We start from the raw sequence: 69894 nt of genomic DNA, 5'->3' as shown, positions 1-69894 counted from the left end.
GTTCATACATTTTTAAATGGTCTCTATCTTACCAATTACTGGAATTATAATTTGTATCCAAAATCCTGGGGCTGGAGAGATGACTAAGCAGTTAAGAGCTTTTGTTCTTACAGGGCGCCTGGGTTTGGCTCCCAGCACCCATATAGTAACTCACAACTGCCTATGACTCCAGTTGCAGGGATTAAACACACTCTTGAACCTCTGAGGACTCTAGGCATGCATGTGGTGAACGTACATACATGCAGGCAAAACACAGGGTAAGTCTTTAAAGTCCTACTCCAAGTCTGTCACATCTGTTTCTATGTCTCTATGCTTGAAGGAAAAGTGTCCCGTTGTCAGACTTGGGAAATGCAATGAAGAGCATGGCTGTCTATAGACACTGTTGAGAGAGCAAATACTAGGTGATTGGTGGATGGATTTAGTGCTGGCTTATCCAAATCTCATATAGACTTGGCCCTTTTGATTTTTCTTGACAGGGTTTTCTCTATGGCCTTGACTGGCCTGGAACTTGCTCTGTAGACCAGGCTGACCTGGAAGTCAGATATCAGCCTGCCTCTGTCTTTCCAGTGCTGGGATTAAAGGCATGTACCACCACCACCCTACCTTTCTTACCACTCGGTAAATGTGAACATCTGGTATCCCCTTTTGTGGCCAACTTCATTTCACCTGCATTTCAACACTTGAATGTGATAACATTCAAGATGATAATTAGGGTCAGTAGAGCTGTGAGGGGGGCCTAGAAGGCAGCCCAAGCCTGGTGTTCCTGTTGTACAACTTGACAAGCTGATGTGAAACCCTGGACCCAACTTCCATAAGGCATCAGTTTTCTTTTTTGTTTTAAATGCTATTATTGTTTTGACTGGGACAATAGCCAAGACTGACAGCTTGTCCAGAGATCAGACATGGGACCTTCAACAGTCTCAGCAGATAAGTCACCAAAAGAGCTGCAGCTGAGTCTCTGGTAGCTACTATATTCCTGACACAGTGTCTTGTTAAGCATTCTTAAGGCTGCAGATAGGTGGTTCCTGCTTTACCAGACTACACATCCTAAAAAGACTTAAGCTTCTTTGAGATTTACATTGTGTCTTTTTCTAAAAACATTATTACTATTGTGTGTATAACTGGGGATCAAGGGCAGATGTGTGCCATAGCATGAATGTGGAAGTCAGAGGACAAACAGGATGTCTGTGTCTGCAGTTTTCATGTGGGTTCTGGAGATTGTTTGAGTTTCTAGACTTTTGTGTTTGAGCCATCTTGCCTACCCGCTTTATCATGGTTTTGATACATCCTCTTTATGGGTTTTTCTAGAGAATCATGGGAAAGTGCACCTAAAAGGAAGATGTGGCCTACCATGATTTGGGCATATTCATGAATATGCCTCTTACTTAAGTGTTTTATACAACTTTAGAAATCCACAATGCAGAACTTGCTATTCTCCTTAGGGATAGCCCACCTAAATTTCTGGAGTGCTTGCTTTACTCAGTAAATCAGCTTAGCCAGTGTTGACGGTGCACACCTTTAATTCCAGCACTTGGGTGGCACAGCAAGTGAATCTCTGAGTTCAAGGCCAGCCTGGTCTACAAAGCAAGTCCCAGGACAGCCAAACCTACACAGAGGAATCCTGTCTCTGGGGAATGGGGAGATGGCTCAGAAAATCAATTCTGCTCAAACATGAAGGCCAAACATTCTTCAGAACCCACACAAAAGCCCCTCAATGTGACCTGTGATCCCAGCACTGGAGAGGCAGAGACAGGTTTCCTGGGACTTATTGACTAGCCAGTCTACTCAGAGTGGCAAGCTCCAGGTTCATTGAGACACTGTCTCAAAAAATGAAAAATTAAGGAATCTTTTTTTTTGTCCAACAAGTAGAATATTTAGTGAACATTTCTTTAAAATATTTTTTTTTATTTCCACTTAGTCAACCCTAAAAACAAGGAGATCTAAGTGTAATGATCTGCTCTGACCCTTTAAGAGACAAGCCATGCCCACTCCCCTGTCCGCCAAGGCAAGCTGATCTTCAGCTTCCAGCCTGAGTCCCTTCTCTTTTCCATCTCTCACCTGAAGAGGCAGCTTCTACCTTGTTCCATTCTCCCCTTCCACTGTCTCTATCTCTATCTGTCTCTGTTTTTCCTCTGCTCTTCCCCCTTCTTTCCTTACCTCCTCTCTCTCCATCCCTTCCATAATCCACTAAATAAATATCCAACCTCACTCTGCATGGTGTATCTATACATGGCTGTCTCTCACCCACCACGTGGCTCCCTGCCTGGGACCAGCCGCCTTCGGAGACCTGCGGCATATTCTCATGGCATGCCCATCTGTCTGTCTCTCCTCATGGGACTCGCCCCTCGTGGCCCACTGCAGCCACTTGGGAACTGTGCCATCCCTGCCTGGGACTGGCAGCTCTCAGGACCTCCTGCCCACTGCCACCACTTGGGGACCTGCGGCATTTCTGCCACTGCAGCCATTCGGATCCGCAGCATTTTACTTAATCCATTACATTGGTGCTGTGAGACTTGGGAGGCTCTCCTGACCCAAGTCATTATCCCGGGATCAGGATCCAGAACCGGGTATTTTTTTCCACAACAACCACGTGTTCCGTATGCCTGAGTGTAATTTCTATACAAACACCGGCTTCAATTGGTGAGTTTCCCCCATTCTGGTCAGTTTAACCATTTCTCTGAACCTGAGGAATTGACCATTGAGCTCCCAGAAATCTTCTGGTGTTCCTAGAAATGGGGGACAGTCCCCAACCATGGTCTTTGGGCTATGGTTGCACCCTTCGCCAACATTCATCTGTGTATTGCTTCCCTTAACCTAAAATCGTCTTTGGATAGCCCGTGGTTGGTCCTCCCATGACTGGGGGATCCAGGGTCCCTCAGATTCTTCTTTCTCTCTTTTTCTTTTTTTCTCCCCTGCCGTGAAAGGTCACTCGAAGCAGACTCTGGCCTCTCTGGCTTCTAAGTCGCCCTGAGCAGATCCATTCAGGCTGTAGCACTCCACCTGAAGGCACAGGATACTCCTACAGGTCCTGAGGTGTTCACTGCCAATTTACACCCTGCCTATAAGGGGAGACATCCTGTTATAGGCCTTGTGGTGTCGCTGTTTTGCGGGTTTTCACGGTTTCAGCTATGGGTAGCAAGCCATCCAAGCCCATTAATCCAGCCTCCTCCCTGGGATGCCTTTTAGAGGCCCTAAAACCCCAGGCCTTAATGCCATACTTCTTCAGCTCCTACCCTCACTCCACTGGTGTCCCGCCAGCTCTGCTTTTACGGGAGCTTTCTAACTACTGTAAGCACATAGGCAAATGGAGGGAGTTTCCTTAAACTGTCCCTGTCACCGCTACTGCTGCCAACAAGATTGGTTGGATCTACAAGGCGACTGTTTCCAGTTCCAGCCTTTTGCTCCCCACCACGGCTTGTGGCAAGGTGACTCAGCAACAGGGCAGATCATGCCTCTATGTTTCTCTTATTAAACTTAAAATCCCTGCAGCTCAAAAATTGTGGCTTTTCCATACAACGTGTAACCACTGCCATTTTGTCTGAGATCGGGTGACCTTACCACCATCTTAAATGAGGTCAGGTGATTTCACTGCCATCTTAACTGGGTGGATTTTCCATATAACATTTCCATATAACATATGCCATTTTGGCTGAGGTCAGGTGACATTACCACCATTTTAACTGAGGTTAGATGACTTCACTGCCATCTTGGCTGAGAGCCAGGTCAGATAACCAAGTTCTGCCCTCTTTACTGAGGTATTCCCTGCCTGGTTCCCCAGTGTTAATTCTGTTACATGGGTGACTTTACCACCATCTTAACTAAGGTCAGGTGATTTCACTGCTATCTTAACTCAGAGCCAGGTCAGGTGACCAAGTTCTGCCATCTTTACTAAAATATACCCTGCCTGGTCCCCCAGTTTACTCATGTTTTTGTCTCTAAATTCCTCTTGTTGACTCTGTTGCATCTGTTTTGTGCAGTGGCATGCCTTTGGTAGGGCCCACCAAAAGCATACCCTTCATCCAATTCCTGTTCACTCTATGTGTGTGTGTGTGTGTGTGTGTTCATACATGTAACTTAAATGCACATGTTTACTGTTAAATGTTATAATGACTGTTCATTGTATCTCATTCCAGACTACAAAGCAATAAGTTTCATGTTTTAAATTGATATGTACTTTTAAGTCTCTTACAATACAGTATATTTAATCATATCCTGCTTTAAAATATATTAAGATGTTCTCTACTATTGTCAGTTCTGCCATTAACCTTCTATTGCATGCAGTGTTTTCTTTCTATCTTTTAACGAGTGTAAATCTTACCTGTTAAGTTGAGAGCCAATACAGTCAAGCTTGGATCCAGATCTCCAGGCAAATTCTATACTGTAGCTGTACCTGATAAACAGCCCTCAACTGCTCAGAGATCTGGGGAATATGGCATTTAAATATTTGACTAGTAAAAGACTTTATAACAAAGAGAGACAGGTTGGCTTCAGCAGCAACCCTCTATTTCCTCCAAAGAAGACAGAAGACAAATAGGCACAGAACAACATTCATCTGCACTTTTCTTCAACTGCCAAGTGCTGACCATTGGACAAAACTGCCTTTCATCCAAACTGAAGCTCACCAGACAGTGAACAGAATCACTGGAATCGACAACCTCGCTGCTCAGGTCAAGGTAGGCTTGTGTTCCTATAGATATCTTAGCCCACAGGATCTGCTGGAGCCTTGCAGACCCTGCGCTAAACAGCAAAAGGCAAATACAACCTTCAGCGACCATGGAGGACCCTGAGGAGTAGCTCTAGGTGCCAGCCAAAGAAATGTTCTGTCGTTTTTAATCAGTAACTCAATAAAAATTTTATCCTTCCCAAAGATCTCTGATGCAGTTTGACAGCTGAGAGGTTTTGTCAGTTTAAAAGGACGGCCTCACCAAACAAATTTTATTAGATTACAAATACAAGTTATTAAGGTGTGTACCTGCAAGTTATAAAGGTGTGAGGACAAGTGCATGCTATCAAATTCCTTTTCCCGCTGCCTTTCATAGTCTTAAAGATACTTCTCAATCTGCAAAAATATCTGTCACAATCATTCTGACATAAATATGCTACTGCTTATTATATATATAATTTCTGTTTTCACAAACCCAAAAAATTCTTGTGAGTTCCAGGTTGCCGAATTGAAGGATTAACCATAAACAAGTCAGGTACATTCCCCTCAATTCCCTGTCCTCAAAATTTTTTTTTTCCTAAACTTAACTTTGTCCTCTGTTCTACCAATTCCTTAATCAGGTGTAAGATACACTAGACATTTCCATACTACAAACACCAGACAGGAACAAACAGATCAGCAACACCAGGATGTGACCAGTATCCAACTTTCTCAGGTCCCCCCAAGGCGACACCCACAAATAAACAGGAAACAGTTTTAAGAATCTGCTACCCCAATTCCTTTAACCTGTTGTGTCTAAACTCCTGCCTTTTTATTATTAAGAAAGAGAGATGGGAGTGTAATGATCTGCTATCTTTTTATTATAAAAAAGAAATGGGAATGTAATGGCCTCTGATAGAATGCATTTTTATTTCTGGTCCCTAGAGTACATGGGCAGCTAACTGAAATGGAATGCCTAACATGAGTTCTACAGTCCTGGCACATGTACATTCGTAACACTTGTTTTCATACACATCATATGATCAGTGCTTGCTCTATAGTGTATCTTTTGTTACTACATTTCTATTTATTTGCTGTGGAGGTCAGAGGACAACTTGTAGAAGCCTGTTCTCTCTTCCACAATGTAGGTCCAAATGTTCAAACACATGCTGTTGTGCTTGGCAGCAAGTGCTTTTAGCTGCTGAACCATCTTACCAGCCCTGTGGTGCTTAATCTTCTCATAGTTTTTTTTTTTTAAACAGGGGCTCTCCTGGAGTTAGAGGAAAGGGTCACACAAGAGCTTTCCCCACAAGACCAGGCTCCAGAGATTGAAGTTCAGTTGTCTTATCAGTGCACAAGAAGAAAACAACTAGCTAATTTACTTTTAGGAGATAAAGAAAGCTGTGCTTTTTGAGATTCAAACAATAGACAAAAAGTCTCTTCCATAGACTTAATAACAGATGGATGATTGGTTGGTATTTGTGGTCATCTACCTTGAATCAGTTTGAGGTGGTATCTTGGTTGCTATTCTATTGCTGAGAGAAACATGAGCAAGGTAACTCTTTAAAAAAGAATGCAGTTGGGGACTTGCTGACAGTTTTAGAAAGTGAGTCCATGACCACCATGGCAGGGAACAGATAAGCATGACACTGGAGCAATAGCTGAGACTTTTACATCCTAATCTGCTAATAGGCAGGAAGGAGGAAGCCCGTTCCTCCCCAGTCCTGTCCCAACCACAGAAGGAAGCTGTGATTTCCCCACTGAAAAAGGTACCGAGCCATGTGGCTAATATAGATTTAAAAAATGGGTTAATATAAGTTAATAAGTTAATAAGAAGCCTGAGCGAATGGGCCAATCAGTTTATAACTAATATAGATCTCTGTGTGATTTCTTTGGGACTTAACGACTACAGGACAGAAACCTCAGCCAACAAATGGCACCCAATGTGTGGACAACTGCATCCACATAAAGCCTGACAGCTTGGGAACTAATTCTAGACATAAAATAATAGAGTTAAGCACAGCTTATTGATAGCAGCACTCTCTTGGGTGGGCTCTTCTTGCTTGAGGCAAATGCTCTCATTTAAGAGAGGCTTCCTGACTCAGCTTTAGCTGTAAAACCTTGCAGCTATACAGAGAACCTGTCTCAAAAAGTAAAAGTAAAAATAAAAGAAATAGAGGTTAAAGTAAAGCCACATAAAGATGGAAAATACACAGAGAATCTGGATACTCTATGCTATTATGCTCTCTTTGAATTGTTCGAATGCTGAGAAAGGAGCAACAGCTTCTAAAAGATATTTGCTTATAAATGCTGCTGAATTAATCCAAGATTGGTATTTTGAAAATACCATGACTTCAAAATTGAAGTCAAAAGATATGTTACTTTGGGGAAGAGATCTTGCTTTTGTTTCCACAGGAAAATGAGAGGCTGTGGATTCATTCTGAGTTAAGGAAAATCAGGTTTTATCAAGGAAGACCACCTGAGAAATCTCCAGTAGGAACAGATGTCCTAGGATGTCTGAGTTCTACATCCAGAACAGATTCAAGACTGCTGCCTGAGATGATCAAGACTCACAAGATACTCCAGTCATGACTTGATCATAATTCTAAATTTTCTTTAGGTCCCCATAAGATTATCAGTGCCCCTAACCAGCAGGAATTAGCCTGGAAAACTATGCCCACATTCCCAAAAAATGGACTATGGATTTCTTTTTTTAAAAAAAGGGGTGGGTGCAGGAGAATTGTCTGTATTCTATCAATTATGTTTTAAATAAATGCTGATTGGCCAGTAGTCAGGCAGGAAATATAGGCGGGACAACCAGACAGGAAGTAGGGATGGGCCAAGGAGAACAGGAGAATTCTGGGAAAAGGGAAGCTCCCTCTGCAGGCCTGCCCAGACACAGAAGAAGGAAGATGTGACCTACCCTGCTAAAAAAAGGTACTGAGCCATATGGCTAACATATACTAGAATAATGGGCTAATATAAGTTATAAGAGTTAATAAGAAACCTGAGCTAATGGGCCAATCAGCTTATCATTAATATAGACTTCTGTGTGATTTCTTTGGGGCTAAATGGCTGTGGGACCTGGTGGGAGGACAGAAACCAGGCAGGACAGAAACCCAGACAACAGGCAGTAATCAGAGAAAGGGAAAGACTGGGCATGGCTGTGGGCTTTTGATACCTCAAAGCCTACTCCCAGTGACACACCTTTTTCAACAAGGCCACAACTCCTAATTTTTCCCAAACAGTTCCACTAAGGGGACTAAGCATTCAAGCATGAGCCTATAGGGGTCATTTTCAAACCACCACAGTGGTAAGTACTTCATCTCTTAATAGTCCTTAATCACAGTATTTGCAATTTGTCATTAACACTGAAATTCTGAAATCATAAATGTATAGGTATATGAGAAACTAAATGTACACAGTAATATACATACACACGTGTATCACAAATAAACTAAGGAAACCATTTGCAGCATAGTGAAGAAATGTGGATTTGGTAAGATCAGAATCCATGGCAAAAGGGCAATAGAAAATACTTCATTTTTGTACACCCAGGAAAATCAGGGTAGGTTACAGGAGGCCTTAAAATCTGGGAGCAGAAATTCTTAGCCACTTGACTGGCCCAATTTTTTTTTTGCCCCCTTTGAGGGAGAATACGGGTCCCTATGTAAACCCCTGGCTGGCCTGAAGCTTGGTATGTAGACCAGGCTGACCTTGAACTCACAGAAATTCTCCTGCCTCTGCCACATAAGTGTTGGAATTTACAGGTGTACCTCACCACACATTTGGTGTGTGCACATTTAGGGCACATATGCGTGTGTAAGTATCCCAGTGCATGTTCATACAGATGTGTGCATGTGTATATACCCCAGTGCATGTTCATAAAGAGGCCAGAGGAGTTCAAATGACTTACCCTAGCTTCCTCCACCTTGTTCCCATGAGATAGAAGCTCTTGCTGTACCGTAAGCACTCTGTTTTTCCCAGACTCCCCAGATCTGTCTGTCTCTATGCAAAACCTGGTCCTCTAACCCATCTCCCTAGACACTGCACACCCAACTCATCATGGAGCCATTTAATGGTCTTTGTGGCTAAGAACTACAAAGAACAAAGCAGAAATATTCAAGAAAGGTATTTTTTTATAAAACATTCAGATAAGATCTCAAATTAGGCTTAGGAGAATAGTTATAGGAATGAGAGAATCCCTGCTCAGATACTCTTCCATGAAAAATCAACAGAGTCTGAAGTTCAGACTGCTAACAAATATGCCACCATTAATCAGAACCAATAATCAGCTCATGGTCACTGATGGGGTTCACAGATCAGCAGCGTTCAAGGCTGATGACACTCACAAATGGATCCAAATTCTTCATTCAAGTGCATGGGAAAAAGTGAAACCCTGATAGGAGTTTACTTTTATGACCAGAATTTTAGTTGGGAAGAAAACTGGCTGTGTAACTTCAACAGCTAAAAATGAATGAATGAAAATATGCCAGTTATCCTTTGTGGCATTGCTAATTATGGAAGCATTTTAAATCCCTGTTGCTATGGGACATACTGTATGGAATAAAGTGAGAATCCACTGTGCTGTGGGAGCTCCTTCAGCTAATAGCCTTTAAGAAACCAGCCCATACTGTAAATGCAGCTGTAAAGCGTGTGCTCACTCTCTCACTTTCAGCTCTTGCTCTGGCTGCTAGATTCAGTTCCTGTTCTCCATTCATACCGAGGACTGTGATATTGAACTATGATCTGTGAGTCTACCCCTAAATAAATAATCCTTTATTATATGCAATTCTGAACTAGTGTGGGATTATTTTGTAACTTCAATCATCATCTGTCACCCAAACGTGGGGACCAACTGTGTGGTGCATTGGGTACTGACTCTCCTGCCCTTGGCTCTAGCCAGCACTCAGACACAGCTGACTGCTGCTCAGCAATCTCTGGCTCGTGACCCACACACTGCTGCTCAGTGCATTATATGCCAGCCTACATGCTGCTGCCTGCAGTTCCCTCAGTACAGATAGTCCACAACTTGCACTATGGAAAACTTTGGTTTTTTTCTTTATCCTAGGCCCCAACTCTCAGAATTGTTTGATTGCCTTAATAACTGCTCTCTATTTGTTAAACAAAGCATATGTTCAGTACCTAAGTAAGCAGCACATGCTGTTCACTGCTGCTAGCGGCTCTTGGCCACACACCTGGAACTGAGACACCTGCTGGTCAATAATGATCATTACACCTACTCCAATTCATTGTAATTGCCTTATGATAGGCAAGATCTGAAAAACTACAAAAATTGCTGATAGCATAACTATCCAGGAGTTCAATTATTATTTTGCTTATATTATGGATGGTATTCTACAAGGCTTATGTGATTTTCCTTCTATATTCTTTTATTTGATTCTAGAAATTAGTTTTGTTTTTCATATTATCTCATTAAAAATGGCTTGCTAACAGGGCCAAGAATGAGGCATTTTAGAAATAATACAGTTTTAACAGACTAATAATGAACAGCTAGTTGAGAAGATCAATACTACGGAGAGGACTAGCACCAATTTGACAGAATTATCTGAAAGAATTTGTGCTGGTGAACTGAACAATCAGAATCTGTTGGAAAGTTATGACAAATTAATGGATAAGGTATCTCTCCAGGAAGGTAATATGCACACCATCAAAATTTTTGTCCAAGGATGAGATGTTATCTTTACTGGACAAGTTTTATACCTTGGAATCATCAATGAGGGCATTAAAACAGAACACTGAACAGGAGATTCAGACTTCACAAAAGGCAGTAGTAAAAAAAATTGAAAAGATTGAGGAATTTACTGAAATTGATGAGCAGGGACAGAAAGTAAAAGGACAGAATTTAGCCTCATTGGTACATGCCAGACCCCAGGATGACTTACACAGAGTTTTAACTGCATATCCTGTAATTTCCTCAGAAAGAGCATCTGGCACAAAGTACCCTAAGGTAGTTAAAGAATATACATGGGAACCAATACTTATGAGTGATCTAAAAGAAATTAAACAAGCAATAATTTCTTATGGACTATGATGGAGGAAGGTCATTGGTTAAAAAATAAATAAACTGCTTGGCCCTGATAGGTTAGAAAATAGGTGGGTGGAGTAAACAGAACAGAATGCTGGGAGGAAGAGGAAGTGAGCTCGGACGCCATGCTCTCCTCTCTGGGGCAGAAGCTCCGACCCAGGATGGACGTAGGTTAAGATCTTTTCTGGTAAGCCATCTCATGGGCTACACAGATTATTAGAAATGGGCTAGTCCAGGTGTGAGAGTTAGCCGAGAAGAGGCTAGATATAATGGGCCAAGCAGTGTTTAAATGAATACAGTTTGTGTGTTGTTATTTCGGGGTATAAGCTAGCCAGGCAGTTGGGAGCCGGATGGAACACAGCCCGCAGCTCCTACTACAGGACTACATTCACCTTTTCTCAGGGAAATGGTGAAAATGTGGGCTTCAAGAAATAGGGCTACCCCACACAATTGGCTTCAGTTAATCTCAGTGGTCTTAGAAGATGAACCTCAGCTGCTCTGGAAGTGTTATTGGAGAGAAGAGGCAAAAATTTTAGAAGAACGGGAAAGCAAAAGGATTTGAGACTGCCCAAGATCAAATTCTTGTTGAGGGTCATTACTTTGATCCTCAGGAACAGGCTCATTATGATGAATGCACCTTGTTCTTTTGTAGCACAGCAACTTTAAATGTTTGAGAAAGGATTCAGGAATTAGGAAAGAGGACTAAGCCATATATTAGGGTTAAACAGGGCCAGAGAGAACCCTTTACTGACTTCTTACAAAGATTAACTAAAACTGTATAAGTAGGAATGACAGACCCTGAAGCTAGACATGTACTTATTGGGTTTGAAAATGACAACTTAGAATGCAAGAAGATCCTTGGGCCTTTAAAGGTCAAATCAGCACCCATAGATGAATGGATCTTGCATACAATGAATGTTGAAATATTTGACTATAGTACTAAGGCTTGGGTAGGAGAAACAATTTCCAGTGGTATGAGGAGACACCAAAATGCCAAATGTTTTAATTGTGGTAGACTAGGACATCTAAGAAGGGACTGTAGACAAGGAATTCCTAGGAATAATGTCTCCTCTAAGAATGGCAAGAATAGGAGGACTCAGCCTTCTGGTATATATATATATATATATATATATATATATATATATATATATATATATATATATATAGTGTGTGTGTGTGTGTGTGTGTGTGTGTGTGTGTGTGTGTGTGTGGCAAAGGCTAACATTAGACCAATGAATGTAGGTCAACAAAAGACAGACAAGGCAACCTAATACCATCAGGAAACTCTGGAGGGCCTCTCACAGGCCCCATATCAAACAAGGTCCAGTCATTCCCAGTCACTATGGAGAACATTAAACAATCCAGTGCCAACTATAAAAAGAATCATACTATTATGGATGATGCTATAGACACGGAGGATGAATCAAAAACTCCAGTAGGAAATATGAAACATATATTTTGGCAGACTTCCATAAATAATCAAAGACCAAAGCTAAGAGTGTGTATAAATAACATTGCACTTGAGGGATTGGCATGGGTGTGGACATGAGTATCATTACTCCAGAATCTTGGCATCCAGATTGACCTCTTCAGGAGGCAGATATTCAATTCCTAGGAATTGGAACCCTATCTCAAGTGAAATAAAGCATGAGGTGGGTTGAATGCATAGGGCTAGAAGGACAGAAAGGAAGGCTGAGGTCATATGTAGCTAATGTTGCAGTGAATTTATGGGGTTGTGACCTCTTGCAGCAATGGAATACCCAGGCTAACATTCCTGTAGTCCCAAAAACTCATGTTTCTGGGAAGGATATTATAAGATATTATAAACAAAGGTCACCAGTCTTCAGGCTGTACAAAAACACAAATCAACTAGCAAATCTTCAGAGGTACTAATGGCCTTGCCCTTAAATGATTAACTGAGAAACCCATATGGGTTAAAGAATTGCCTTTAACAGAAGAAAAACTGTAGGCTTTAGAACAGCTGGTAAAAGAGCAACTAGATATTTGCCATATTAAAGAATCAACCAGCCCTTGGAATTCTCCTGGATTTGTTGTTAAAAAGAAATCTGGAAAATGGAGAATGATGACAGACCTAAGAGTTGTCGGCAAGGTTATTCAACCTATGGGCCCTCTACAATCTGGAATTCCTCTGCCTTCTCTATCACCAAAAGGATGACTTCTTATAGTTATTGATTTAAAAGATTGTTTCTTCACTACACCTTTACAAGAAAAGGACAGAAAAAAATGCTTTCACAGTTTCTACGTATAATAATTCTTAGCTTACTGGGAGATACCAGTGGACTATCCTCCCACAAGGAATGCTCAATAGCCCCACCCTGTGTCAATACTTTGTAATTTGTAAGTCGGCAATTGGAAATGATATGTAATCAATTTCCTAAGTGTGTAATTTAGCATTACATGGATGACATTTTGTTATCTGACTCAAATGCAGATACTTTAGAAAGAATGTTTTAAGAAGTAAAGAAAGTTTTGCCTAAATGGGGACTATAAATTGCTCCTGAAAAAAATACAGAGAGGAGATCCTCTCAATTACATAGATTACAAAACAGATTTACAGAAAATTAGAACACAAAAGGTACAAATTAGGAGAGACTGAATGCAGACTCTTAATGACTTTCAAAGATTTTTTTTTGGAGATATTTTCAGTCTATGACTGGCTGTTGGGATAACACCTGATCTAATAGTTCATTTAAACAAACCCTTAGATGATGACAAAGACTTGAATATTCCCAGGGAATTAACAGCTGAAGCGAAAAAAGAATTGACAGTTGTTGAAGAAAAATTACAGAAGGCACATATAGATAGAATGAATCCAAATCTTAATTGTATTCTAGTCATACTGCCTTCCAGAATTTCCCCTACAGGAATTTTAATGCAGAGGGAAGATATTATCTTAGAATGGATCTTTTTACCACATAAACCAAGTAAAAAAAATAAAAACTTATGGGGAAAAAGTCTCTGAATTAATTATAAAAGGAAAATTGAGACTTTGTCAACTAGCAGGTATAGACCCAGCAGAGATTACTGGATGAAATTTAAAAATTATAGGAAGACAATGAGCCATGGCAAAGAGCTTGTGCTAATTTTGGGGGGAGAAATTAATAGCAATTATCCCAAAAGTGATAGAATTAACCTTATAAAGAGAACTACTTGGATTCTTCCCCAAACTGTACATGATATACCAATAACTGGAGCAGGTACATTTTATACTGATACAAATAAATCAGGAAACGCAGGTTACAAATCAGAAGAATTAAGTAAGGTGGAACAAAGCCCTTATAATTCTGTCCAGAAGGCAGAATTATATGCTATTCTCAAAGTACTAAGGTATTTTAAAGAACCTCTCAATATAGTTACTGATTTGCAATATGAAGAAAGAGTTGTCTTGCATATTTAAACTATTGAATTTATACCAGATGATACAGAATTGACTTCATTATCCATTCAGGTTCAAGACATAATCAGGAATAGGCTTTGTCCCATATACATAACACACATCTGACCCCATACTGGTCTGCCAGGTCCTATAGCTCAAGATAATGCAGAAATTGACCAATAATTGACTAGAAGTGTGCTGAAGGCCTCAGAGTTTCATAAGAAAAATCAGGTCAATAACAAAAGTTTAAAGAAAGAGCTTTCTATTACATGGTAACAAGCTAAGGAGATTATAAGGAGATGCCATACTTGCTCTTTCTATAACCAAACACCGCTATCTGCAGGGAGTAACCCAAAGGGTATTCAAAGAAATGAGATCTGGCAGATGGATGTGTTCCACTTTACAGAATTTTGAAAATTAAAATATGTACACCACACCATTGACATGTATTCAGGTTTTTTAATGGGCCACTGCCTTGAGCTCAGAAAAGACTAATTCAGTAAGCACACATTTATTAGAAGTTATTGCCATCATGGGTATACCTGCACGAATAGACAGTCAATGATCGAGCATATGTCTAAAAAAATGAAACAGTTTTTTGCTTATTATACAGATCAGGCAGTTATAGAAAGTTCAAATCAAACTATAAAGAATATGCTAAACAAACAGGAAAAGATGGAAAATACTCCCAGAAATAGATTACATAATGCTTTATTAACCTACAATTTTCTTAACACTAATGAGAAAGGAACAACAGCAGTGGAGAGACATTGCATAATAGAAAAAAAACTTCTGAATTAAACCAGCCAGTATGTTTCAAGGATGTGTTGACCTCACAATAGAAACCTGGAAATTTGCTATGTTGGGGAAGGGGTTTCACTCTTGTTTCCACAGGAGAAGAAAAGCTATGGATACCATCAAAATGAATAAAGATTCAGTTTGAAAAAGGCAAACCTCTTGAGAAAGAAATATGACAGTTCACACAGAGGTGATGATCATGCAGGTGGTAAGAATACCTCATAAGGGCTGGGGCAGGAAAATATTTATCTTCAAAGAGTTGAGAGACCTTCAACATCTAGATACCTAAAGATGAAAAGATAACTATCCAGAAAGAATCGCCAAGCAAAGAGAAATCTGCCTTATGACACTATATCATCTACATGGTAAAATTTGATTATCTGGACATGTATACATCTCTACTTAAAAATCAGAGCTGGCTTTGGAGTTGGACAATGGCTATCCTTCTCTAAATCCAAGCATGTTGTTAAAAGAAAAATTCTGAATTTCTGTCTCATGTCAGTAGCCATCTGGTATGGGACAGAAAGAAGATAGATTTTAAGGAAATATTCTACTTTTCTCCATGTCCATTTTGTCTATATCATATCTTTTTTTGAATATATGTCTATATGAATAATGTTAAATATATGTTTATATGAATAATTAATTGTTTTCAATAATGAAGAGTAGATTTTCCTGCAGTAATCTTTGAAACTTCCAGGAAGTAGATGGGATCCCACAACAACAACTCCACCTGGTTGATATGATGTCATGATGCTGATAGCGCTACCATGAGACTGATTTTGGGTGTCAGCTGTAGAAATGGTGCACCTTTTAACAACATTCTGGTCAGAACTTCAAATAAGAACTTCAGAAAAACCCTATCGACTACTCAAAGACCATTTGCAATTATACAAAACATCAATCTTGAAACTTAACCATTATTTTACTTTCACAGGCTCCCATAGAAAAAACATCACCCCCATGACAACTGGAAGCAATTCTAGAAGACGATGTCCCCTCTCCCAACAAAGTTTGTCCTCACAGTTAGGGACACCATTTAGGGGTTGATTATTACTCGTATAGGATTGGGGGTTGAGGTAGAAATTATATAGGCCCAGAGAAATAAAAAAAAAAGAGGAAAACTGAATGGGATAAGAGGTAGATTAGGGTAAACTTACATTAATAATAATAGAATGAATACATGTAAACTATTATTTATGGACAATTTACATTGGTATAGATTTTTGTATATTGATACAAGTTCAAATTATATTTGTTATTGTATTGAATATGCTCCTATTTCTGTTTACAATATTTGTACACCTAAGCAAAGTTATTTTGTCAGATTTTTTGCATGCATGTTTCTATCTCTGTTTAAGACATTTTGTATACTGATACAATTTTAGGATATATTTATCATATTGCATTATATATTTCTACCTCTGATCAAGATATTTATACATTGTGAGGTCATTGTTCTCCATTACTGCACAGTTGTTTAAAGATTATTAATATTATGATATGAAGCCTTAATCTTTAAGTTATATAGGTATTAAGTATTATAGGTCAATATTCATGTTTGTTATACTTTTAATCAGACTAATTATGTTTTTTAGATACATAGAGATTGCATTCTGCATAGGTAGGTAACCTTTAACCACTTCAAAGGTCTGTAGAACATGGCATTTAAATAACTCAGGATTCTGTTGATGTGAGATATGTCTGCTCCTGGCATCACCAATCTATTCCCAAGAGAGTGTTGAGCACCAAAGACACACTCCACTTGGAGTTTTATTTCTTCTTGGCACGACTGGCCGTTGGGCAAGGAACTACCCATGCCTCAACCACTGACAAAGTGCCTGATGTCCAGACTGGACAAGCAGGATACAAGAAAAGAACTGCCAAATCTTGCCAAGACAGGGTAAGATGGTTCTGGAAATTTTCCTGCCTCTGAAAATGGCCTGTCAGTTATATATAATTCTGAACTAGTATGGGATTATTTCATAACTTCTGTCATCACCACTAGATTACCATATGCTCTTACTACTAAATTTTTTAAGATGTAGCATCTACCATTTCAGAAAGCATAAAGGATGAGGAGTGGATATTAAAACTGACCATTAATTGATAGTTGTTGAAATGGTAATAAGTACGTGGAATTCACAATACTCATTAAACTCTTTCAGCACTTTTTTTTTACAGTCTCTTGTAGTCCAGGCTGGCCTGAAACTAGGCATGTAGCAGAGAATGACCCTGATCTGCACCTTCTCCCTTCACTTCCCAAGTGGCAGGTGTGCAGCACTACACCTGGTTTATGTAATCCTGGGAAAGGAAGGATGGAGGTCAGATGTTGTGGTATGCACCTATAATCCCAGCACTGGAGAAGCAGAGACAGAAGGCTCCCTGGGGGCTGATGGTTATCCAGCCTAGCAAAACATCTCTGGTGGTTTCTTCTGTGTTTACTCCTTTGTGGTCTTGTCATGGTTTGAGTGTGTCACTCATTTGTTCACGTGTTGCAAAATCGGTCCCCAGTGTGGTGATATAAAGGGCAGTGGATGCTGTGAGAGGTGGAGCACTGGCTTCCTCTCATCAGGAGAAATTGATGTCATTTATGAGGCCTCTGTTAAGCCTAGAAAAGGCTTGTTATAAAAGAACAAGATTGGCCCATGTCCCTCGCTCTGGCTTCCTGTCTCACCATCTGTTTTCTCCCTCTGTGGTCCCACCATGATGCTATCCATCACGATCTGATGCAGCCAGGAAGACTCTCCCCAGAGACCAAATTGATGAGGCTGCTCAATTGCTAAACTAATAAATCCCTTTTCTTTATAAGGTATCCAAACCGTCTTCCTCTCCATCCCATGAAAATTAGCTTCCTTGATGCTCTGAAATTTGGCAAGTGTGTTTCTGTTGCAAGGCCTTGCAAGGCTCTCCTCTTGATCTAGAATGTTCTTCTTTCATTAATCCCCATGACTCACTCCATTGCCCCCTTCAGACCTCTTCCAGAAAGTGCCATTTTCACTGGGGGCCTCCTTGATTACCTTGTAAACTATTAAACAGCCTCACACTACTGCACCCTACTTTCCCTAGGTTTCCATCACTTCCTTCAGTTTTTCTCTAGCACTTTTGATAATGAATAATGAGAGTGTGGGAATTTTTAAATTTTGCTAACTGCTGTATTCCCGGTGTCATTAACCTTATGGGTGCCAGCATGATGACTAAGCAGGTCTTGCCACAAAGCCTAGTAACCTGAGTTCAATCCTACTCCCCAAAATTGTCTCCTAACCACCTCACCGAAGCCATGGCATGTGTGTGTCCCACCACCCTTCCCTCCACACATAAATGAATAAATGCAATAAAAAATTCAATAACAATGTGTGATAAATAAAAAGAACTCCGTTCATATGTTTGGAATAAATTATTTTATTGGTTGTCAGTACATCAAGATTTATAAAAATGAGAATCATAACTTATTCACCTTTGCAATAAATAATGACTAAGTAGAACACATAAGGAGAGATCTTTGGTTTACTCAGTGAAGATACTTTAAATAGACAAGATATTAGTCTCTCCGTTCCCAAACAGCTTACCTCCAACTAAACTATATGCCCCAAAGTTAGCAACTGCTTTTTCTTCTCTCAGTAAAGTTTCATTAAACCAAGAACAAATGCAATGAGCAGGCACATGCAACAAAGACCCAGTTATTAGAATATAGCTCAGTGATAACCAAACAATCGGAGTGGGGAGGGAATGTAAGCCTTGGAAGTTGGCACAAGCATAATAGCTCAATTCATTTACGAGGCTTTTTCTTTCCGGAGAAAGGTTAAAGAAACAGATAAGACTCAAAAAGGAAAAATGAACAGATGTGCTGGCTTTCCCATATGACCTTGAAAGTCCACTAGGCAAGGTGAAGTTTGCTTCTTCTGGTTTGATGACCTCATCAAACAAACAAAACAAAACAAACAAAAATCGTATTTCCATCCACTTAACTCATCCATTTTCTAGAGAAAATTTTAATCCTGGAAAATTCTAGAAACTTGTTCCCCCGGAATTGACAAGTCCACAGACCAATAACTTGAATAAATTTCTATGAAAAGCTACAGCTCAGTTATATGAAAGCTTTTAGAGAATCTTGGCCATGAAGACGTGTGTCTTCTGTGAGGTGTTCCTACACACATCCCACAGGGCTACAGCCCCTCTTCCTTCCTCCTCCGGGGAGGGCCAGGAATATCACTGCTGACAACAGATTTCACCAAGCCTGTAACCACCCACCAGTCACCTTTGAGGTAAGGCTGGGAGCAAGAGGCAAAGGACTCAATATTACAGTGTTGGCTAAGTTTGTAGTGACAATACCCATTACCCAGGGAAGTCAATCTTTTTTTTTTTTAAGGAAATTGATTGCTCACTTTGAAATAGAAAATTCCACCAGCATGGTGATGCATCCCTTCCAGCACTGGGGAGCGAGAGGCAGGTGGATCTCAAGGCCAGCCTAGACTACAGAGCTAGTTCCGGGACACCAGGACTGTGTGGACAAACCCTGCCTCAAAACCAAAAGAAGAAAAGAAATTCCAGTCACACACTAACTGTTAAGAGATGTGGGCTATAGTAAACGCTGGTTGAGGAGAGAAAGCCTTAACTGGATCAAGACTTGTTATAAACAGACAAGTTACCATCGTAACATATTGACGAGAGCCTCATTCAAATGTCACGAGTTAACTTGTACATGAATACCTCTTCTGGGACAGCTACACAGAAAGTCAGCTACACCATAGTCAAAGGTTCTGCCTATCGTTTTTAGTGCCCCTTGGTCATTACAAACTAGAATAACGCTGGGTCTTCAGAGAGGAAGAGGTTGCACAGGGGAGTGTATGCCTGTAAATTTACATACTTCAGCATTTATACATGTATATTTACACACGTTCCTGTGTCCCCCACAAGGAAATGCATGACCGACAGAGTGGCACACAGTGAGCCTGATGCTCCCGTCATGAAACAAAGCAGCTTTGATTCACGAGGTTTAAGCACAGAACACTCAGGCATCTTGGTTTAGCAAGACAGAGCTTACTTTCACTTCCCAGCCTAATCATTAACAGGGCAGCCTCTCCCCCACCAAAACGTGCTCCAGCGAAAAGGCTGCAGGTACAGGGTGGTAAGCCTTGGCTGTGACGCTACCATGCGTTTCTCCTAAAGACAATAGTGGTCGAGCAAGTTAATCACTCTGTTCTTCCCCTTATGGAAAAGTCAGGATGTGCCAATGTAAACAAAATTAGGAAGGCTTTCTATAATGAGAGCTCTGTGATTCAGTTTGCCATCTACACGGCTTGCCGTGGAGACGTTCCTGCCGGCCGCTAGAGACCGTCCTCAACATGGGTGAGAAAAGTCTCACCCATTTAGATTGTTTCTGGATTCACAGATAACACTGTAGGGATGGGACTTTTTGGTTTGGATACTATTTATTTTAAGTTAACAGTACAAAAGGAGAGGGCTCTTTCCACTAAAGTTCCCTTCCCATGAAAAACCCCAGGAATATTTCAGTCTCAGGAGAGAGTCTCACAGGAAACCTCCACCCAAAATCTAGAGTCCCTGGCCACGTGTTCCTATCTTATTCTCCCAAATAACAGTAGTTCTTGTTCTGGTTCTGAGGAAGCAAGCCGAAGAGGGGCTCTTGGGGAGAATATGGCTGGAGAAGAGCCACATTCGCCAGCAGCAGCTCACAGTGGGCAGAGATCTACTTACCCAGGCTCCAATAGCAGCCCCCTCACTCTATCGGGCAATGGAGTCCAGGGCTCCAGGTGCCTCCCCCACCTTGCCCCAGTAAGTCCTGGCATTTTCCCACCATACAGGCAGCAATTGTCTTGCAGTCTGTCTCACAGTTCAGTCCCATAGATGGCTTTGTGACGTAAATATTCCTCTAAACACTGAAGAACATTATCATCCACCTTTGGGTCAAACTTGTTGGCCAAGAGGTGATGGTTCTGAAGTATCCAGTGCAGGTCCCCAGACCCATAAATACAGACAGCCCGCTGGTGGACTCCTGAACAAGGTGTGTACGGCGCCCCATCCTCGATGTCTCCCTCGTGGTCCTGCCACTTGGTTAGCCTTGCAATAGCTCTCATATCTGAGAGGTCAAATTTGGGGTGCAAGGGAGCTGATCCAGGCATCCAGGAGGCACGCTGGAGGGTGGCCCAAAGGTGCTCATCAGGACTGTAGGTGTCTTTTGCCCATTCGATTAGTTGTTGGGCTTTGGTGTTGTTTAATACATGTTCAATGAAGTCTCGAGAAGCCACCATGTAGGCATTTCCAGTAAACATGGTTATGTTATAAGGCGGAGGGGTTTTTCTCTTGCCGGTATTGTACAATGTGTCTTTTACCTCATAGTGATATTCCCAGCGAAACCTTTTATGTGGTGGTGGTACCTCTGACTCCATACTGTTCTGCCCATTCAATAGCTTGAGGGCCTGGACCATCTCAGCATTGGTCTTGATGGGAAAGTCTGTCCCACAGGTGTTCAGGAGGTATTTCCATGGCACGGAGCTCTGGACTAAGTCTTCCATGCAGTTCAGGTCAGCCTGCACCCTGGACCAGGAAGCATAGACCACTGACACCAGCTTGCTAGCTAAAAAGACATTTGGGAAGCATGACACAATGGCCCTGACTGCCTGCTTGAAAGTTTCTGGGGACTTCTGATCCACGTGGACACAGTATATATTTTGAGGGGTGTACACCGCGCGCAGCAGCCTTTCAAAGTTCTCGATCTTCTCATGAACCACCATGGAATAGGCGATGGGGAAGTCGGCCTCTTCTTTACTCAGCGAGAACTGTATGAATTTCCTTTTGGTCTTGAATTGCTCACAGTCTGCTGTCATGCTAAGGTAGTCGGCCTCGGTGAAGGGCTGCCGCTTCTTCTTCATCTCCAGGTTATTCAGCAAAGCCTGGATCACTGCTTTCTGCTCCCCTCGAGTGACCCCGGAACAGTTGATGGACCTCTTTGCTGGCAGCTTCAGGGTCTTGTACAGGAAGTCCCTGCAGTGCTGGCTTTGAAATTCCTTCGAGTTAAGATCCACGACATCAAAGTCACACTTCAGTCTGAGGGACAGTTTCAGAGCAATGACGGCCAGCAGCATGTAGCAGCCCAGGGTCCACACATGATAGCGCCAACAGAGCTTCCTACATGAGATCATCTTGGCAGGGGGGGACCGTCCAGCCTTGCCCAGCAGAGGAGGTCGGAGGACTCGCTGAACAGAACAAAGAACGTCTGATTAAAAACTAACTAAACATCTTCCCAGCAATGTTCAACAAACTGGTGGCAGAAGAGATTGCTTCTCTGGAGAAACAGCTTAGCAAAGATCAGGCAAGGATCCCACCCACCACGTTTGCTGAGGGAGACTTAGAATAGCCCTAAAAAAGCCAGACTGCCACCAGAACCCGCTCTACCCTTACCTCTGGGGAGAGGGAAGCCAGAGCCAGGCCCTCTGAGTTAAAGGTGCAATTAGCTGGAGGAAGTCCCCACCCTTCATCCCTTTTCCTTCTTCCCAACCCTTGAAGCCGTAGTGAGAAATTTTATCTGGGGTCTAGAATTTCTGAGCTTGGAAACAAATGTGAAATTGACTCTATCATCAGGTTCTAGAATCAAGTCTCTTGAAAAGGCAACCCTTGCTTCTGTTTGTTAATCTCTGTGTTAAGACTCCCCTCACCCTTTAGCATTCAATACTCAGATACTATTAAATAGTCGGACAAGGCAGCACACACCTTTAATCCTAGCACTCAAGAGACAGAGGCAGGCAGATTTCTGAGTTTGAGGCCAGCCTATCTACATAATGAATTTCAGACTAGCCTGGGATACATAAAGAGACCCTGTCTTGAAAAAGGCAGTGGGGTGGGGGAGATATAAAGCAACTCAATGTTATCCAAACATTAACAGCAGTCAGTCAAATTCTACATCAGGTTTAAATATATCTCTCCACAGACGTGAGCATGATTGTGCACACAGATCATTTACTGTTGTCTGTGAACGAGATTTACACTGTCCCATTTAATCTTCACAACCAACTAAATCACTGGGCTTATTTTATGACAGAAAAACAGAAACCGAGTATCTAGCAAATATCACAGGTTAAAAGACTAGAGAGATCCCTCCACTCTGCCTTCCTGAGTCTTTCTCTCTCTGAGCCTAATGCTTATTGCACAAACCATACTTGCCTTTTAAATACAACACAAGGTATTGAATATCACCAAAGAAAACCAGACTTACAAGGGAAGAAAATCTCAAAAAAATTGAAAATATAACACATCCTTCCAGCAGGTTATTCTCCTCTGTCTCCTCTCTTTGTGAACATAAGATTGTATCCTCTTCAGTAATAACTTTTTAGGGTAAGATTTAGGAAGAAAGAAATGAAGGACACCCACCTTTTCTAGCTTCTTGGCTGCTCAGGAGAGCATTCTCCAACGCTGTGAGTCTATGGACTGGAGGTTAGTTTGGTTCTGTGTAGATAAATATTAACAATACAACCCTTCCCTCCTTACCTTCCAGTATGTATTTGCTGATGTTCACCAGACATCCAAAGAGCGCATCCAGCCTCCTCTTAAACCTATGTGAAGGAGAGAGCACCAGGTGCTTCTGTCACTCACCTTTGGACTTCCTGATTTCAGAAATGGGAGTGAACTTAGGTAAACCATTCAGGTCTGTATTCTCAAGCACGAATCATTCTGGGAGGTGAAGAAGGTGAAGGGGAAAACAACCTGGCTGCATCTGAGAAAGCAAGAAAATATTTCAGCCGGAAGAGCCCAGTTTCTGCCAATGCATGCCTGCCCTGACACTATTCACCAATGCAAGAACTGCCAGCCCTTTTCTCTCCCACCCAACACACAGATGTACCAGGCTTCTTTGATTTGGAAGTAAAAATGTCACTTTTCGTGTGCCTGCAACATCTCAGGAGGCAAAGACACTAAAAATATACAAAGACTTTTTTTTCTTATTTTACACACACACACACACACACACACACACACACACACACGCACACACGAAAACCAGTTCACCCTTGAAAACAGTTCCTGCTTAGTCAAGAGGAAGAAATAAAAAGATACAAATTAAAAAAGAAATCAAATTTCCTGTTTTCAAGTGATGCCCCCCTACACATTCAAGACCTGAAACTCACAACAAAATCAACAACAAATCAGGGGCTTTTCTATGCACCAACAACTCATTGTGCAAAGGAAGCCAGTACCAATCATAACAGCCTCAAAAACAAACAAATCAGTGCAGGAGGCAGAAGCCATGGAGCTCTATGAGTGCAAGGCCAGCATGGGGAGGGGAAAGGGAGAGAGGGGGAGGGGGAGGGGGAGAGGAAGAGAGAGAGAGAGAGAGAGAGAGAGAGAGAGAGAGAGAGAGAGAGAGAGATGCTAGGGTTTCAGCACCAGATGTATGCGAGAGGGCACAGTTAAGAAACTGCAGATAGGCTGGAGAGATGGCTCAGTCATTAAGAGCACTGACTGCTCTTCCAGAGGACCCAGGTTCAATTCCCAGCACCCACATGGCAGCTCACAGCTGACTGTAACTCCAGAGTCCAACACCCTCCCTCACACATACATGCAGGCAAAACACCAATGCACATAAAAGTAGAAATAAGTTAATAAATTTTTAAAATAGAATTACTTCTTTTTTAAAAAGGAAGCAAGAAAGAAAGGGAGGGAGGGAGGAAGGAAGGAAGGGAGAAGAAAAACTGCTGCCATGACAGCTCCATGGTGTGGTTAAGGGGAAGGCTTTTTAGTGTACATAAGAGAAAACCTCCAAAATCCAGAGCAGAGAGAAAAGAAAGCAGTCTGGACATGGCCATGGCAAAGAAAATAACTAGATACATTTGGAAGAATTCAGAGCTAAGAAAAACTAACGGACTTTTTGTAGAGAAAGGTGAATAGCAGGGCAGAAGAGAAAATCTTGTTCCTTTTTAAAGAGGAGGGAAGCCTGGGGAAATGAGAAGAGAATATATAACACGTCCTTGTGAACAGTGACCTAGAGCCTGGAAGCCAGCATGGGCTTGGATATGCAACCACGGTATGTCCTTTCTGCAGAAGTAAGGGGAAAGACTCCCGTTGGCAGATTTGAATCAGGCTTCACAAGTTTCTGAGGGATGCTGGCTTTTTAACTAACCATCAGGAATTCTTCTGTAGTCCATCCAGCTTGTGCTCAATTCTAGACACAGGATAGGCTGACGCCTACATATGGGCTGACTGAGACCTAACACTGAAGAAAGAAAGACACTTGGAAATAGAAACACTTCACATGTTTAGCAGAATATCGACAAAATGGCTCTTTAGAAAAATGATCTACAAATTCTTTGAAATCTTCATCTAAACCTGAATGGAATCCTAAAGAGAAATGGGGGAGAGCTCTAAAATTTATATAGAAATACAGAATACTCCAAATAGCCAAAGCAATTCCACAGTGAGGAATAGAAAGCTGTACTAGAAGTCTCGAGTACACGGCTTCAAAGAACACTACAGAGCATTGTGACAAACCTAGCATGCTCCTAGCATGAAAACAGACACACAAAGCAAGAGAACAGAAGACTTAAAAATAAATCTACATTGATCTGGGTGTGATCACTCCAGAGCACTGGAGGCGGAGGCAGGTGGACCAGCTTGGTCTACATAGCAAGTCCCAGTACAATCAGGGCTAGATAGAGAGACCCTGTCTCAAAACAAAACAAAACAAACAATAAAAACAACACTAAAATTATAATCTGATTCTTGATAAAGGGGCCAAACACATGCACTGCAGAGAAGACAACCTCTTTCACAAGCAGCACTGTGCAAATACCATCCCCCTGTGCAAAAGCCACCTCCTGTGCAAAACCCACCCCATCTCAAAGCAGGTCAGATGCCTTCCTGCAAGACCTGAAACTTTGGAACTACTAGGGGAAAACACAAGAGCACCGCTTCAAGGTTTTGGAAATAAGACCAGAAACTGACAAACAGGATTACATTAAAAAGCTTCTTCGTGGGGTCTGGAAAGTTGGCTCAGTTGTTAAGACTACTTGCTACTCCTGAAGAGGACCAGAGTTTGGTTTGGATTCCAGCACCCACAGCTGCTTGTAACTTCAGCTCCACGGGATCCACTGCCTTCTTCTGGCCTCCAAGGGTACCTGTACTTACATGACTTACACTCACACAAACACACACATATACATAAAAGAAAAATAAAACTTTAAAGGGGTTGCAGAGATAGCACTGGGTGCTATTCCAGAAGTCCTGAGTTCAATTCCCAGCAACCACATCATGATTCACAACCATCTATAATGAGATATGGCGCCCTGTTCTGGCCTGCAGGCATACGTGCAGGCAGAACACTATACATAATATATAAATAAATCTTTAAAAATAAAATAAATCTTTAAAAAGAAATTCAGCAATAAATAATTCAATCAACAAATGGGCAAATGAACTTAACAATTTTTAATTAAGAAACACAAATAGCCAATAAATGCATGAGAAAATGTAGCCATTCCTTAGCTATCAGAGAACTGCAAGTCTTTTGAGATTCAATCTTACTCCAGTCAGCATAGATAGCTATTTAAAAAACAAAAAGGCAAATGTTGGTAGGGATGGTGATCCCTTGTACATTCATAGTGGGAATTAGTCCAGCCACTATGGGAATGAGTATGCTGATTTCTCAAAAGAATAAAATGGAACCTCTATGTGACCTAGTTATACCATTTCTGAGTATCCACCCGAAGGTACCCAAGTCAGCTTACCATGGAGATACTTGCAGACTCATGTTTATTGTAGCACAGTTTACAACAGCCAACATAAGGGATCCACCTAGATGCCTATCGATAGATGAACAGAAAAAGAGTTGGGTACAGCATGTTTAGTCTGTGTACTCGGGCACGGGGAGGGGCTGCAGAACAGGGGTTTATGATTGTGACAAGGGGCTATAAGGATATGGAAGGGGAAAGAGAATGTGGGGGGAAACATGGAGTAATACATGAATGGGATCAAAATACATTATATATACATGAATTGTCATAATAAAACTCTCTACCTCGCACAATGCTCAGTAATTTGAAAATACTATTTGTTCAAAGTCAGAAGTCCCTTATGTGTGCCTGTGGTGGCCGTAGGAACCTGTAGGTCACAGAACTACCCACAGCCACCCAGAGCAGATCTCCATCACTATGGCATCTGACAGCAGTGCTGCTCACAGTCTGGAGAACGGGTCACACTATGGGATGTTGGGTTCCACTGAGCACCTCAGATGTGGTTTTTGCAATAAAGGGTGGGCGACATCTCCGAACTGCTGACATTTGCCCCACCCCCAGCTACCCCTAACAAAGGTTCCCTGGCAAATATCCGAAGAAAACAACTGAATGTAAGGAATTTATCTAGGACGCGGGGAGTACAGATCTGCGGTGGAGTGCTTGCATGGCATATGTGAAGTTCTGGGTTCGATCACCAGTACCCCCAACCCCAAAGGATCTAGGTTTAAAGTAATAACGAATATGGGGGTGATATTCAGGCAGGCGCCATTGGAAGTAGCGACTGCCTTACCACTCCTTGGCTGGAGAAATCAAGAAACGGAAATTTGCCAAAACTGAAATTTGGATAGAGAGCTCCTAGAAGCTTAAACTCAGACCTCCGAGAAAGGGGCCATTGCTCAGCTAGAGCTGAGGTTGCTGTCTAAGCTCAGGGACCCTAGACTGAGATCCAGACCTCTTAGAGGCAGCGGGGGTCGTTCCTGTGAACTGGTCATAGTTCAGGCACAAAAATAAAACGAACGGGCTCTAAGAGGTCAGCAGGCGTTGACATGGTGATGCTCACAGAAACAGGAACTAGGAAGAGAACCGGAAGTCCCTCCTCCGGTCCGGCTGGTTCAGCGCCTCCTACTGGCAGAAGCTGCCAAGCTGCTACTGGCAAACCAGACTGACTTCTGACCTGCCGCCAGCATCATAAAAAAAGGTCTGGAGATACTCACCTCATCTGAGACGATAAATTGTACATCTCCACTACTTTAGATGCAGGGAACATATGTATGTTTGCTTTTTCTGGTCTCCTTGCACTTTATGACTGGTGATGGAAACCCACCAGAAGCTACAGAGGTGTGTAGGGCTCCCAGTGCCCCTCCTATCACTGGCCTGGTTCTCTGAGGTCTGTCTTCTTCCAGCTTCTGGGGTCTTTATTCTCACGATGTTCTACTGTTGGCCTGTGGAAATCTCTGGGGCAAAAAATACTAAAACATAAACATCTGGCTCCAAAATCCAAGTCTAGAAAAATCTCTCCAATATCTGTGTAGATGTTTTTTTCTCCGATAGTCAGTCTCCTCTAGTTCCTTCTCTCCCATAAAAACTTGCATTATAGAGTCAATAAAGGGGACATAATTTATTCTTAAAAAGGTATCCTTGTTTGTAAAATGTATGTGAGAATCTTGTTAGCCAGTTTTGGGTATATTTTGTAGAAATAATCTGCATCTTAATGGCCCCACGTGCAGAGTAGTTAAAATAAGTGTAGGCCTTGGCTGAAGAGGCTGGGTCTGAAGCGTTCTGCTGCTCTCTGCCTGCAGGAAATGCCTGTGCTCTGGTGACAGCTCCCTACAGCAGGTACTAACATCTGAATTTTAGCCTTGTTGTTATGACTTATTTTTTTTTTAGATTTTCTTTTCTATGTGTGCATGTGTTAGGGGTGTGTAGTTGAGTGTAAGTGCCCAAGGAAGTCAAAAGAGGGTGTCAGAGTCACCCCGGAGCTGAGTTTCAGGCAGTGGTGAGTTCCCAAGCCTGAGTGCCGGAAGCTGAACTCAGGACTTCAGCCAGAGCACTGTGTGCTTTTAACTGCGGAGTCATCTCTCCATCCCCTAAAGATTTTTTTTCTGTAATTAAGTGTATGTACGCATGTCTGTGTGTGTGTGTGTGTGTGTGTGCACTCTCATGTGGGTGCAAGTGCCCTGAGAAGCCAGGGGAGGGTGTTAGAATCACTCCTCTGCAGTGGGAGTTACAGGTTGTTCTAAGATACCTGACGTGGCTGCTGGGAACTGAACTTGGTTCCTCTGTAAGTGTACGCTCTAACCACTGAGCCATCTCTCCAGCCCCTGCTGTAAAGATAACACGTGTCAAGAGCTTGGTAGAGGAAGCCTGACACTGGCAACCCCTTCTTTATCAGTAAACTGGCTTCAGTGTCAGCCCACAAAGACCAAATTTAAGCATAGAATTAGTCAAGAAGGGTACAGGCAGCATTTGTGAGTTGAGACCGGTGGTTCTCAACCTATGGGTTGCAATACCTCTGGGATTCAACCAGCCCTTTCACGGGGGGTCAAATAATCAGATATCCTGAATATCAGATATTTATGTTATGATCCAGAGCAACAGCAAAATTACAGTTATGACATAGCAACAAAAGTAGTTTTAGCGTGAGGATCACCCCACTATGAGGAACTGTATTAAAGAGACACGGCATTTGGAAGAACCACCACTCTAGACCAAGCTATAGTACTGGAAGTTGTGATGGTGAGGGAAAAGACCCAGAATTCACCTCCCTACACCGGAAAGAAAGCCCGATATACGCTATTGACGTCACAGCCTCAGAGAGAATGAGATCGAGATGAGCTGCAACTGACTGCAGCAGCCGGCGTAGGAGGGGGGACAGGCTATGTGAAAAGGGGCCCAGGAAGATGAGGGCCAGGATGGCTGCAGGGCTTGGAAAGACATGAAGAAAGATAGCCAGTGAATCCCACATTTTAATTTCATGTTGACTCTGTCGTGGAGATAGAGTCACTGGCACAGAGGAAAAAGGGCCAGTCCCAGCTGGAATCCCAGGCACATCTCAAGGCAAAAGCCATACCTTAAAGATGGGGCCTCTCACTGGGGTCCTTTACCCCCCTGAGGATTGATAATAGAGCTAAATGAGCCTGGAGGGCGTCTTTTAAGGTCCAGAATGACATGAAGGGACTTAGGATCTTTTCAAAAATACGATGGCACTTACCGCTCTAGAGTGTCTGAAATGGAAGCTGCGTGTGCTGAGTGTAAGGGCAGGGGCTAAGTTCCCCACTGGATTGCCACTCTGGTCCTGGTTATTGTTGTTGGTTTGGTTTTTCAAGACATAGTTTCTCTGTGTAGCCTTGGCTATCCTGGATCTCTCTCTGTGGACCAGGCTGACCTGACTCACAGAGACCTGCCTTCTGGGATTAAAGGCGTGAGCCACCACGCCTAGCCTGGGGCTGTTTTTTGAGACTCTTCCTAGTCAGACTCCAAACTCTTACCTCTCCTTCCTCAATTCAGTCTGTGTGTCAGGGAAATGGCTTTGAATCCACGTGTGATGTATTTCATCAGTCTATTTCCATGAGAGTTCAAGTTCCAGTTGTAAGACGCAGGGCCAATGGGCCAGGAGCATTATGGGGGATCCAGAAAGACAGTGAGGTTTAGTGCTAAGCTCCTTAGGGACTTAGGAGACACCACAATACCAACAGAACAGCAGCCAAGAAGGGCCTAGGCACCAGGATCTAAGCAGTTGGCACTGGATTTATATATCAGCAATTGAACTTTATATTTATTTTGTTATAACAGCATTTATGTGGGCCAGATGTGAGTTTCAGGGTCACGGTCCTTGTTTCCTTCTGTTCCCTCTCAGAACTTAGTCATAGGCAATAGAATTCTGAGGCTTTTCCGAACAAAACGGATGTTTGCAGGGTGGGTCCTGAGGGTCAAGGGTCATAGTAGCAAGGGGAATTGCGCTTGTCTTTACAGAGGAGACTGTGACTCAGAGAGGCAGTACCCCAAGCCAGAGAAGCGGCAAAACCAAGTTAGGGTGTTGCTGATTATACTGGAGCTGGAATTTTCAAGAGGGGAAGGATGATGAAGGAGATGCTTTGAGCTCAGATCATAATGTCTCAGGGCAGAATCCCTAGCCAGAGAAGTACGTAAGAGACCCAGTGAGATCTACTTTGTTTTAGGTGGAAAGGCAAGATGTAAAAGTCCTAGCTCAGTGGTTGAGAGCGCTGGCTGATCTTTCAGGGGACCTAGGATCGATTCCCAGTATCCCCATAACAGCTCCCAAATTGGCTGTATAACTCCAGCTATGGGGATCCAGCGTCCTCTTCTGCCCTCTTTGGGCACTGCACACAAATGGTGCACAGACATATATTGAGACAAAATACCGTACACATAACATTTTTTTAAAAAAAGAAAAAAAATTAAAAAGAGCATGCCCAGTTGCCCTTTACTCAACATCAAGGGCGCCTGGCTTCTGCCCCACCCTCCACCCTCTGTAGGCACTCAACTCTCTCCACTCCTAACAGGCCACGCCTAGGGTGAAACAGGAAGCGCGTGTTCATCTCTAAGTGCACACAAGAGGAGCCAGGGAAGCAAGAGAGTGGTTTTGGGTGGCACGATCCAACCAGCTCCTTCTTGCTGTGTTCTTGTCCAGGGCCACGTGTTTCCTGGGTCACAAAGGGCCTTGTTTTCTCCTCTCCATCTTCCTCCCATGCTGCTCTGCACCCTTCCCAGCAGTGCCTGTTGTTCTTGCACCGTATCCGGTGGCCGCTACAGTCACGCTCTTCCTGCCCTCTCGTACCCCTCCTCGTACTCTCAGGGGCTTCCCAAGGGCAGTGACCTTGTGACCCTGTTTTGCCTTCCCCACTAGAGACCAAGAACTTGGTGTTGGTGGATTTGCCTTGACTGTCTTGGGCAGCTGCGTCAGCACCCTGGGAGAATAAGCAACATTTTAAGTCCTAGAAGCGTAGCTTGTTGGGAGCTCTAGGAATTCAGAGACGGAGGCTCCCTGAAGCAAGCCATTCTTCAAAAACTTGGAGCCAAACTAATTGTAACTAACGCAACATTTAAGGGATCCACTTTGTTTAACAGACTTTTGTTTTGTTTTGTTTTTCGAGACAGGGTTTCTCTGTGTAGCCTTGGCTGTCCTGGAACACCCACTGTAGATCAGGCTGGCCTCAAACTCACCGAGATCCACCTGCCTCTGTCTCCTGAGTGCTGGGATTAAAGGCATGTGCCACCTCCTAAGCCCTCCACCACCTCCCTACTTAACAGACTTTAAAAGACAGGGTCTCTCTCTCTTTCTCTTTGTAGCTGAGGCTACCCTAGAATGTTCCACCCTCCTTCTTTACTTCTGAGTACAGGGACCACAGGTGTGCACCTCAATGCCTGGTTCTGAACCAGCATTTTCGGAAATCTCCTGAAATGGGATTTGAAGCCTTGTTAATACTGACATGAAGTTGACTTCTCTGGGGAAGCAACCTTCTGAACAGAAGCAACAGCAGGTGATGGGGACTGTGGATCCCTGCTCCGTCCCTTTGTCCACACCCGTGGCCTGTAGTGCTACTTGTGGAGGAAGCTGACAAGTTTGGCAGAGCTAAAAGGCTGATGAAGACAGTCCTTGTCCCAAAGGAGCTCGGAGTCTTTCTTGCAAAGCAGAAACACTTGGAAACAGATCATCGCAATGCCATGTGTGCAGAGATGTGCACCGGGTAGGACGGAAGCCCAGAGGTGAAGAGTGAAGGGATATGTGATAAAATAAGTGCAGGGAGGGCAAGATGGCTCAGTGGTAAAGAGGCTTGCCTGAGCTTGACCCCTGGGGCACACATGACTGAAGCAGAGAACTGATCCCGGAAAGCTGTCCTCTGACCTCCACACAGGCACCATGGCAGAAGCATGTGTACACACACACACACACACACACACACACACACACACACACACACAACATCATCTTCGTTGAACAAAACTGACCGCTGTGCCAACTATTACATGGACAGAGAAAAATACATTAAATGAAATAATATACAGTACACTTTAGTCCTGTTTTCATTTTTTTAATTATTATAATAAAATTCTGCTAATGAGCTGGGGAGATGGCTCAGATTGCTATGCAGACAGGAAGACTTTAGTTCAAGTCCCACATGGAAAAGCCAAGCATGGCCGTGTGTTCCTGCAACCCTACTATTGTGAGTCAGAGGCGGGTAGTCCTGGGAATTCACTGGTCACCCAATCCAGCCAAAACGGTGAGCGTCTGGTTCAATGAGAGAACGTGTCTTAAAGATAAAGGGCAGAGAGTGATAGAGGAAGGCACTATTGTCTCCCTCTGTCCTTCATGTGCATGCACACAGCTGAACACATGTGTGCTGCACCATACACACACACACAGTCACACACACACAGTCACACACATGCACACACACTCACACACACATGCACACACACTCACACATGCATGGTCACACACATGCACACACACAGTCACACACATGCACACACACACAGTCACACACATGCACACACAGTCACACACATGCACACACAGTCACATATGCACACACATTCACACACATGCACACACATGCGCACACACACATGCACACACACTCACACACATACACACTCACACACAGTCACACACACATGCACACACACAGTCACACACACACATGCGCACACACAGTCACACACATGCACACACACATGCACACACACACTCACACACATACACACACTCTCACACAGTCACACACACAGTCACACACACAGTCACACACTCACATGCACACATGCTCACACACATATGCACACTCACATGCACACATACACGCGCGTGCGCACACACATACAATCTTTTCAGTAGCCAATGAAAGCGGTATTTCTAGCGTTCTCTGGGGTCATGGGTCCAGCCTGCGAGGCACCATCACGGAACCCTCCCGGTCCCTGGACAGGCTGTAGTTATGGCAGGTGTGCTCTTATAGTGAGGATAAACAAAGCCTGGCCTCGGGTCCACACAGGACAATCTTGGAATGTCTGGGTGGGGTGCAGAGGGAAGGGGAGCGGGGAGCGGGGAACGGGAAGAACTGGCCCCCTCTCTCATCCTCTACACACCTGTCAAGGAGGTACAGGGTGGACTTGTGCTGGGGGAGAGGTCACGCACACTGGCCAAGGTCCTTTCGTTAGTTTCTTTTCTCGATGCTGACACAAAATACCTAACAAAAGTAACCTAAGGAAGGAAGGGTTGTTTGGGCCACCAGTTCAAGGGTACAGCCCATCACTGTAGGGGGTATGGCAGTGGAGCGGGAGGCAGTCAGTCACGTTATATCCGTGACCAGGAAGCAGAGAGATGGCGCTCAGCTCACTTCCTCTTTTATTCCGTTCAGGACTCTAGCGCATGGGATGGTGTCCCCCACATTTAGGATGAGTCTTCCCAACGCATTTAGCTTCATCTAAAATCCCTTTCACGGATGTGCCTAGACATTTGTCCTCTTGATGATCCTACATCGTGTCAGGCTGACAATCCATATTACCCATTAGAGATTTTGTCTCCAACTTGCCTTCAAGTACTATAGCTTCAGATCAGGAGCTGTGAGCCTGACCTTGGAGCCACAGTCCCTGCTGCGGGCCTCTCAGGAACCTCTGGAGAGTCAACTGACATGTGACCATGGTGGGAAGCTAGAGCTCTGGTCATGGCCCCTGGGCAGCTCAGGACACTCTTCCTGCATTGGTCACCTTACTTATTTATGGCTTGCAGGAATGTGGTGATAAACATGCCGCAGAGTGGCGGCAGGCAGAGAGGCAAGGAGCGATGAACAAACAATTTGGGGGCATATGTGTATTGGTGACTTTTCTTACCTCTGTGACAGACATTTGTTTAGGCTTCCAGTTTGCAAACTGTAACTGACTTGGACAGGAAGGCATGGCGGCTGGGTTGGCTCCACCTGTGGTGGTGGGAGCTTGGGCACCACTTGTTCGCATCTCGGTGGATCCCAGAAGAACCCAGGTCAGAACCAGAGGTAGATAACACCTTTCAGGCCAGCCCCTGGAGGACCACTTCAGAACACTTCTGCCAGCTGTTGAGACACGTGCAGAGGCGAGGAGGGGCACAGTTCACAGTCAAACCAGAATGGTGTGGGGAGTATCAAAAGGACCAAGAATTCCTGTAACCAGGTGACCTCCATGGGGAACTGGAGATCCTGAAGGGCATCCAGGCAAAAGGAGGTCCGTACCTGACAGGGAAGCAGATGGCAGCCAGGTAGAGTGGGGAAAGGACCACCAGACTGCAGGCCTAGTCACACTCCCTCACCCTCAAAGCCACCCTTCCTTTCTTTGCCCCCATGGGTACTACTGCCTTTTGTCAGTTTCCAGAAGTAGCCAGGCTCTTTCTCAATACTGACCCTCATTTTGGACCAGTCTGCCTCCTCTGAGCCCCAGGGTAGGTTGTATTTCCACTGGTGGCCCTGCCGGCGTTTCCTAGGCTATAGGCTGTCTCTTTCCAGGGCTTCTGACTCTACCAATAAAGGTTGAATTGTATAACAGAGTGTGTGTGTGTGTGTGTGTGTGTGTTTGTCAGAGAAAGAGAGAGAGAGAGAGAGAGAGAGAGAGAGAGAGAGAGAGAGAGAGAGAGAGAGAGAGAGAGAGAGAGAGAGACTGGGGATCAAATCCAGGGCCTCTAAGTGTTCTGTCCGTAAACTTCACCTGCTGCCTACAGGTCAGTTTGGAGGCATCTTGTTGTCTCTCCCTCCCCCAGTGGTCTTGGGCTGTGCCCTGCCTGACTCTGTAGAAAGAAAGATCAAAATGTGGCAACTTGCACTACAGCCCCTGCATTTGGGAGGCTGTATCAGGATTGCTGTTATTTCTAGGCCAGCCTGGGCCAGACAGCAAGTTCCAGGGGAGTTTGAACTATAGCTGGAGGGCCTATCTCAAAGGAGAATGAGCAAGGGAGCTTGGCTTAAGTTTAATCCCCAGGACCCACCTGGAGGAAGAAGAGAAGAGACATCTGCCACCAGGGACCTAGTGGGGGACGTATAACCCTGCCCATAGCAAAGAAAGCAAACAAACCTGTCTTAATTGACATAAAAGATTTTATTTCCTCATTAGGAACTAGTTTATCTTGACCAAACTTAAACAGCACCTTGTATGTTATTTAAGCAAGATATTCTTTGGGCTCTATGTTCCTGCTCGCAGCAAGGCTGACACAAACTTACTGTGACCTGCGTAATCACTCCAGAAGTGAATGGCACAAAGCAAGTACTGAGCTGTTATGACATAAGTTGGGTGGAAGTTTTTAATTAAGGATTAACTTGCTTGTTTGTTCTCTGTGGGAGAATAATAAAGGAGAGGGGAAAGGAGGAGGAAGAGAAAGAGGAGAAAAGCTAGGCAGTACTGTTAATAAAGGAAGACAGAGTGTGACTGGGAGGTCAGAGGGAAGGGAGGGAAGCAGAAACACAAGTGAAGGGCAAACAGGATTAAGGATGGGAGTACTGGGAAAAACCAGCCGCAGGAACAAAAGAGCCAAAGCTTTCCAAGCGGGAAGCAGGAAGGAGCCTGGGGTCGAGCAATGGGGGGCTGCCCTGCAGGATGTTGACTGGAGTCAGAAAGCCCCTAGCTGTTGGCACCCCTTTCTTCAGGCCTGTTAATGAGAATCTTGCTTATTGTGTACTTCCCAAAAGGAAACGAATAAGGAACCAGGTAATATCCAGGCTTTAAGCCCAGTGTCACTCCAGGAGACCCCTCTGCCTGCCAAGTGTGATTGGTCACCTCTGAAAACCTGCATTCTCGGACTGGGGATAAAGCGCAAGGCTAGATCGCTCTCATGGCGTCTGCAAGGCCATGAAAGGTCCAGCCTTAGGGTCTGTAGAAAGAAAACTGCTGAGCTCGTTCAAGATTTCCACTCCCTCCATGTGCAAAACCAAACTTCTGCCTGTGAGCTGGAGGGACTGCTTCCTTCTTCTCACACTTTGATCCTGCTGTCCCACATCTTTGTTCCAGCCACAGTTTTAGAATCCTTACGTGACCTCAGAGAAAGAAAATGTGAAGGACCAGAACCGAGAGGTCGCCTGGGGAGCTAGTGCCCTAATCAGCGTGGGCATGAAAGAGTGAGCCATCCTGAGTGAGGATGGGAAGGGGGAGGGCTGGGAAAGGAGGACTTGTGGGAAAGCACTGCCGGGCCTTGAGATCAGTGCCCAGCCAGAAATAAAAAGACACTTGTAAACTGTGACTTTCCCCAAAGTTAAAACTATGACTTCCTGCATATTTACACTGGGCATGCCAAAGGCTGACTCAACTTACTAAGGAATGAAACAAGTAGTTAGCTGGTAGGACTGGTTTCAAAGCATGCTGAGAAACTGGATGTCTGTGGACAGTTATAGGAAAGTTCCTAGGTCAGATCCCAAACTGATAAACCTCCCACAGGGTGACACAAAGGCAACGCTATCTGGTGAAATCTCTTCCGCTGGGCGGAAACCATTTGCTTCCCTAGCAAACAAGATTTAGAAGTTAACATGGAATTTTACTAAGTGCGAGCCTCCGTGTTAGTCAAAACTAACAGCAAATACCAAGTCATACAAAAGCATGTCTTCCAAGGTCAGTGGCTTCCCACGTGGGCAACTGCACCTCCCTAAGTACATGAGACGGAGACATTTTGCGTCCCAACTGGGGACTGGAGGGGTTATCTAGTGAGTGGCCCCCGTGGATGATACTAAACATCACACAACAAAGGGGACAGCCCTGACAACGAAGAATTTTCCAGTATAAAAAATTCCACTAGTGTAATGACTGAGAAGCCAAGCCCTGGGCAATCAATTATCCTTCAGGGATTTTTTTTATACCTTTCTTTTTAATTATGTGTCTGTGTATAGATATGTGCATGTGAGCATAGATGCCTGAGAAGGCTGAAAAAGGGTGCCTGATTGTAGCTGAAGTTACAAGTGCTTGTGAGCTGCCTGGTGTGGGTGCTGGGAACCAAGCTTGAGTACTTGCAAGACCAGCAAGCAGGTGGTCTTAACTGCTGAGATGTCTCTCAAGCAACCCTAAGGGACTAGGAAAGACCACCTCTGGGGGCCAGTGAGATGGCTCAGTGGGCAAAAGATCTTGCTGCCAAGCCTGACAACCTGAGCTAGATCCCCAGACTCCGTGTGGTAGAAGGAAACAACTGGCTCCTACAAGTTAGTTGGGTGTTTCTAGGTTCTTGGCTTCTGTTTTATCGCCATGACACCATGGCCACGGCAGTTTTTATAAATGAACACATTCATTGGGGCCGGCTTCCAGTGGAGAGGTTTAGTCCGTTGTCATCGTGGTAGGAAGAATGGCTTCCCACAGCCAGACATGGTACAGGAGAGTAGCTGGGAGTTCTACATTTGGATCAGCAGGCAGCAGGAGGAGAGTGTGGCAGTGGGCCTGGCTTGGTCTTCTGAAACCTTTGAGGTCCACCACCAGTGACACACTTCCTTCAACAAGGCCATATCTCCTAATAGTGCCACTCCCAGTGGGCCTATTGGGGCCATTTTCATTCAAACTACTGCAGCCTCTTAGCAGAAGAATTGAAAATAAGTGTTGGAGGGAGAGGGCCTTCTTGTTCGTCCTGGCCGCCTGGCTAACTTAGCCCCGAAATAACCACACAGAAACTGTATTATTTAAAACACTGCTTGGCCCATTAGTTTTAACTTCTTATTGGCTAACTCTTACATCTTAGTTTAACCCATTTCTATTAATCTGTGTATTGCCACGTGTCAGTGGCTTACCGGCTAAGTTTTGGCAGCATGACTTACTCTGGCAGCGGATCCATGGTGTCTCCTGACTCTGCCCTTCTTCCTCCCAGCATTCAGTTTAGTTTTCCCTGCCTACCAAGTTCTGCCCTATCAATAGGCCAAGGCGGTTTCTTTATTCATTAACCAATGAAAGCAACACATAGACAGAAAGACCTCCTACACCAAATAAAGTTTCACACAGATTGGTGAAAGAAGCAAGATAACGTTATAAATGATAATACAGATGACAGAGGAGTACTCTCTCAAGATTGAAAGGGGTCATGTGAGTAAGAATGTTCAAGGGCTCCAGGCTATAACCGGGGATCTCCTTTTATGGGGTCTAAAGGAAGAGGGGGGGCTGGTTGCTAAGGGCCATAGTGGGAACAGCTTCTATTTTGATTGACATATTAAATAATATATTCACTTTTTCTACCGGGCATGTTCCTTCCCATAATGCATTTGATTTTAATCATTCACACACATAATCATCATAGGCCTAAGATGGTAAATAGGGAATACTCCCTAAAAGGTGACTTAGAAGACATGGTTTTGCCTCACTGCGTATGCAGAAAAACCATTTTATGCCAGATCAGCCTGCCTGTTCTTTATACTTTTGAATGGAAAATGACTAAATTTTATTGTTACCAAGGACAGAGAAACTTATACTGTTTTTCAGAGATGGAAGTACGTATAATTGAATGCCTGTTGGGGTAGAGGAGGTTCTGAGATTGTTAGGTGCATTGTTTAGAGAAGGGTGTGCATGCATATACACGCAGGTGAAGGAACTAGGTTTCCAAAGCATTGTTATAAGGTATGTGGGTGTGTGTATGCCTATGAGACCCAGACCCAATAGGGTCCCAGTCTAAACTATGCACACAAGTACACACACATTCACACACACACACACACACACATGAAAATTTTTAAAAAAGAATATTCTTGGGTTGTAGAGATGTCTTCTTTTAGAGCCCTAGAAACTATGGTAAAACACCAGCTGGATATGGTGACCTGCCTGTAATCCCAGCACTTGGGAAGTGGGGAAAGGTCATCCCCTGTAGTTGTTTGTGTTTGGTTGGGGGCTTCACCCCAGCTCCTGGCATCCATTTTGGAATGTTGGGTGGAAAGCTCCATTTCGAGCCCCCTTCCCTGGGAGTTGCCTCAGTCCAAACTCTACTTCTGAGAAAGCCCTCCCCAGGGAGGGTCAAGACCACTCCCACAGGCTATTTAAACTGCTCCCCCCAGAGACTGAACACATGGTCTTTTTCGGTTCTCCTTCCCTCCTCTCCGTGTTTTCCTGGAGAACCACCCAGGAGCGCTGGCATCCATTAAACGTGCACTTTCCCATTATGCAGAGACTAGACAACAAATGATACAGTTACCTCTCCAAGGACTTGAACATTACACCAAATTTTTCTTTACAGAATCCCTTAAAGATGCCTTCACCCCCAGACAGCAGGAAGTAAATTTAAGAACACAAGACTCACATTCCCAAGAGGTGGAGCATCTGGTTTTTGGTCATTCAATAGGTTATGGATATTTGTCATCATTTAGGGGGGTTGGTTACAAGTTGTTATTGGTAATGGCCAAAAAAAAAAAAAGCTGAACAAAGGAGTTTAGATTAAAGTTCTTGATTTTAAAAGGAATACTGGGATAGAGATATGATAGGATATAAGAATAGATTATTGAATCCACTCTAAAAAGAAATAGGGGTGATATAAAAATAGGATTAAAAGGTAGATTATTGAATCTATTTTTAAACCAGAAAAGCAATTACTAGTTTTAAGTATTTTACATTGATATGGATTTTTGTATGTTGATACAAATTTAAGATGATTTTGTTAGAACATATTGTACATACATTTCTAATCTTGTTCAAGGTATTGTACCTATACAGCTCTTTAACAATGTAATGCAAATTTCTACTACTTGATAGTTATTATTACCAACTGCTTAGGATAATAAGAAAATGCAGGTTAGTAATTAGTCAACTATTACAATTAAACTTGTAGTCATACTAGGTATGTTTTCAAGGTCAAACAGAGATATATTTTAGATAGGTCATCTTCAAACACTACAGAGATAAAGAGAATATGGCATTTAAGATGTTAAAATAACATAGGTTCTTCTTCTTCTTCTTTTTTTTTAATGACAGTGAGACATGTTTGTTCCTGGCAGCACCAATTTACTTCAGAGAAGATGATGGACATTGAAAAAACACCACATGGGTTTACTTTCTTTGTAGCAACAGTAAACCACTGGGAAAGAAAGGGCCCTTGCCTTGACTGCCGACAGCATGCTGTCCTAATTGGACAAGCAGGACACAAAAGAGAGTGACTGCCAAATCTTGCCAAGACAAGGCACGACAGTCCTTTAAAAATTCTGCTTCATAGACAAGTCTGTCAAATATTCTATGCTTTTAAGCCAAAGATGGATGCCCCCAAATTGCAGAGGAACCTTGGGTGACTGTCCAGACAATGATTTCTCACATTTTTTAGAAGTCACTTGTTTGCACTTCCTGCTTACTCAGTTAATATTATTTCCTTCTTGGGTCTCTGAGGGAGTTAAAGACTAGATAGTTAAAGTTTTCTTTGTTTATCAGACCCAGAAAAGAAACTCACTAAAGAGGTGTAAAGTGTATAAGATTGAGAGATATCAAAAGGTAGCTTGGGATGGTAACGCAAGTTATAGAAAGTGGATTGGGTACAAGACTTTGAACTAAGATAGGATAGATAATGGAGTATTTTCTCTGAATTTGTCAAATGCAAATGGACTAAACATTGATATATTTATTGCATGTATATATTATATATAGTTACTGTACCTACTGTATACATTTTTCTTTTATTAGTTATAGTCTTTTTTATTTTAGACAAAAAGGGGAAAATGTGATATTTTGTTTGTGCTCTAACAACTAAAGCTTACCTGATGATCAAAGTGTGGAGCTAGCTGCACTAGTTAGCCATAGTGGCCAAGCAGTGGTGGTACATACCTTTAAATCCCAGCACTCAGGAGATAGAGGCAGATGGATCTCTGTGAGTTCAAGGCCACCCTGGGTTACACAAGATTGAATCAGTCTAAAAGATAAATAGAGATCATATCTTTGATCCCAACACTTGGGTGTCATACCTTTAATTACAGTACCAGGGACATGGAGTCAGGAGTGATATGGCTGGACAGAAAGAGAAATATAAGGCAGGAGGAGACAGGAGCTCAGAGCATTAGGTCTGAGGATTCTTGGAGACAAGATCTTGCCCACTTTGGTCTGAGGATTCAGTAGAGATAAAAGGTCTCTCTAGTGATGGCTCTTTTACTTCTCAGATCTTTCAGCATTTACCCCAAGAGCTGACTCTGGGTTTTTATTAAGACCAATTAGAATTTGTGCAACACCGCCCGTCACATCTCAGTGCTCCTGGGTTATAATAAGAAGCATTATTGTTATCTAAGGCAAGTGCTGCTGAGGAAAGTTTTCTAGCCACTGAGTATGGTTACTTTCTGCTTCCATGCATTCTTAGGTACCAACAGCCCAGAACCTGCTTGTGCTCGCTCACTCACTCAACCTCTCACTCTCTTCTCTCTCTCTCTCTCTCTCTCTCTCTCTCTCTCTCTCTCTCTCTCTCTCTCTCTCTCTCATCTATCTATCATCTATCTATCTATCATCTCCTCTTCACATCAGCAGTGTGATTTGGGGGTCTTAATAATACCTGGAGCAACCTTACTAGACCTGGATGGAGGTGGGTGGTCCTTGGACTTCCCACAGGGCAGGGAACCCTGATTGCTCTTTGGGCTGACGAGGGAGGGGGAGGGAAATGGGAGGTGGTGGCGGGGAAGAGACAGAAATCTTAAATAAATAAATAATACCTGGAGCATAGTCAGAATTTTCTATTTGGTTGCACTTGGAATAGCCTTGAAAACAGCCTCCTGCTAGAAGTCAATGGGCATGTCTAACAAACTCATGACCAACTCCTTGGTGATGGCCTCTCCCAGTACGTAAATCAGCTGGTGGGAATGTCATCTTTCTTGCAGTTCTAGGGACTGTACATGTTCAGCAAAGCTGGACCGGTGGGCTACTTTTCCCAGAACTATGGAGTTTGATGGATTAAATGTTTTTGCTTTAGTGGGTAGTGCTGGCTATGTGCTGAGTTTTATGGCCTGAATGGAACTTCCATCATGGAGTCAGTTGTGCTAAGGCCTGGAGGCTTACCAAGGTCTGGGGGCCTGCTACCTTCTCCACACTTCTCAAGGGTAACCCGTTCCCAAGTATGTCAACCTTCAGCTAACATGAGTTTTCCTGACCCGAAGCCTCTGAAGCCTACCCTTGTCCTGTGTTACTTGGGTTATGTCCTCTAGGCTGCCTAGGGAACCACAATCTCCCATCTTTACCAGCTCTTCTGAATCTTTCACTAGCTAAAGAGCTGCTGAAGAGAGCCGTGCCCAGAAGAAGCACTACTTATATTTGGTGGTAAAGATGCAACCTCTGTTCTGGAATCCTTCCTAGTTACTTGGGAGTTAGGAAAATGAAGGTCAAATCCCTTTCTGGGTGGGGAAGGTCAAGTTTGAAAAGCCATCTTTCTTGAGAGGAAGCTGTAAGTCAGAGAGGATGCTGATGTGGAGAGGCAAGGATTTCTTCCTTCAGAGCAAAGGAGAGGAGAGACCTGGGCATCTGTGGAAGCAGAACAGGGAGGGAGGAAGCCTTTCTGTAATCCTCTGGCTAACCCCAAGGCTGTCTTTATTGGCTAAAGAGCTTATGTCTTTGTGTGGGGCAGGGATGTTTGCTGCTTAGAATGAGTGTTTCATGAAACATCCTTCCTGGAAAAGTCTTGAGTGGGAGGGCTCCCAGAGGAAAACCTAATACCAGGATGGACAAGCAGGCCCGAGAAGACTCCATATACACAGGGAAAGCCTGGCAGAACATTTATTTTCCATATACAGCCACAGATGATAGCATCTAGGTGAAATAAGACAAGTGACTCCTACCACCTGGAGAGCTTAGGGGCTTCTGGGTAACATGCACCTTTATCTCAGGCACCTGCCCTTTTAAAGCTGCAACGGGATCCTGTTTCAGGATTTCTATCCCTGGCCCCTGAACCCCCATTGCATGTTATAGAATCTGGATCACTTTAGGTGGTTCTTTTAGTTTGACCAAAAGTAATGTAGGAGAAGAAGGATAGGTTTGTTTCAGATTATAGTTCCAGGTCCACACTGAGGGAATCAGAGCAGGACTCAAGCAGAAACTACAGCAGAAGCTATGGAGGAATGCTGCTTCCTGACTTGCTTGCTTCCAGGTTCACATTCAGTTAGCATTTTTATACAGCCTAGGCCCACCTACCCAGAGATGGCTCTACCCACGGAGAGCTGGGCCCTCCCATATCAATCAATCAAGAAAACTCCTTTTAGATGTGGATACAAGCCAATTTGATCTGGGTAATTCCCCAGTCGAGACTCCCTCAAATAACTGTGGACTGTGTCAACTTTACAGCGGGAGCTAACTATGATATTGGTGTTCTTAACTTACCCGGAGTGTCTTTGTATAGGTTCATTGCCTAAGAATGATGGATGGATGGATGGATGGATGGATGGATGGAATGATGATAGATGATAGATAGATAGATAGATAGATAGATAGATAGATAGATAGATAGATAGATAGATAGATAGACAGATAGATGATAGAAAGATGAGATAGAGAGACAGGCAGATAGATGGATGAATGGAGGATTTATGGATGAATGGACAGATGGGTGGGTTAAAAAAAGAAAGGAAGAAAGGTAGATAATTAAATGATAGATAGATAGATAGGTAGATAGATAGATAGATAGATAGATAGATAGATAGATAGATAGATAGATAGATAGATAGAAAAATAGATGAGATAGGGAGACATATAGATGGATGAACAAATGGATGGACAGATGGGTGGGTGGGAAGGAAGAAAGGAAAAGAAAAAAGAAAAAGGAAAAGAAGAAATAAAGAAAGGCAGCTAGGTAGATAGATTGATGATATGATATGATATATGACAGACAGACATAAGCCAGGGAGATAGCTTAGCAAATAAAGCATTTGTCACCAAACGTGATGACATGAGTTTGAACCTCACAGTAGAAGGAGAGAATGGACTCTTCATAGCTGTCCTCCACTTTCCACACACCTGATGTGACAGGCAGGTGTCCCCTGCACATATCCTATACAAGCACACACAATAAATAAATAAATCTTTTAAAAATAGTTGAGAGGGGCAGGGGAAAGGTGGAGGAGGAAGACAGTGAGAAAGGGACTTATCTGTAACCTTGGAACACACATGAAGGACAGAGAAATAGAAAACTTCACCCACTTTCCCATGGCCACAAATCATTTTTGTCTTATTTTGATCCATAAAGAGAAACATCTCCCTGCATAGCATACAGCATGAAGACTATTGACCCGAGTGGATCTCAAGGAGCTCAGCCTGAAGCTATCCCTGTTCACGTTGCTCACCCTTAGACACACTCCTTGATGTTGGACAGGTGAAAGCCTTGTCTTCTGGGCAATGAGAACTTTGGAATGGATTGGTTTTAACTTGTAATATGCTGAGGAAGAAAAGCCATAGAAAGCCTACATTTAGTTACTTCAAGATGCCAATTTGTTTATTTGGTTTCTAGACTTCTGCCTTCCTTATTCCTATTGCTGTCACAAAACGCTATGCCCAAGGCTACTTATAAAAGAAAGCAGTTAATAATTTGAATTATGGTTCCAGAGGATTAGAGTCATGATGGAGAAGCAAAGACATGGTGGCAGGGACAGTTGAGGGCTCACATCTCAAAACCGCACACAGAAAGCACATTGGGAATGGCCTAAGTCTTTAGAAATCTCAAAGCCCACCTTCAGTGACATACTTCCTCCAGTGAAACCATACCTCATAATTCTCCCCCAACAGTCGCCAACTGGACACCAAGTATACAAATGCCTGAGATATATGGGGACATCTTATTCAAAACACCACAGCTTTCTAGGACACCTGTTGTTTGTTTACCGTGTCTTCCTCCACAGCCTTGGCCCGGCTGAGGATCTGCACAGACTAAATTGTTCCTCTTCGGTGCCTTGAGCAAATATATCAGCCTTAATGGTGTCCTCTTGGTCAATAGGCAAGAACTAGACAACCAGGGCATGGCCCAGTCAACTAGTAAATTATAAGAGCAACCGTCTAATTGCAGCTGCTGCAGAGTTCTTCCTCTCAGCCCTGCCATAAAAACATAAAGGAAAGGAAAAGGGAGTAAGACTAAGCCAACACACACAGCATCCCTCTTAATCACTCCAGCTTGCTGACCTAGTACAACACTCTAAGCCGTCCTTCCTGATCTCCTTGCTTCATACAGCATGCCTCTCCTCCCAGCCAGTGTCAGTCCTTCCAATGTGGAATTCCCAACCCCAAACTAAATCTAATCTTTTCTTCTTTTTTAAAAAAAAGGTTTATCTGTTTTTATTTTTTATGGTGTTTTGCCTGCACATGCACGAGCCACATGCTTTTCGCGTCTGTAGAGGCCATAAGAGGGCATTGAGACCCCTGGAACTGGAATTGCACACTGTTGTGAGCTGCCATGTGGGTGTGGTGAATTGAACCCGAAGATCCTCAGAAAAAAATCTTAGTTACTGTTTTATTGCTGTGAAGAAACAGCACGGCAAAGGCAGCTTGTGAAAGAAAGCATTTGATTGGGGGCTTGCTTAGTGTTTCAGAGGTTAAGTTCATGACCGTCATGACTGCGAGCACGAAAGCGGACAGGTAGGCGCGGTGCTGGAGCAGTAGCTGAGAGCTTACATTGTATCTGGGCCCTTAAAGCTTCAAAGCCCGCCCCAAGTGACATACCTTCCCAACAAGACCACATCTCCTAATCCTTCCCCAAACAGTTCCATCAAGTAGGGACCAAGCTTCAATTATATGAGCCTATGGACGCCTTTCTCATTCATACAAGAACAAATTCCATTAGCTGCTGACCCATCTCTCCAGCCCATACTTTAGAGTCTTTTCTTTTCTTTTCTTCTAACAAAGGATTTATTCTTACTTTATGTGTATGAATGTTTTATCTGCATGTGCATATGTGCGCCATGTACATAAATGTCTGATGCATACAGAAGTCAGCAAATGGCATCACATTCCCTGGAACTAGAGTTACAGAGGGTTGTGAGCTGCCACATAAGTGATGGGAACCAAACCCTGGTCCTCTACAAGAGTAGTAAGTGATCTTAACCCCTAAGCCATCCTTCCAGCCTAAATTGTATTCATTACTAGGGAATCTACCATTAGCTTCTTAAGTATCTATGTGATGAGAAGAAGATTAGCTAGCTGTTGAGATTCATGATAATATTCCTCCAAAATGTTGTGGGATGATCTTTCTGTATGCTGTGAATATGTATTCCTCTCATTGGTTAATAATAAAAGTTGCTTTGGCCTATAGCAAGGCAGAATATAGCTAGGCAGGAAAGCCAACAATATAAAGAGAAAGAAGGGCAGAATCAAGAGGGATGCAAGTCAGGCACACAAGAAACAAGATGCCAGTAGACCAGTAAAAGCCAAGGCCACATGGCAATACATAGATTAATAGAAATGGGCTCATTTAAATGTGAGAAGTAGTTAGTAAAAAGCCTGAGATATAGGCCAAACATTCTGTAATTAATATTAAGCCTCTGCATGATTATTTAGAAGCGGCTGTGGGATGGGGCAGGACAGAGAAACCTCCCTTTATACCAAAAGGAGAAGGAAAGATCTCAAGAAAGAAATGGCCTGCTCAAAAGTGTCCTTGGTCTCTTAAGTAGAGAACATTGATGTTTGTGTCATGTGTCAACATCAGTAGATCATGTCGTACCAAGCAGAGGTAAAGCCATGTCTTCTTCTTTACCTAAAGGGCTGTTAGTGGGGAAGAAGACCAGGGAAGAAGGAACCACCACTTCTGATCAGCCCTGTCCACAGTGGGCACACTTGAGGGCACATTCTGCTTGCTCAGAGCTGGGACAGGCGCAGGCACCAAGGGACCAGGCTCAAAACTTACCTTGCTACTTCTCAGGGCAATGACATCGTTGGCCGGGTCCCTGAGCTCTTCTGAGCTACCAGTTTCCTCATCGAAAATGGCTTCCAACTTCCTTAAGTTATAATAAAAAAAAGCCAGTATCTAGGAAGCTGTTAGATCCTTTTTGAGTAATACATAGTGGTATGGTCCATCAAGGTACTTACCGAACAGCTGTGCACTGAGCGACTATAAATAAAATTATGCCACAGTTCATGCCATAATCTAATATACACTTCCAATGAACTGGAATGAAATAAAACAGGGAGTAACCAAGCACAAACACAAACAAAAGACTTATCAGGTTTCATTAAACCCTGTTGAAGAGAGACCACGTAGCCACAATAAAGACAAGCACTATGTTCTGCTGCTTGTTGGTTTTGTTTCTCCAGCACTGCTTGGACACACATAGGCAGTGAGTCAACAGCTAGGTTTACCTGGGGTTCAGGCCTCTGAGGTTGAAAAGGAAGTCAAAGGGGAGAAGACAAAAGGAAATTTATGAGCGCAGAGAAGTAGTTAGGCGGAAAGTCCGGATGAGAGAGAGGAATGAGGGAACCCTGAGAGACTGAGGCTTGAGGGTGGGATGAGGGAAGGTAGGGGCCACTGGCTGAGAGGCCGCCAGCACTGAAGGAGGCCGCAGGCAAGACAAAAGGGGCCACTGCTGGAGAAAAGAATCCAGGGCTTGTCATTCAGGTTCGGCAAGGGGACCCAGATTCCTGGTTGTTGAAGTTGGGTAGAGATGAGGCCACAGTGAGGCCAGGATCTGGCAAATCTCTAGACACACTGGGTGACTGTCCAGAACAGACTCCGGGGCAAGCCTGAGATCCAGGGGCCAAGATGCTTACGGTGTCTCTCCGGGAGAGATCTTGAAGTAGTGAGAGCACTGGCTGCTCTAAGTGGGTCATCAGACCACCAAATGTAGAAAGGAACAGGAAAGGGAGGGTGCTACCATACTGGTCCAGCATGCAGGGAGTGAGAGAGGGAGACACTGGAAAAGACAGAAAGCTGTGGGGCTGTGACAGTCTTACTTTGGAGCCCAGGCTGTCCTCCAACTCTCAATCCTCCTGACTCAACTCCTGAGTGCCGGAGTACAGATACACACACATGTCCAACAACTATGTTGAAATGTGTGGTTCAATATATATTCATATATTAATAATTTTCCACCATCTAATTCCATATCTCTTTCCAGTCTATAAAACTGAGGTTTGAGGCTGGAGAGATGGAATAGCCATTAAGAACACTTCCTGAGCCAGGCGTGGTGGCACACGCCTCTAATCACAGCACTCAGGAGGCAGAGGCAGGTGGATCTCTGAGGTTGAGGCCAACCTGGTCTACAGAGTGAGTTCCAGAACAGCCAGGGCTACACAGAGAAACCGAAACCCTGTCTTGATAATCTCCACCATTACCACTACCATTAACAAGAAAAAGAGAATGTCCTGATCTTCCCGAGGTCATTGATTCTGTTCCCAGCATCTGTGTTGGGTGACTCGTAACTATCTGGAACTCCAGAGCCAGGGGATCTGATGCTCCCCTTTGACTCTCACAGGCACCTGCACACATGGGCACACCTACACACAGGTAACACCGAAGCACATAGTCAAAAATAAAATAAATCTTTTTGTTTGCTTGCTTGTTTTTAAGACAGGGTTTTTCTGTATAACATCCCTGGCTGTCCTGGAACTCACTCTGTAGGCCAGGCTGGCCTCGAATTCACTGAGATCCACCTGCCTCTGCCTCCCAAGTGCTAGGATTAAAGGCGTGCACCACCTGGCCCAATAAAACAAATGTTAAAAACAACAACAACAACAACTGAAGTTCTGCATCCAGTGAAAAGCAACACCTCTTTCTTTCCCCTCTGTGGTCCTTGGTAGCCCCTGTGCTGCTCTGTCTCTGTGGATGTGACTACCCGGGCTCCCTCATATACATAGACTTACGCATTACCCATCCATCCCTTCCTGTTGTGTATTTGACTTAGCACAATATCCCTGATGTTCACTCATGTTGTGAGGAAGATCAAAGTTTCTTTATAAAGCCAAATAAATTTCAATGTATGTGTGTAGCAAATTTTGATTTAGCTTGTGACTTTACATATGTTGTGTCCTAGGAAAAAAATCCCACAAGGGCTTAGAAGATCCGTATGCTGTGATGGCCACACAGAGAATCTTATGTCAGTTAGAGCTACTCGGCTCATCATGTTGCTCCTGTCCCGTCTTCCTCCTGCTGTCCTTCCCATTGTTAAGCGGGAGCTCCGGAAGTCCCCCACCAGCACTGCCATCTTGCCTTTCTCGCCTAGTCTTGTCTGTTTTGTTTCGTGTATTTCATGGTCTGCCCTGAGTGTACAACTGCTTGTAATTGTAACTCAACACATCTTGCTATACTGAATCTTTCTTCTTTGTCACAGTCTCTTCCTTTTAAGATCTATTTTTCCTTTAAAACTTTGTGTGTGTGTGTGTGTGTGTGTGTGTGTGTGTGTGTGTGTGTGTGTGTGTGTGTACATGGTCATCACATGGCGCACACAGAGGTCAGAGGATATCCTGCAGGAATTGATTTTCTCCTTCCATCATGTAGGCCCAGGGATCAAAGGCAGGTCCTCAGGTTCGCCAGGAAGTGCCTTTGTTCACTAAGCCATTCATTCTGCCTGCCCTAGGGTCTATTTTATCTGGTATTAGTATAGTCATCCCTGATATCTTTTGCATACTATCTACATGGAACATCTTTCTCCATTCTGTCTGTTTGGGATCTGAAGGGAGTCTCTATTCACAGCATATAGTTGGAGTTTGTCTGTGGTGGGATCTCACTATATTGCCGAGGCTGGTCTTCTTGTGAGGTAGCCACCAGAGAAGACTGCCTGGATGTGGATTTAAGCCAATAGAAAGTCTTCATCAGCCAGCCAGAAACTACAATGGGCATTCAGGATCCCAGCGTAGCAATGAACCTTTCTCAGGTGAGCTTTAAACCATCCAAAACCATGTTCTGAGCCGGGCGGTGGTGGCACTTGCCTTTAATCCCAGCACTCGGGAGGCAGAGGCAGGCGGATCTCTGTGAGTTCGAGGCCAGCCTGGTCTATAAGAGCTAGTTCCAGGACAGGAACTATGGAGAAACCCTGTCTCGAAAAAAAAAAAATGTTTTGGTATGGTTTGACATGCTTCAGATAGCAACAACAGCCAAAAACAGAACTACAGAACCAAAAAGGCAAGGTTAGAAATTTAGAGACTTTCCCAGAACTGTGAACATTGATGGATTAGGCCTTTTATTTTTGGTTAGTAGTGCTACATACCAAGTTTTATATCCTGAATGGCACTTTCATCATGGAGTCAGTTGGCCTACTAAGGTCAAGATTCCTGTTACAGTTTTGAACACTGATCTTAAATGATCCTCCCTGTAAATCCTTCCAAATGCTGGGATTATAAGTGTGTACTACCATGCTAGATAAACTGGATGATTTTTCTATCATTAAGGCAATTTTGCCAGACATGGCAGCACACATCTTTAATCCCAGCATTCTGGAGACAGAGGCAGATAGGTTCCAAGTTCTAGGTCAGCCAAGGCTACATACTGAGATCTTATCTGAAGACATACAAACAAAACAAAACTTTCAAAAAGTTTTTAGGTTTGTATTTAAACATGTATGTGTCTTGGCATGGATAGGCACATGGGTATGCAGATGCCTTCAAAGGCCAGAAGAGGTCATCAGATCCCATGACCTGAAGTTATAGATGGTTGTGAGCTGTCCCTGTGGATGCTGGGAACCAAACCTAGGTCCTCTCTAAGTGCAGCAAGTGCTTTTGAGTGCTGAGTCATCTCTATAGCCCTGGATAGTTTTTTGTTCTTTTCCTTTAGTGTGTTTGAGAGAGATAAAGGAAGGGACACAAACCGAGAGGTGAGGGAGGGGGGAAGACAGAGAGACAGAAAGACAGAGAGAGACAGAGAGAGAAAGGAAGATTATACTTTTGTTTGTGGTGCAAACCTATAGCCTTCTGCAGGTCAGCCCTAGATTAGATTTTTATCCATTTTGTCAATCTATTTTTTTACTTATTTAATTACTTAATTAATTTGGGTTTTCCAAGACAGGGTTTCTCTGTGTAGCCTTGGCTGTCCTGGAACTCACTCTATAGAGTCAATCTATTTTTTGTTAGAGTTTAATCTGTTCACATTTACCATAATTACTGATAAAAGGGGGTTTCTGTCTTTCCTCGTTGTTTGCTCTCCATCGGCTTGAGAGTTAGCCTCTTTCCTTTTGTTTCCTGCCCCACTGACTACTTTCTGATTTAGTTAACTCTTTGGTAGTGAAACACTTCAGCTCCTTTCTCAATTGCTTTTACGTGTCCCGTGACTGTTCTCCTGGTGCTGACCGTAGGAATTCCATCTAGCGTGCTAAAGTGATAACCCCTGAACTTGAGTTTCTGTTTTGAGCAAGCAGATGCTCTGCTCCCTAAACAGTTCTTCACAGCCTGTTGATGGTTTTCCTGAAATTGCATTTTGTGCTCAAAATATAAGCTAATAATTATTTGAAATGCACTACCATCCTAAATTAATAAAAAGCAAAGTGTGGAGTGAGGCGCCAAAGTTAAAGCAATATAAAGTTTTTTTATTACTTTTACTTATTTTGTGTGTGTGTGTGTGTGTGTGCTCAAACAGAAAGAAAGAGAGAAAGAGAGAGAGAGAGAGAGAGAGAGAGAGAGAGAGAGAGAGAGAAGGAAGGAAGGAAGGAAGGAAGGAAAAGGGAAGGGAAGGGAAGGGAAGAAGGAAAAAAGTGAGCGGGGAAAGAGATCCTGCTCTTTTAAATCACCTGGAAGTCCCTGTCGCTGGAGGAAATGGCCTGTAACTACTGAGGATTGTAACCCTAGAGAGTTCAACAATTGCTATTATCTTTGTGCGTCTAATATCAAAAATGATAAATAGTAATCCTCATCACATATGCTCAACAGCTAAGGTGTATGGTCCTTTCGTTCACCCTGGCTCCCGCTGGCTGAAGGGCCAGATGCCATCAGAACTTGTTAACAGTTGCTTGCCAGGGAGCTACGTAGTTGCTATAGTTTCAAGAGTTGAATTTGACCAATACTAACCTTGGACTATCATCCAAGCCTTCTCCTAGAACTTTCAAGCCCTCAACAGATTCCAGAATTTAAAAATAGTCACCAGCAGATAGATTTCACCAACTCATGGTGTTTTATCCCTGCAATAGAAATCCCAAGACAGATGGTGACATAATTTAGAAAGCTTTGTCCTTTTCTGAAACAGATATGTAATGCTATAAGTGTTCCTCTAAGACAGAGGAACAGCCTTACAGAAAGTACTAGAAGGAAAACCTCAACCCAAGGAAGCCAACAATACCCACAATAGCATAGACACCTGACAAACCTCCACCAACACAACTCAAAGAAGGAAAACAGAAAAACACTACCATCAAAAAAAAAATAACTGGCCGGGCGGTGGTGGCGCACGCCTTTAATCCCAGCACTCGGGAGGCAGAGGCAGGTGGATCTCTGGGAGTTCCAGGCCAGCCTGGTCTACAAAAGCTAGTTCCGGGATGGGCACCAAAGCTACAGAGAAACCCTGTCTCGAAAAACAAAAAAACAAAAAACAAAAACAAACAAACAAACAAACAAAATAACTGGAGTTAACAACATCTGGTCATTAATATCACTTAATATTAATGGCCTCAACTCACCTATAAAAAGATACAGGTTAAGAGAATGAATACGAAGACAGGATCCAACATTCTGCTGTTTACAAGAAACACACCTCAACCTCAAAGACAGACACTACCTCATAATAAAGGATTGGGAAAAGGTTTTCCAAGCAAATGGACATAAGAAACAAGTGGGTGTGGCTATCCTAATATCTAACAAAATTGATTTCAAACTAAAATCAATCAGAAGAGATGGAGAAGGACACTTTATACTCATGAACAGGAACAATTCATCAAGATGAAGTCTCAATCCTGAAAATCTATGCTCCTTATTCAAGAGCACCCACATATGTAAAACAAACATTAATGAAACTTGAATTGCATATCAAACCCCACACACTAATAGTAGGAGATTTCAACACTCATCTCTTGACAATGGACAGGTCAAACAGACAGAAACTTAACAGAGAAATAAGAGAACTAACAGATGTAATGAATCAAATGGACCTAACAGACACCTATAGAACATTCCACCCAAACAGAAAAGAATATACGTTCTTGCCGGTTGTGGTGGCGCACGCCGGTAGGATTTGCTGAAGGAGGCAGAGGCAGGAGGATCACGAGTTCGAGGCCAGCCTGGGCTACACATTTAAAAAAAAAAAAGAATATACGTTCTTCTCAGCACCTCATGGAACCTTCTTGAAAATTGATCACATATGTGGTAACAAAGAAAACATCCACAGATACAAAAAAAAATTGTAATAACCACCTGTGTCTTATCAGATCACCAGGGAATAAAGCTATAATTTAACAACAATTCCACCCCCAGAAAGCCTACAAACCCATGGAAACTGAACAGTCAACTACTGAACCACTCCTGGGTCAAGGAAGAAATAAAGAAGGAAATTAAAGCCTTCCTTGAATTCAACAAAAATGAAGACATAACATATCCAAACCTATGGGACACTATGAAAGCAGTGCTAAGAGGAAAGTTCATAGCACTAAGTGCCCACATAAAGAAAAATGGAGAAAGCTCACATTAGAGACTTAACAGCACACCTGAAAGCTCTAGAACAAAAAGAACCAGACTCACCCAGGAGGAGAAGAAGACTGGAAATTATCAAACTGAGGGCTGAAATCAACAAAATAGAAACACAGAAAACAATCCAAAAAAATCAATGAAACAAAGAGCTGGTTCTTTAAGAAAATTAACAAGATTGACAAACCCTTATCCAAACTAATCAAAAGGCAGAGAGAGAACACTCAAATTAACAAGATCAGGAATGAAAAGGGGGACATAACAACAGACACTGAGGAAATCATTAGGTCTTACTACAAAAGCCTGTACTCCACAAAACTGGAAAATGTAAAAGAAATGGATATTTTTTAGATAAATACTATATACCAAAATTAAATCAAGACCAGGTGAACAATTTAAATAGACTTATAAGCCGAGAGGAAATAGAAGCTGTGATCAAAAACCTCCCAACAAAAAAAAAAAAAGCCCAGGACCTGATGGTTTAGTCTTGAATTCTACCAGACCTTCCAAGAAGAGCTAATACCTATACTCCTTAATGTATTCCACATAACAGAAACAGAAGAGTCATTGCCAAACTCTTTTTGTGAAGCTACAGTTACCCTGATACCAAAACCACACAAAGACTCAAACAAGAAAGAGAATTACAGACCAATCTCACTCATGAACATCAATGCAAAAATTCTCAATAAAATACTGGCAAACCGAATACAAGAACACATAAAAAAAGTCATCCATTATGATCAAGTAGGCTTCATCCCAGAGATACAAAGCTGGTTCAACATAGGAAAATCAATAAATGTAATCCATCTTATAAATAAACTGAAAGAAAAAAACCATATGACCATTTCATTGGATGCAGAAAAAGCATTTGACAAAATTCAACACCCCTTCTTTTTATAGGTCTTGGAGAGATTAGGGGTACAAGGATTATATCTAGATATAATAAAATCAATATACATCAAGCCAACAGCTAACATCAAATTAAATGGAGAGAAACTCAAAGTGATTCCATTAAAATCAGGAACAAGACAAGACACTGTCTGCTCTCTCCATATCTCTTCAGCATAATTCTTGACGTTTTAGCAACAGCAATAAGACAACATAAGGAAATCAAAGGGATTCGAATTGAAAAGGAAGAAGTCAAACTTTCATTATTTGCAGATGATATGATAGTGTATATAAATGACTCCAAAAACTCTACCAGAGAACTCCTACAGCTGATAAATACCTTCAGTGATGTAGCAGGATACAAGATCAACTCAAAAAAATCAGTAGCCCTCCTATACACAAAGGATAAAGAAGCTGAGAGGGAAATCAGAGAAACATCACTTTTCACAATAGCCACAGATAGCATAAAGTATCTTGGGGTAACACTAACCAAGGAAGTGAAAGATCTATTTGACAAGAACTTTATGTCTTTGAAGAAAGAAATCAAAGAGGATGTCAGAAAATGGAAGGATCTCCCATGCTTTTGGATTGGTAGGATCAACATAGTAAAAAATGGCAATTCTACCAAAGCCAATCTATAGATTCAATGCAATCCCCATCAAAATACGAACAAAATTCTTCACAGACCTTGAAAGAGAAATAATCAACTTTTTATGGAAAAAAAACCAGGATAGCCAAAACAATCCTATACACAAAAGGAACTTCTGGAGGCATTACCATCCCTGACATCAAGCTCTATTACAGAGCTACAGTAATGAAAACAGCTTGGTATTGGCATAAAAACAGAGACGCTGACCAATGGAATAGAATTGAAGACCTGGATATTAATCCACAAACCTATGAACACCTGATTTTTGACAAAGAAGCTAAAATTATACAATGGAAGAAAAAAAGCATCTTTAACAAATGGTGCTGACATAATTAGATGTCAACCTGTAGAAGAATAAAAATAGATCTATATCTATCACCATGCACAAAACTCAAGTCAAAATGGATTAAAGGCCTCAATATAAATCCGACCACATTGAACCTGATAGAAGAGAAAGTGGGAAGTAGCCTGCAATACATGGCACAGAAGACCACTTCCTAAATTTAATACCAGTAGTACAGACAATAAGAGCAACAATGAATAAATGGGACCTCCTGAAACTGAGAAGCTTCTGTAAAGCAAAGGACACAGTCATAGACAAAAAGGCAACCCATTAAATTGGAGAATATCTTCACCAACCCCACATCAGACAATGGTTTTATCTCCAAAATATATAAAGAACTCAAGAAAATAGACATTAAAATTCTAAATAACCCAATTAAAAAATGGGGTACTGAACTAAACAGAGAATTCTCAACAGAAGAATTTCTAATGGTCAAAAGATACTTAAGAACATGTTCAACTTCCCTAACAATCAGGAAAATGCAAATCAAAACAACTTTGAGATACCATCGTACATCTGTCAGAATGGCTAAAATCAAAAACACCAATGACAACTTATGCTGGAGAGGATGTGGAGTAAGGGGAACACTTATCCATTGCTGGTGGGAATGCAAACTTGTACAACCACTTTGGAAATCAGTGTGGCGGTTTCTCAGAAAATTTGGAATCAACCTACCTCAGGATCCAGCAATTCCACTCTTGGGAATATACCCAAGAGATGCCCAATCATACTACAAAAACATTTGTTCAACTATGTTCATAGCAGCATTATTTGTAATAGCCAGAACCTGGAAACAATCTAGATGCCCCTCAATGAAAGAATGGATAAAGAAAGTGTGGCACATCTACACATTAGAGTACTACTCAGCAGCAAAAAACAAACACATTTTGAATTTTGCATGCAAATGGATGGATATAGAAAACACTATCCTGAGTGAGATAACCCAGACCCAAAATTATGAATATGGTATGTACTCACTCATTAGTGGATTCTAGCCATAAACAAAGGACATTGAGCCTATAGTTTGTGGTCCTAGAGAACCTAAGTAATAAGGTGATCCCAAAGAAAAACACATTTATCCTCCTGGAAATTGGAAGCAGACAAGATCACCAGGCAAAAGTTGGGAGCATGGGGGTGGTGTGGGTTGGGGGAAGGGGAGAGGGGGAGAGAGAAGGGAGAAGGGGAAGGTTGGGGAGAGCTTGGAGAAGTGGAGCTGGTTGAGATGGAAGAAGGACAGATATGGGAGCAGGGAAGAAAATATCTTAATTAAGGGAGGCATTGAGGGGTTGGAAAGAGGCATGACTCTACAGGGGTTCCCAGATGTCCACAGAGATGTCCCCAGCTAGGACCCCTGGGCAGTGGAGGAGAGGGTGCCTGAACTGGCCTTTTCCCGTAGTCAGACTTATGAGTATCTTGAATATTACCACAGAATCTTCGTTTGGCGACAGATGGAGATAGGGACAGAGACCCAAATGGGAGCACTGGACTGAGCTCCCAAGGTCCAGTTGAAGAGCAGATGGAGAGAGAATATGATCAAGGAAGTCAGGACTACGAGGGGTTGATCCACCCACTGAGACAGTGTGCCTGAACTAATGGTAGCTCACCAAAGGCAGCTAGACTGGGACTGAACAAGCATAGGATCAAACTGGACCCTCTGAATGTGGCTGACAATTGGGGCAGACTGAGAAGCCAATGATAATGGCACTGGCTTTTGTCTCTACTGCATGTACTGGCTTTTTGGGATCCTAGTCTATTTGGATGCATACTTTTCTAAGCCTGGATGGAGTTGGGGTGCCTTGGACTTCCCACCTTCCTCTCTTAGGACTGGAGGGGGAGAGGGAGAGGGTAAATGGAGGAGCGGGAGGGAAGTGGGAGGAGGGGAGGAAGTGAAAATTTTGATTCCTATTATTTATAAAGTAATAAAAAATTATCAGAGAAAGAAAAAAAGTGTTCCTCTAAGTGCTAAAGTTCTAGTCAAAAGTATGGATGTTCTGGGCTTTCATTTTTCTTTACTTTCTATCTTCTAATTCCGTTCTTGATTTCTTCATTAAAAACGTACTTACACTTGATTTTTGCTGAGGGTTGGGGAGGCATGCTTATGACACAGAGCACGTGTGGACGGGTTAGTAGACAACTTGCAGGAGTTGGTTTATTCCTTCAACTCTGTGAGTTTCTGGGATGGAATCCAGTCACCAAGTTTGTGAGCAAGTGCCTAACCCACTGAGACATTTCAGCTGCCCTTGACTTCTTTTCTGTTAGTTATTTTGAGGACTGTGTCTGAGTACTTGGAGACTTCCCTGTCTTCTTCCTGGCTATGCGTTGTTTTGTTTCATTTTGTTTTGTGACTCAGTGTCCCCAGCTCAGGATGGCCTTGAGCTCATTCCAGCCAACAATGACCTTGAACTTCTGATCCTCCTGCCTCCATCTCACAGTGCTAGGATTTCAGGATGTACCACTATACCTGGCTTATGCAGTGCTGGGCATCAAACCCATGCTTTGTTCTTCTGACTGACATGTGTCCCAAACCTTTATGTGGTCTTTAACCTTAATTAGGGGTTTTGCTATTGCACTTACTGGATTGTGTGTATGCGTGTGTGCGTGCGTGTGTGCGTGCGTGTGTGCGTGCGTGCGTGCACGTGCAGATGCACATATGGGGGTGTGGTACAGAACATCTGTACCCAGGGAATGACAGCCACTATCAGACATATGGACTTCGACCTGATTGAAAGTGTCATGAGTGAAGGGTGAGAACACACATTATTGCCATTTGCTGTTTTACATTAGATAAGAGTGTTTTAGATAAGCATTTATGATCCTTCATGGTAAGTTCTCAACTCACGGTGTCTCTTACAATTGGAAAAATCCAGCTGCCATCCTCCACGACACAGACCAGCATCCCTACTCTCTGTGGCATGCAATTTCAGCATTCCTAGTGATCCAGACACAAAGCAAAAATACAACCTTCTCAGTCTGTATAAAGTTACTTGAATATATATTTTCAGTGATGACCATTTGGTATTAGACAGCCAATTGGTGTGCTCTTCCTTGGGAAGACGATTTTCTCCTGTTCTCCACATTCCTTAGTTGCCTGTAGTTCTTTCTGTAGAGCTGAGGATTTGTGGACTTTTCTCCTACGTGTCTTGGTGTTGTCCTTGTTTAGTTCATGTGTAGGCAGTCTTGTTGGTGAGACTTTGGGGTCTAGCTGCTGTTGTTAGTAGGAGTCACAATCTCACAGTAAACTCTCTGATCATCTGACTCTTGCAATCTTCCCACCCCTTTCCAAAATGGTCCCTGAGCGTTAGGTGCAGAAGTTATATTGTCGATATGCTAATAAATACATTTTTATTGTATTATTATTGTGTGTGTATACCCACACAAGCCAAAATGGAGCAGGAATACTGCTTTAAGTTCAAGGCAGTCCAGGCCACATAAAACAAATGTTCTACATCAATAGAGCAAAACAGAAGGACCCTGACACATTCCAAAAGTGTTGTTAGGATATTTTGTCATCTTGAGATCTTAGAATGTGCTTCACAAACCAAGTGGCCAGACCTCACCAGGCAATGTCACATGGGACTAGTGACTGTATAGATTCAAAGCAATAAATTCCAGTAAAAAAAAAAAAAGCTCAGCAATGTAATGGCTAATATGGTTCTAAATTTCAATATCAAATTCACAAGATGCAGGGAAAGGGACTCTAATAGCAAAAACAAATTTAAAAAGAAGTTGAAAGGCAGCGTGCAAGGTAGCAGATTCCCTTACAATGTAATGTTCACCAGTTTGATCTGTTTCTCCTAATTTCATCTTTCTTTGTGGCAGAAGGCAATCCTATTGTGTTTCGGCACCATATTCTCACGATCCATTTGTCTGCTGATGTCACCTGGCGTGATTCCATTTCCTTGCTACTATGAATAGAGCAGTGATGAGCATGACATGCCAATATATCTGTGGTAGGACATACAATCCTTTGGATCCGTGCCCCGGAGTGGTATAAAGGGTAATACAATGGGTAAAACAGTTTCCTTAAACACTCGCACAATGGTTCTCAAGGTGGCTCTGTCCATTCACACTTCCACCCGCATCAGCCTTCACCACATTCCTCGCCAGATTTCACTGTTTGTTTTGATGACAACTCCTCTGACTGGGGAGAGATGGGATCTCAAGGCAGTTTTAATTTGTTTTTCTATGATGGCCAAGGACATTAAACACTTTAAAAACTACTGATTGGTCATTTGTATTTTGAAAACTGTTCAGTTCACTAGCCCATTTATGGACTGACAGTTGGAACGGAGGGTGTTTAATCTGCATGGTCCTTTAGATAGCCTTTATATCAACCTGTTCTTCGAAGTATATCTAGCAGAGATTTTTGTTGCTCTTATGTGGTCAGTTGTTGGTTAATTCTGCTGATAATTTCTAAAGCTGACCAGAAAATTTTTAATGTTATGCAATTTCTTTTGTCAATTCTTGGGGCTAGTTCGTATTTAACTGGGATTCTAGTTTAAAAAAATATTGTCCCTGTGCTTTCCTCTAACATCTTCAACATTTCAAATATTTAAATTAAGGTCTTTTAGTCAATTTGAGTTGGTTTATATGCAGATGGATGTTAGTTTTGCCATATTATTCATTGATCTTTTTCCCCTGTGTATGTTTTTGATATATTTTTCTCAAAAGTTAGATGTCCTAAATTAGTTATATGGGCTTATTTTGGAGCCCTCTATCATGTTATATTGGTTAACAGGACTCCTTTTGCTCTAGTACTCTCTTTTGTGCTATTTTGGTGTCTTCATTGCTATGACTCTGTAGAATAGTGTAAGGACAGGAAAGTGATAGCTCTGACTGCCCAAACTTATTCTTACATTGCAAGAATATTGCTTTTAATATTATTTTCTATAAAATGCAATAACAATGTGTTACAACTGTAAACCCATATGCTTAAGCAAGATGAAGATTACATTATGAATATATGTTTTCATTGGTTTAATGGATGTGGCCAGAATAACAAACAAGCTACTTAAGCCAGGTCAGGCCTAGAGATTATAAAGTACAGTCCCTGAAGCTAGGCCAGTTTGTTGTTTTGTTTGTTTTTAAAGTCTCTCTTATCTACCTTCCTATCTATCTATCTATCTATCTATCTATCTATCTATCTATCTATCAATCTATCTATCATCTATCTAACATCTATCAATCATCTACCTAACCTACATTGTTACATTTTGTCAAATGGGTGTATCTTGTTTGGAGGACATTGAGTTGATAAACAGATACTTAAAGAGAACTTTCTCTATCCCAGGGCTATCGCTAGTAGAAAGAGAATTTTGAAAATTTTGAGTTCTACTTAAAGTTTTTTGATATTTATGTGTATAAGTGGTTTATCTACATGTATGTATGTGTACCAAATGTATGCCAAGTGCCCATGGAATTCAGAAATGGGCATCAGATTCCCTGAACCTGGAGTTACCCATCTCTGTAAGTTTTAGAAAGATAAGGCCCACCAGGCCCAGGAGCCAACCTGGCGTCTGTCTGGAGGTGTCAGAGGTCCTGAGTGTGCCTAGCCAATAAGAAGCAACCAAGCGTTGTTTCCCGAGTGCCTAGCAACAGGCACTGTCAGAGGTCCTGATGGTGCTAGCCAATGAGGGATGAGCATAAAATGTCAACTGTCAACAGATCAGAATGCCTGGGTGCTGGGAGGGTACATAAGTTTTTCTCCATTGTTAAATAAATGAGTCTGCTGTAAGCCTTTTACCTGACTCCCAGCGTCTTCGTTGAGGTCGCGCCTTTTCACCCACTCCCCCGAGGAGGAGGTTAGGAACCAGCAACAGTAAGTTACCATATAGATCCTGGGTCCCCTGCCGCCACAAGTACTCTTAACTGCCAAGCCATCTCTCTAGCCCCTCTGAGTTCTTCCTTTTGCTCATGGAATAAACCAAGTCACTTCCAGTCACATCCTATCTTCAGTTTGTGGGCCACATAAGGTCAAGGATAGCTATAAACACACACACACACACACACACACACATACACACACACACACACAGTGTAAGCTTGCTTAAACATTCTGAGGTTTTGTTTTGGACATTTCTTTTAAATTTATTATATTTTATCACTTTTATTTGCAGGGGCATGCATTTCATGACACGTGTAAAGTTCAGAGCACAACATTCAGGAGTGGGTTCTCTCCTTTCATCACACGGGTCCTGGGTATCAAATTCAGCTCATTAGACTTTACCATTTGAATCATCTCATTGGCTTCTTCCTTTTCTACCTCTTCCTCTTATTCTTCCTCCTCATCTTCACCTTCTCACTCTGTTTCACAGTTCTTGAGTATAAACTTCGTAGATGACAGCATCACTATGTCAGAGGCTGGGCCCTGGTTGCCTCCCTTATAACAAGAAATAGTTTTTCCACTATAGTCACAACCAGTTAAGGGTTGAATGAGTTACAAGGCACAAAATTTTTAAATTACTCAGTCAGGGTAGAGAAAACCGATGGCATCTTCATTTTACCAGATAGAAAGGGCCAGTCTGGGCAGGTCTGGGGTTTTAGCTAGGTGGAGTTCCATTAGAATCCTAACTTCTCAATGCCAATCTCAGGGTTTTAACCAAGTTGCCATGGCACCAGCTGTGAGTGGGTTGGTAGTTAAGCTGGGACAGTTTCTCAAGCAGTCACTGTTGTGGCAGGGGCCAGGTCACAGATGCACTCATTGTCCACAGTCACTGGTTGGTCTGCCCTGATTTCCTTATCCATCCAAGATTGATCCCGATGGATTCCACCTAGGCCATTGACTGTAAGCCTTGCTTCCCTTCTGAACCTGAGAGTGTCGTTCTAGAGGAAGACCACACAGCCTGCAAACAATTATGTTCTGAGATGGTATCTGTTTAAGTGTCTGTGTGTATATGGGGGGAGGGGTTGGGTGCACAAGCCAGCTCACACGTGCGGAAGTCAGAAGGCAATTCTGTGGAGTCCATTTCTATTATTACATGAGTCCAGGGATTGAACTCAGAGAGCCAGACTTGCAAAACAAATGCTTTCACCTGCCGAGTCATCTCTCCAGTTCCTACAATATTATCTGAAGGCAGATTCTCAAATTTACACAGACCTATTACTGAAGCCCGTAGAATAAGCAGATTATATAAGCCCCCAGCCCCATTCTTATCTCTCATAATTTCCTATGGCTTTCAATCAAGTGCAGATTCTTTTTCCTGACATTCGAGATTCCGTAGTCACCAGTCACTGTCAACACTCTGAGGACATGTACCAACTTACTTGATTTCTTGCCCTCAGCCTGGACCTTGGTCATCGTCCACAAAGAATCTAGAGAGATCAAGCTAAACTATCAATCAGATCACACCTTTCCTCCACTGGCAAGCATCCAGTGATTACAGTCCCAAGCAAAGAAAGCCTGGGGTCTTACACAGCACTGCTTCCATGGCTGGGCCTCTGTCATCCTACGACCATATCTTCTTTTCCTACCTCTCTCTCCTCAGCTCTGAGCATGGCTCCCCTGGACATCCCTTCCCACACCAGCATCTCCTACCTCAGATCCTCTGTACTCACCTGTATCCTATCCCAGTATCCGGCTGTCTGCAGGCTCTCTCTGCATCTCTGTCTCTCTATCATTCTGTCTCTATATCTTCTCTCTCTGTCTGTCTCTCTGTCTCTGTCTCTCTGTCTGTCTCTGTCTCTGTCTGTCTGTCTCTCTCTCTCTCTCTCTGTGTGTGTGTGTGTGTGTGTACGTAGGAGTCAATTCACTCTACTATGTGGGACCCAAGGATTAAGCTCAGATCAAGAAGCTCTGCTGCAAGAACCCACTGAGACATCTTGCTGATCCCTAAATGCTTTTTTCCAGTAAAGAAAATGACTTACTCCTTAGCCATCACCTGCACAGACTCTCCACTGTCTGATCGCCCACTTTATAGTTAGCCCTCTTTTGCTATTAATTTTACGATTCATTGTGTTTGTTGCTTACCTCCTCCCATTATGATTAGATTGGTTTTCGTTCGCTGATGTAACTGCAGTGCCTAGAACAGAATGTAGCACACAGTAGGTGTTTTATAAGAATTTCTTGACTGAATTATGGCCATGAGACCTCATGGATAGTAAGTGATGGAATCTGTTGAAATAGTTTACCTAGCTACCTGCCCAAGAAAAGACAAGATGTAGGTAGACCATCCTGCTTCCGAGGGATATTTTCAAAACTGGAAGAGTCTGGGAGGGGACAGCTGCATGAAAGTTTATTTAAGGAAATTAGGAAGAGAATCAGCAAGAAAAAGCAATAGAATAATTCCCGAAAGTGAGCAAGAGTTTATGGGCAGGCCTGAGTCACCAAGGAGCTACCCATTGTTAGGAAGAACCTGCAGCTGTCAGGGCTCAGCCCTAAACGTCAGCATCCAGAAGGAAGATGAAGAAAGACTCATGCAGCTAGCGCACTCAGAATCAATAGAGGCATTAAAACAAATACAGATATATGGGTGACAGGAGAGGAGAGATTAAACATTTACCCTGTTCTTCAGTATTGACAGAACACCAGAAGCTGGGGAGACATTGAGAAATTTACTGTCAGTCGGGCCAGATGGGAAGCAGGGACCGCCTCTCATCTGGTAAATATCACTGGCCCCTCTTCCTTGCCTGGCCTCATAGTAACTACCAGATTTACAGCTATGTCTATTACAGCTCATGGATGAACATGTGATTGTATAAGTTCTGACGAGATATTAATTTCTGGGAGTGCACTATCAGGATCTACATTTGTCTTGGACAAGTCATTTCCCTAAGGGAATGACAAAGTCCAGGATCACTGTTGGGGGGGAGGAATCTGATGTGGAAGTTCCCTCTATATGCTATGAATATGTTTTATTATCATTGGGTAATAAAGAAGCTGTTTCAGCCTAGCACAATGTGATTAATATTGTTTCTGTGAAATTATTCAGGTCTGGGTGATTGGGAACAAACAAGCAGTCTCCGTCTACGGGCATCAAGGGGAAAAGGACCACTATACACTCCCCATCAGTCAGATAAGAGAAGCTGTACTGCCTCCAACCCACTGAGTATGCAACACCTGTGGTCTGTTGAGTCACTGTGGAAAAGGCTTTTCGTTGCTTGGGGTCTGGGCTCCTCTTAAGGGAGAAGTGGAGTTTAGCTACCAGACAATAAAAATTTCATTCTTCTTTGAGGAGTTGTCACGTCCTCCTTTCTCATCACAACCCTACCTTCCTCACTGCCTCTTCCATAGCCTCTGTTGCACCCTTCCCCTCTTAGATCTCAGCAGAGTTTTTTAAGCTCACTTCTATCTCTCTCTATTCTGTTTCCAGGGACCATCACATGGAATATCTTTGGGTAGAAGGATGTTCATGTGAAAAAAAAAAGATTTTATTTCCTCTGGAGTTTTAGAAAGTCAGTATTCACTCAGTTCATTATCTACCCTTACACCGAAGCCTGTCATCAAATGGGGATTCCATTAAAAATACACATCAAGCTTGTAGACATAAGAGTTGAAGGAAGAGATGGGAAGGCGCCAATGCAAGAACTCCTCCAACATCCGAAAAAGCAACATGGTACCACCAGAACCCAGCGGACACACAACAGGAAGACTTGATCATCCCAACCCAGAAGATATAGAAGAAAACTACTTTAAACATTACTTAATGAAAATGATGGAGACCTTTAAAGAGGAACTGAAAAACTCCCTTAAAGAAATGGATGAGAAGACAAACAAAAAACTGGAAGAAATTAATAAATCCGTCAAAGAAACCCAAGAAAAAGCAATCAAACACGTGGATGAAATAGTTCAAGATTGGAAGATTGAAATAGAGGTAATAAAGAAAGCACAAACAGAGGAAACTCTGGAAATGGAAAATCTGGGTAAATGAACAGGAACTACAGAGACAAGTATAACCAACTGTTAAGGGAGGTCCTCCCACTCCTCCAGCCTATCGCCGCTGAGATACCAGCCCCTTGGGGCATGGTCTCTCTCCCTTTAAAAAAGCGGCCACTTCCCTCTCCTCTCTCTCTTCACTTCCTGCTCCGCTGGCGACTAGACTTCCTTCCTGGTTGCGCAGAGGGCTGACGGTGATCTGTAAGTTTTTTCCTCTTTAAATAAATACCATCCTATTAATCATAATTCCAAACTGGTGTGGCATTGTTTATGACTTACGTCTTCAACCAACAGAATACAAGATATAGAAGAAAGAATCTCAGGTGCTGAAGATTCTATTGAGGAAATAGACCCATTGGTCAAAGAAAACAATAAATCCAACAAATTCTTAGCACAAAACATTCAGGAAATCTGGGACACCATGAAAAGACCAAACCTGAGAATAATAAGAGTAGAAGAAGGAGAAGAATTCCATCTCAAAGGCAGAGAAAATATAATCAACAAATTATAGAAGAAAACATTCCCAACCTAAAAGAAGGATATACCTATGAAGGTACAGAAAGCTTACAGAATGCCAAATAAACTAGATCAAAAAAAAAATCCCCTTGCCTATAATAATAAAAACACAAAACATACAGAACAAAGAAAGAATATTAAGAGCGGAAAAGAAAAAGGTCAAGTAACATATAAAGGAAAATCTATCAGAATTACACATGACTTCTCAATGGAAACCATGAAAGCCAAAAGGTCTTGGATAGATGTGCTACAGACACTAAGAGACCATGGATGCAAACCCAGCAAAGCTTTCATTTACCATTGATGGAGAAAACAAAATATTCAATGACAAAAACAGATTTAAACAATACATATCCACAAACCCAGCCTTACAGAAAGGAAAACAACAACCCAAGAACCTAACTATACCCACAATAACACAGGCAAATGATAATCCCCCACCAGCATAACCCAAAAAAAGGGAAACAAACACTACTACCAAAAGATAACTGGAGCTAACAACCACTGGTGATTAATATTGCTTAATATCAATGGTCTCAATTCACCTATAAAGACACAGGCTAAAAGAATAGATATGTAAACAGGATCCAGCATTCTGCTATTTACAAGAAACATACCTCAACCTCAAAGAGAGACACTACCTCAGAGTAAAGGGCTGGGAAAAGGTTTTCCAATCAAACAGACCTAAAAAACAAGCAGGTATGGCTATCCTAATGTCTAACAAAATTGATTTCAAACTAAAATCAATCAGAAGAGATGGAGAAGGACACTTTATACTCATAACAGGAACAATTCATCACGATTGTCTCAATCTTGAATATCTATGCCCCTAATTCAAAAGCACCCACATAGGAAAAGCAAACATTACTGAAACTTGAATTGCACATCAAACCCCACACACTCATCATGTAGGAGATTTCAACACTCATCTCTTGACAATGGACAGGTCAAACAGACAGAAACTTAACAGAGAAATAAGAGAACTACAGATGTAATGAATCAAATGGACCTAACAGACATCTATAGAACATTCCACCTGAACAAAAAAATATATACCTTCTTCTCAGCACCTCATGGAACTTTCTCGAAAATTGATCACATTCTTGGTAACAAAGCAAACACCCACGGGAACAAAAAAAATGGAGTAATCCACTGTGTCTTATCAGATCACCATAGAGTAAAGCTAGAATTCAACAACAATACTATTCCCAGAAAGCCTACAAACTCAGGGAAACTGAACAGTCAACTACTGAACCACTCCTGGGTCAAGAAAGAAATAAAGAAGGAAATTAAAGCCTTCCTTGAATTCAATGAAAATGAGAACACAACATACCCAAACCTATGGGACACTATGAAAGCAGTGCTAAGAGAAAAGTTCATAGCACTAAGTGCCCACATAAAGAAAATGGAGAAAGCTCACATTAGAGACTTAACAGCACACCTGAAAGCTCTAGAAAAAAAAAGAAGCAGACTCACCCAGGAGGAGAAGAAGAGTGGAAATTATCAAACTGAGGGCTGAAATCAACAAAATAGAAACACAGAAAACAATCCAAAGAATCAATGAAACAAAGAGCTGGTTCAACAAGATTGACAAACCCTTATCCAAACTAATCAAAAGGTAGAGAGAGAACATCCAAATTAACAAAATCAGAAATGAAAAGGACATAACAACGGACACTGAGGGAATTCAGAGAATCATTAGGTTTTACTACAAAAGCCTGTACTCCACAAAACTGGAAAATGTAAAAAAAAAATGGACAATTTTTTAGATAGATACAACCTACCAAAATTAAATCAAGACACGGGGAGCAATTTAAATAGACCTATAAGCAGCGACAAGATAGAAGCTGCCATCAAAAACCTCCCAACCAAAAAAAGCCCGGGACCAGATGTTCTACCAGAACTTTCAAGAAGAGTTAATACCTATATTCCTCAAAGTGTTCCACATAAAAGAAACAGAAGGCTCACTGCCAAACTCTTTTTATGAAGCTATAGTTACCCTGATACCAAAACCACACAAAGACTCAAACAAGAAAGAGAATTACAGACCAGTCTCACTCATGAACATCAATGCAAAAATTCTTAATAAAATACTTGCAAACCGAATACAAGAACACATAAAAAAATCATCCATCATGACCAAGTAGGCTTGCTGTTCTTTTTTTTTTTTCTTTTTTTCTTTTGGTTTTTCGAGACAGGGTTTCTCTGTAGCTTTGGAGCCTGTCCTGGAACTCCCTTTGTAGACCAGGCTGGACTCGAACTCACAGAGATCCGCCTGCCTCTGCCTCCCAAGTGCTGGGATTAAAAGCATGTGCCACCACTGCCCGGCCGTGCGCCACCACTGCCCGGCAGGCTTGCTGTTCTTGAGGAACTAATCTGAGATTCAGTCCCCAGCTCCCATATCAGGTGGCTCACAATCACCCCCTAGTTCCAGCTCTAGGACAATCCAATGCCTCTATCCTGGTCCCTGAAGGGACCTCTATGCATGTGTACACACAGACACAGATATACACAGTTAAACATAGAAAAAATAAATTAGTCATTTTTAAAAAATGATTAAATAAATCTCTCTGAGAAATACATGTCTTCCCGGTGCCACCTTGAGAAGTGTTTTTCAGGGAGAAGAGGATGGACATATTCAGAAAGTCCTAGGTTTCTCGGAGCTATGCCTACAGGGTCCTCTAAGGAAAGCCCAGAGTCTCACCCCTGAGTCAGTTATTAACAGTACACACCCAAGTTTATAAACACAGAGAATTTTTGCTTAGCCTGGACTTTCTGACTTTTATGACTATCGTTTCAAGATCAATGAGTGCCCTTGGCAGATAAGAGCATGACTCAACACTTCACCCTCTGCTATCCCAGCCCACCCACTTTGTGTATTATACAACAGGACTAGCCCATGAAGACATCCCACCACTGAGGACCCTCCATCTATCTAGACGTTGAGGGGGAGAGCATGTGGCAGCAGAGGTCCTTCGAGGGGAGAGGAAAAGAAAGGGGAGAGGGAGAGGGAGAGATGGAGGGAGAGACATACAGAGAGAATATGGCCATCAATCTCTTAATTGGAAAAAAGGGAACAGAAATTTTCCCACAACGGTGACTTCTTGCAGACTCTATAGCAGAACCCCCCAAGGCAAACACCGGGCCTGGCACCATTTCCAGGAATGCCAGGGGATTTAGCTGGTAGACCTGAGACCCCAAGAGCCTAAGCTGAGGAAGAAACCAAGGAGATGCCAGGTCTCCTGCCTGTCTCAGCCCACTCTACCAGATGTGCAGAGGCAGAGGGTGGAGAACACTCTATGCAAACTGCAAGCACTTGTGGCCGGAAGGCAGGCAACCAAGGAGCCAGGGTAACAAAGGTTTATCTCTGCTGCCTGTGGGACACAAGTCTGGGCAGTGACTTCCTCGTGAGCCCTCCAAGACAAACCATCAGCAAACCAACCAGAAAGTAACTGAAATCAATGGCAAGCTTCCTGGGATTAATAATTAATAATCAACTACGAGAAAACGAACTCAATGCCAAGGAGCCTTGAACGTGGTAAGGGCTTGGAGA

General features: G+C 42.7%; 1 protein-coding gene across 3 annotated transcripts; it reads right to left on the bottom strand.

The window, feature by feature from the left end:
• Positions 1-19841: 19841 nt before the first annotated feature.
• Positions 19842-45534, bottom strand: Gcnt3 (glucosaminyl (N-acetyl) transferase 3, mucin type). 3 transcript variants are annotated; one of them, XM_075965343.1, is made up of 3 exons: positions 45375-45534; positions 23272-23453; positions 19842-22100 (listed from the first exon to the last, which is right to left on the bottom strand). In XM_075965343.1, the coding sequence occupies exon 3, from the start codon at positions 22044-22046 to the stop codon at positions 20733-20735; it is 1314 nt and encodes a 437-aa protein (XP_075821458.1). In that variant the 5' UTR covers positions 22047-22100; positions 23272-23453; positions 45375-45534; the 3' UTR covers positions 19842-20732. The 3 variants fall into 3 exon arrangements, with proteins under 3 accessions (XP_075821458.1, XP_075821459.1, XP_075821460.1); XM_075965344.1 differs by lacking the exon at positions 45375-45534 and adding an exon at positions 23494-23558 and having other exon boundaries at positions 23272-23346; XM_075965345.1 differs by lacking the exon at positions 45375-45534 and having other exon boundaries at positions 23389-23478.
• Positions 45535-69894: the final 24360 nt, after the last annotated feature.

The sequence above is a fragment of the Microtus pennsylvanicus genome, chromosome 3, assembly GCF_037038515.1.
Source record: "Microtus pennsylvanicus isolate mMicPen1 chromosome 3, mMicPen1.hap1, whole genome shotgun sequence".
Lineage (NCBI taxonomy): Eukaryota > Metazoa > Chordata > Mammalia > Rodentia > Cricetidae > Microtus > Microtus pennsylvanicus.
This window is presented reverse-complemented; position numbering and strand designations above follow the sequence as displayed.

Bases quoted from the DNA above. Each gene is read 5' to 3' on its own strand.
- Gcnt3 (XM_075965343.1), bottom strand. From the start codon at position 22,046: ATGATCTCATGTAGGAAGCTCTGTTGGCGCTATCATGTGTGGACCCTG.